This window comes from Trichoplusia ni, chromosome 5 (assembly GCF_003590095.1).
Source record: "Trichoplusia ni isolate ovarian cell line Hi5 chromosome 5, tn1, whole genome shotgun sequence".
Lineage (NCBI taxonomy): Eukaryota > Metazoa > Arthropoda > Insecta > Lepidoptera > Noctuidae > Trichoplusia > Trichoplusia ni.
In genome coordinates this window covers 17,887,531-17,959,619 of record NC_039482.1, presented here as the reverse complement: position 1 = coordinate 17,959,619, position 72,089 = coordinate 17,887,531, and the positions used below count along the sequence as shown (strand labels likewise).

Here is a 72,089-nt window from a genome sequence, read left to right as displayed (position 1 = left end):
CGTTAACTAGTTTGAAACTATGTGAGTAATACACGGTCTTTGGTGAGTGGTCTTTTGTTTTTCTGCTTTGTCTTTTTTGTTTGCATGTCAATGGCCTTTTGACTGTTATCTCGCCTAGATTATTTTTTTATACACCACAATTTCGTCATCTTTTAGTATTTTAATGAATGTTGTCTGATGGTGAAGAAATGCTGGTAAAATTCCAATACTAGACTTGTTGAGGTACCAGTATCTAAAAACTAAAAAATTACTGCAAATTGCTACTAACTTACTATCGTCATCATCATCTCAGCCTATAGCAGTCCACTGTTGGACATAGGCCTCTCCATAATTTCTCCAGCGCGACCGGTTCGTTGCCACCTGCATCCAACGGGACCCAGCGATAAAATAACTTACTATGAAGAATAAAAAAAAAATTTAGAAAAAAATTGAAATCTTTTCAACTTAAAAATGATAACCACCTATTTTCATATCACTGTTCAGAGTCATCAAAAACCATATATGAAAAACATAATCGATCCTCAAGAAACTCTACAAGCCCCATTCCAGTATAAAATGTATCTTCGTCTGACAGTTTTTAATAACGCGACGCTACAAGAGAGGCGACGATGACAAGCCCGCATTTGTTTCACAAAAGGGTACCCTAAGCGAATATGATAATTACTTCTGTTCTAAGTTGCACGTGATAAATTACCGCAAAGATGAGGAAAAATATGACTAAACTAATCTCCTGACTTTTTACCACGTTTTTATACACTCACAATTCTTGTATGTTTGTCGTTCCGGTTGGATTTTTGCAACTAAATATTGAGGCACTTCCCTCTAAGCTAGCAGCCTGAAATTTTCAGGATAGCTTCAAACCCGATGACAATGCAATTTACAACTAGAAAAACGACTGGACAGATTTTGATAAAATTTAAAAAGAGTGGCATTGCAAAGACGGGGATTTTAATTTTTTTAAATCTATTACTATATGTACTTGTGTCTACCAAAGATGAAAAAGGTGAATGAACAGTTTTATATTTAGATGCTTTGCACGTGTAGTCGAGTAGTACAGCTGTGGAAGAGAGATGCCGCTCTACATTGTGTAGTGTTTTCTCTCTCACACTGTCGCCCAACTACAAACTCTTACTTAAAAGGGTTGTTGGTGGACCTTGGTCACCATCATAGCTACCACTGTGTTGATCAATGCTGAAAACTGGATCCATAGAGCCTTTCGGTAAGCAGTAAAACAAAGAAGTGTTTTTTTGCCCTTTTTGATTTTGTGTTGAATATCTACATAACTGTTTTTTTACCTTCATTCCAGCACGGGGATTGATAAAACTTTCTTCTAAATACAGCATTATCTAAACGTATTTCCACAAAACAAATCTCCCATATCAAAGTTTACACAACCCTTTTAAAAGAAAACAAGTTTTTAAATCCTGCATCGTCACTCTTCGGCGGGATCTCGGTTCCCAGTCACAAGCCTGTCATATATCAAGGGCGAGCCAGCTTAGCCGACTTTGCGGATGAAATAAATGAGTTTAGTCATGATAATGCACTTCGTTTAATTTTTATCTTTCGCTTAAACGAGACTTTGGAGTCACGGATGATACAACGTAGATACTAAGTAGATAGTCATTTGTTTTTAATAGTTTTTTTTTTATACTTGGAGGAATATATATGTATTTGAATGTAGTCGTTTTCTTTTTATGGTTGAAAACAAAGGATGTAAGGATTAGATAGTATATATGGGTTAAGGTATACTAAATATGGAGTGTTTCAAAGTTTAACCTATATATTTTGTAAAAGTAAAAGTTCAATTATGACTTAGGTTCTCGTCTAAGTACTTACCATTTAAATGAAAAAGGAATGTATCTGATTTCATATCTATACTCTATACTAATATATAAAGCTGAAGAGTTTGTTTGTTTGTTTGTTTGAACGCGCTAATCTCAGGAACTACTGGTCCAAATTGAAAAATTCTTTTTGTGTTGAATAGACCATTCATCGAGGAAGGCTTTAGGCTATAAACCATCAAGCTGCGACTAATAGGAGCGAAGATATAAAGGAAAATGTGAAAAAATAGGGCAGGTATAAATCATAACTTATATCTTCTACCCACGGGGACGAAGTCGCGGGCAACAGCTAGTTGAATATACAAAAAGAAATATAAACTCTAATGGCTTGTATCTCACACAAGATATGTACATATTCAATCACTTTTCGATCACACATATATTTTAAAACACATCAACGTTAATGATATTCTGATAAAGAAAGACATACGAAACAAAGTAAAAAAGTCTAACATAACAGTAACGATACAACGATGTGAAACCACCTTAATACATACGAGTGACGCTCTAAAGGGTCGTTTAGACGCATCCGGTGCAGACAGTCAACATACCCGTTTAGTATTTCGCAAAGTAGATGAGTTCAAGTTTCACTTATGCAAACATAACATAAAAAGTAAAGGATTTTTTGTAAATTTTGGATACTTTTTGTCACACAGGGGCCTACAACTATTACAATATCAAATGGTGGAAGCGACTTCAAAGACAGTAGCACAGTACGTAGAGCGGAAAGTCTCTTCTTCAAGTATTTCTTTTTGAAGTGGTCCTATACTAGGTGTTTAGAAGAAGATAAGATTAATTAGTTTAACATGTTAACATTAATGTTTATGCAAGTGCTGTGCACACCTATAAGTGACAAATTCACCGCATCGCTGTTTAATTCTAATATTTAATGTAATGAGTTAGTGAATATGTCGTTGGTGTGTCAATCAATAAATAAATAAATAAACACTAAAGACCACGAACAGACTTCTCAGATAGATTTTTGTTTGTTTTCATATCGCGAGTTGTTTCACTATCATTTAAGTCACATGCACAAAGACCCAGTCTCAAAATAAATGATGGTCCTACTCGAGGATTGAACATGAGAAACGTCACTAGCTTAGCATAGTGACCTTGACTTCCTATACAGTTTTTTAATACAGAAAATCAAGTTCCTTTGTTTTGCGAACTGACAAAATTTTCTATAAAAAATAAAAAGTTAATAATTCCCTGTACAAAAACAGAATTATAAAAAATGCTTGATATTAAAGCAAGTTGTGATACTTCACAATACTTCTTCGTACGACAGTCGGTTGTTTATTGACATCCGCAGCAGACAGTCAACGCTCGTGTTACCGTTGACTGAGATGGTATCGAGCCATTACGCGCGATAGCATGCTTCCAAGTTCCGAGATTTATACGACACACTGCTCGTGACGTCATTGGTTATCAGATGAAAAGTGTGGAACGATGTAGGTGGTAAGATTTAAATGAACGTTTAATGGTATTGCGGAAATATGTTGTTTTAAATTTCGCTTTGTGGTAGAGTGGAAAAATCTTTGAGTTTAAGTACTTGCTTTTGAGTAGAAATGAGTGTCTCTATGTTCATTATACACAAGCTAGGATAAAAAAATAACATGTAAATGCAATATAATTTGTCCAATTTGCATTTTTTTAATTTTAATGTATCTAAGTCAATGATTAGATATTTATAAAACTTAAATAAGCCTTTAAAGAACACCCAAGAGGGTTACGAAATCAAAACACCAGAGTGCACAACAACTATTAATTTTATTAACACTTCATTGCAACACATACACGTGCGAGTCGTTAACAAAACTTATCCAGGTTTCCTTACAAAGCTATAACTTAAAACAAAACCGCACTCCGTAATATTGTTAAAATAAAATATAGCTGAAACTTGAAGCATAATATCGGTTGTAGAGGATATAAGGTAGTGGAGTGAGGTCGAAGCCACACCGGTAATTGTGAGCTACGTGAGCGAAATACATGCATCTAACACTACCTCTTAAAGTATGAGTGCAGTTGTGCAAGTGAAAAAGCGCTCTACGCGGCGTAGACCGGCGTAGCGTCGTGTAGAGCTGCGTAGAGCGGCGTAGCACTGCGTAGCGCGTAGTGCTGGTGCAGAGTAAGGAATGAATTTAAATTCAATTGTTTAGTCTGCATATTAGGTAAACAATATCACCTCTGTATTTCTAGTAGACAAAACCGAGACAGCTAGCTTCACTAGCCTACTGCTAGTAGCCTTACTGAAAATCTCGAGAAGAAACGTAGAATCGAACTCAGGGATCAATATCAATATAATTCATTTTCCACGCCTGCCACTAAAAAGAAGAAACGAAAAAGTTCCTGTATGTCCTTGACCTACACTTCTGCACCTTTGATTACCTTAACCAATTTCGAAATGAGTATATAATTCACAACTAAAACTGTATTTTTTTTAATACCGGCAACAATAATCAACTTGGCACAGAACAAAAATAGTAATCCTCTAGTACTCAACAAAATAGGTCGATAGTTTCCTACATAGCACTGAATATCAACATTCTAGTCCCAAGAGGCAGGCTCCCGGAGTTACTGGTACACGAAGAAATGACAAATGCATTTGATTTGTATTCCGCGCTCAGAGGCGGCGCGACAAACTCCAGCTATAGAGAGAATACTGCAAGCTATGCACGTCTATGCACGTCTAGTATGTATGTATGTAGGTAGGTAGGTACAAATATGGTATGTGGAGAACAAGATGTAGTTTTCAATTTTTTAGGAATACGAGCATACACACAACGTTTTTATATAGACCACAGTAATATTTAGATAACGACTTCTATGTGTGCAAGTGAGTAGAATTTATAAATATAATTTATCATTCTGATAAAACATAGATTTACCAAATTCAAAAGTGCGTTACCCACGTAGTAGGACTAGCATTGTTGTGATCTACCAATGGTTGCTTTGAATCTGCGTCTCATTGTGCACGTGATTTGAACGTTTGTGGAACCCCTGCGACCCAAAGATTAAATTCCTTACTGTGAAAAAACAAAACAACTCACACGCATTGCACTGCCAAATCTATTGCAACTTGTAAGGAACCCATATCCATCCAGCCGTCATATTCGCAGTTAATTGTAGACCCAAATCAGTAGAACAAGATAATCATTTTAGCATAATAACATTTGGAGTAGCGACAGTGGCTAGCGACATTACGGTTGTATGACATTAAGGTATATTACATAGATATATTACTATTCATAGCCAATTTAACTGGTTGTTACCGAGGCATTAGAGGACATTAATTCAGTCACAGGCTTTTAGTTCTGTGTTACAATACGTTTTGCCTGCTAGTTCATTTGTTTATGTAGATATGATAAACTTAAGTAGTTCAAGCCGTTGGTAAATTAAAAACCCATTTAAATAATGAAACTTACTTTCATTTTTTTGCCACTTTAAAAATGTAAAACAGTAAAAGTTAATTAATCAAGATCTTTATTTTAGTTTACGTTATTTATTGCAAACGAAATATTAACTGTGAAAATTCAAACTGTCAGATATCACGGTTCCTAACATACAGCCTAGTGATAAACGGGTGGCCAGAAAGCGATACACAAATAATAAGTGTTCGTTTTTACCCCTTGGGCTTGCAACAATAATACTTTTATCTCTGTAAACATATCGCCATAAACTAGCCAATCGCCAAGATAAGAAATTGTAAGAAGCTACTGGTTTTTCATAGCTGAATTCATCTATTGTCCTTTGTGAACAAGAACATAAAACAAAAAGAATACTAAGAAAATTAATTTCATTTGCAAGAATAGACTAGAATATCTAATGCCAAATGTTATGAACTACATACATAACACAAGACGAATAAAATATTTATACGAAGTACAAATATACAGTTATAAAAATAAAGGTCACAGCTTAAGAGCGAGAGGAAGATGTAAAAACATAAAATATCATTCAATGGGAAAAGCAATAAAAAGTTTGTTACATAAAAACTTTACAGGTAGAAGTGCCCTTACTATGAAAACTGCAACCGAGACTGTTGGCAGCGTGTGAGCGGGACGGCGCAGATCACTCGTAGCACCATCTCGCTTGTACAATTGCGACAGTTTAACTTTAAAATTTCGTGGTACGGGTACTGTAAGCTAATTCCATTGGCTGTAATTTCACGGCTCATTTAGTATTTATGAGACCGCCGCGTCTGAATTGTGAATAAGTATTGAATCACGGACATAATTTTTTGAATTTCTTTGAATACGTTTGCAGTTGAAAGGTGGTATTTTATGAAAGTTTTGACGTTTGCGTAGGTACTATCGAAGTACTAGTTAAATGATTTTCTTGTAAAGCGGTTACGTTGAAGATTTTTTATATAGATCTTTTGTACGCCTGGTGTTTTTTCCTAACCATTTTGTCTTCATGACTAAACAGGACTTTAGTCTATCTGTAAAACAATTCGTAACTAGACATGTAATATCATAGAAGTGCATTAGCGACTCAGGACCATTCATTCAAATTCTGTCGTGCTATGCTTTCAGATTTTGTGCCTCAATCTATACTCTATATACTCTATACTAATATATAAAGCTGAAGAGTTTGTTTGTTTGAACGCACTAATCTATGGAACTACCGGTCCAAATTGAAAAATTCTTTTTGTGTTTAATAGACCATTCATCGAGGAAGGCTTTAGGCTATAAACCATCACGCTGCGACTAATAGGAGCTAAGATATAATGGAAAGTGTGAAAAAAAACCGGGCAGGTATACCTAAATCATAACATACCTTCTACCCACGGGGACGAAGTCGTGGGCAACAGCTAGTCTCATATAAAAACAGTGTACTTTCATATAATCCATATCATTTAATAAGCAAACCTCATGACCAATAATTAAATACGACATTCAGTACCAACCACACAAAACTGACTTGAGAACATTTAACTCTGACACCAAACAATACCTTTTCTAACGAACTCACTAATCAAACGTAAACGATACTTACCGCGGACCTCAAATTAAGATGGGGCCATCCTTTGTGGTCCAATTAAATGTAATTTCAAGTTTCGTGTTTCAACAATTTTGTTTACAAATTGGTTCTTGCCTTTGAACTACTTGTAATAACGATGGGGTTTATAAATAGGGTAGATAGCTATAATCTTAGTTCACAACTTTACTGTGAAGTCTTCAATTCGTCTTTCTTCATTGTGGAAGCAAGATAGTGCTCTACACTTTAGGTATTGCCGTCTCGCTTTGACAATGACAACAGTTTTACGTTAAGAGCTCGTAATGCAAGCACTAAGGCAATGGGGTACGATGGTAATTTGAATAAACTTAATAGCTTGAATCTTTTAATGCTATCTAGTGGTTCGGAAAGCGATTTTGCTATTTATAAGCCATACTAATATTATAACTGCGAAAGCATCTCTGCTTATCTGTCTTGTTTCACGCAAAAAAATATGTACACCTTCGGAAAACCCTGCCTTCCCCAGCAGGATTTATCACGTCTAAAAATAACATCCAGATTAGTGCCTCGATTTTATTCGAGGTACTGCGACTATCCTGTGTACGGTAGATCCCGACCGCTCTGAAACTACCCTGTGAGCTTCAAAAAGAATAGGTATATGTAGAGAATTGTTTCTAAACAAAAGAACTTGGTCTATTATACCGCCGCAGAAATTAACAGCCTAGATTAATGGTGATACATTTATCTTGCCTATCGTTAAGAAATTTTGTATTTTAATAGACATTTTTGAGTCATGGATCTAAGACATCGAATTGAACAAAAAAAACTTAATATTTACATTTTAAAAACTATATCAATACAAAATGAAAAATATACATAATTTACAAAGCGTCAAAAAAGACATCTTCATTCCTGCCAAAGTCGGGAAACGTGCCCAGAAGGTTGGCTGCATTGAAACGTTGTATAATATGACCATGCTAATTCTTTGAGCAAAGATACCGAATACAGAATTTAGTTTGAAGGGTCAAAAGAGCCTTTTTAACTATTTTACTTTGATGATATAAAATGAGACAGAAACGTAGTCAGTATGATGCTTATAAGATTAATTCTCAAATTGCTGTTATTTTACTGTCTATTTTCAAAATTAATTTAAAAAGTTATCCCAATAAATATGGAGCTTTTCCATTCAATTCGTGTTATTTTAATGGAAAATTTTGATCTATTTGTAACTTCTCAACACAAGGTAAAAGTTAATAGAAAAAGAATAAACAAAGGAAATTAAATTAAAAACCCAGTGTTTAGTCTTTTGTTTATCTTGTCTTGTATGAACTGCCGCCCTGTTTGTTTACGATAAGATAAATAAAGCCACTTCATGTGTTTGTTTGAAGTAAGGCCCTTTGTATATGTGCCGAAGTTTTTGGTACCCAACGATTCCAGTTGCCAACGATAAGAGCCTATGCGCGAACTATTAAATGATGAACCAGAAGACCTTTCATCACCTCTTGCAATAAGGCTGTTCCAGTTGTGAACGACCGACAGATGAGTTATAAAGATTTTGCCAGTAATGTAACTGTTCAAGATCATTGTTATAATAATGTATTTTCATGACGCGGATTCGCAATCATTATTTAATACTCACGCGTATTTATCGGGATATTCGGACTACTGTCCCGAATCTGCGGCTGCGTTAGCTTATGATTAAAAGACAGTTAAGATGGCTACAGTTGCGACCGACAGCATGGTTCAAAAATACCTTAAATAGGGGAGCTTCATTAAGCCCTTTATTATCTTTTTGACACCTCTTTTCGCCTCTTAGTACGTTGAGTCGCTTTCACAACTGCAAAGTACTTACTATAAAAAAATAATAGTCTTGCATTGCCACGTATACAAAGCGACGGGAACACAAACACATGTCGAACATGCAAAAAGCACATGATATATTGAATTACATTGATATAAACATGCAAAAGCAATGTATAAAAGTCTTTCGATTACTTCCCATGGGGTAGGCAGGAAATATCGAACGTATTTTGTTTTTACCCCATGGGATTCCGTTGATGAATGTTTTCTATGGCAACACTATACGTATCTGTACATATAGCGTATTTAAGGAGGTGTGAAAGATAGGGTGTGATTTAACTTGAAAACAATAAACTATTATGTAATGAACTAGCTGTTGCCCACTAAAAAGCAATCCTATGTGTTAATCCTGGTTATAAACTATCTGTCGAACAATTTCGTCTGCATCTGTTCGGTTGTTTTTGCGTGAAAGCGAAACAAACATCCATACATACAAACTTTCGCGTTTGTAATATTAGTATGAAGTAGGATTTAATAACTATCAGGTGTAACTAAGGACTGGCCATTGTTAAAGCAACGGCACATTGCACTTCATCTTGCTTTAACACAATATTGGTCCTCCCACGCTGACGAGAATTTGGCGCGACGATTAAAATTTTCATTTCTGAATAAAGGCTACCCAATCAAGAACAATTGATTAAGTAAAAATGTTTCCGCGTCAAGGAACTTAATCCTTGTATCGCGGGTGGCTTCACAAGTAGACTCAAAACAAATACATACAAATACTTGTCAACCAGGCATCCGCGGGGATCGAACCTGCGACATTTTACGCTCAGTATGTTCTGCGTGCTGACCTATACTACTCGACTATCCGTGCAGTCAAACATCCATACCTTTAAGCGCCAAATAAAGCTTTATAGGTACACCATAACGCATTAATTTAGTCCGTATTTATCTCCTCGCTATTCTTGTAGCCTCACCTTTACAGCTCAGCTCCTTTGTGATCCTGTCTAAAAACGGGGAAGGATTATACTATCAATCTTGATTACGTCACTTCCCCTTTGACAGCTCAACTCAGGGACCTCCTTAAAATTATTAAGGACACCCAAATATTGTAACTCCATTATTGCTTGTCATTCCAAAGAACTTGGAAGATTGGGTGGTGTGATAATTATTATGATTGGCCAGAAAATTAAGAGTGACGGGACGTAATTAGAATTGAAGGTTTTAGGTCATTTTGTTAATTGAGGAAGACGGTTTAAAATAGATTTGCGAGGACAGGTGTGGTTTTGTAAGGGTGTAAGTTTGAAAGATTTTTTTACTACGAACAAGTGTAAATTCGGGTGAAGGCACCTACAGATGGTTTGCTTGACACCAGCCATAAAATTGTCTATTACAGATTAATTTGGCTACTAGCGAAAGACTGCTGACATTTTGCTGTGTTTTTTATTTGCCTCTATCTTGAAATGGTACTATAGAACCAAATCAAGATCGAGTAACGGTCCAGTGTCAGTGTGCTCACAATTAGTGTCATACATATGATGCAATGAATAAGTTCCCATGATCTCGCTAAAAGTAGTTGATATAGCCAGCAGTTCCAGGTTCGAGTCCAAGTTTGAATTTATTTTCCTTCTTTTGTGTTTTATTCTACAGATTAACTAAATATGTACACGCATTTTGTGTGTTACAAAATTATTGTAACCCAACGTCCCAAATATTGCTACCAAATTCTAATCTAAATTACAAGTTTAAATCAAACGACGCTACCAAAATTAGTGTTAAAATAATCCCTGATTCCAAGAACCCTGCTCACCCCACCAGCTACAACATGCTCAATACATTATTCGCTAACATTCCGTTGCCTCCACAAAGAGCTCTTTGTCAGGTTCTCTCAAGTAAATTCAAAATGACAATAGACGTGTAAAGCGTGGTCCCGATCGAAAGGTTTTGGGTTCCAATCCGACCCATTGACCTGTATTCACAGGTAACGTACCTTTAACGTAAGTTTTTGTAAAAAGAAAATGAATTTTCTTACGATTTCTTGTTTTTTTTTCGTTTCTGTTTTATAGAAAAAATATGTCACGACAATTATGAAAGCGACATAGTAAATATAGTGGCATCCCTCTTCCACAACTCCAGGTTTCCAATTGATGTTTTATTTCACCGTTTGTAATTTTTAAGGCACATTTAATTTTGATAAAGTAATATTGTTACTTACTTGATGTTGACGAACTATAATGCCACCGCTACAAACTATAACTTACCCAAAATAAAACAAGAAATCTGCAACAAAACACGTTCAGAGAAAACTTGAAACAGAGAAGTAAAAACATTAGCCATCAAACTAAGTCCCGATAATTAACTTCTTGAAAAGAGAATTCACAAAAAAGTTTTCGTTTCTCCCTTGGCAACGAGAAAAAAATCCAATTACACCATTCTTAGTTCAAAAATACGCGTTTCTCTGAGTGCTCGAAGCCATACAATATACACTCCTTTGAAGTATTAATTAAGTCGAAAATAAATAATGTTCATTTTGTTTTGTAAACTGTATAGGTTTACAGTTTTATAATTAGATTTTTTATGTAACAATTAATTGAAAATTCTGTTAAGCAAGGCAAATATCTGATCAATATTTTGATGGCTTGCTTTGCATTGTATGCAAGGCGTACAACAGAGGGCTTTATAATTCTGAAACATCCATAGTTATACTACTGTCAGACGTGGAGTGACCCTCATGTCAATACTTAATAGTTCAGACTTGAAATGTACTTATTGCATTTTCTTTGATCAAAAAAACTGTATTAATAAAATATTAATGGAATGGATTTTATATATTTAAGACTCTTCTATTTTCGATCCCGACATTGGACTAGCATTAGTGCGATCCACGAATGCTTGTCCTGAGTCTGGTTGTCTTTGTGCACGTGACTTGAATGTTTGTGAAACTCCCGCGCGAAAACGATCAAATTTCTTAGTGCGGAAATCGTCAATTGTTTTTTTCTTTCTCCTTATACACTTTTCGTCTTCCACGATTTGAATTTTCTGAGAGATTAACACTCGTTACTCTATATAAATCTCAGTAGGCTCTCTGTTTTCACAATATTTCCCTGAAGGTTGTACAGTAATCACTAGAGTGGATGCAACCGCATTTTAATTCTTCATACTGTCACGGATTTTCTGCTTGATGGAATAAAAGATAAAATAATTTAATTAACCTTGGGTGGTGTGATTTAGAGGAGACAGCGAATTCTTTTAATTTTGTAAGTCGAATAAGTATAGGTAAAGGCATAGGGTATTTTGCCTTTGGTGAAAGTGTAAACTAACGCTTATCGAAGAATTTTAAAATATTATTTTTCTCAATCGTCACAGATTGTTGTGCTACTGTTTAAAATTGTGATTCTAATTTTCCTAAAATTCTAAATAACATCTTTAAAAAATATATATTTTCAACGTTAATTTACTAGTTTAAGGGCCGATTTTTCAATCATCAGTTAACTTCTATCTGAGAAATAAATATAGCCGTTTGACATATTTTCTATACAAAAGCTGTCAAAATGTCAAACATATTCGAGAGATAAAAGTTATCAGGCGATTGAAAAATCGGCCCTAAATTAAATAGTTTATTCATCCTCGGGCTAAAATTATAATAAAACTGTAAGACCGACTCAGGAAAATCTAAGTGTAAAGACCAATAAATACCATTCTCTCTCTCTTTCTTTCATAACTTATACCAAACCTCCAAATAACAACTCTCATCATAAAACAACGCGTTTAAATTAAATAAAGCCCGTCTTCATGATTTAAGGTTGCTTAAAGTATTCCAACGAAATAAACTCGGCGAATATTCGAGAGACCACCATGATTTACTGTTGCCACCACGATTTAAATAGTAATTCTGCGACAGTGACTGTAATAATGTTAATTTATGTTTTTAGAGATATTGAGAGACGTTATGACTAGCCTTAATTATGTGAGGACTTTCAAGTTCAACTACCATGAGACGCTATGCTGGGTGCCTAGCAACATCTTTTTAAGTTTCACGCAAAAAGGAGGGTGTTATTACTTTGACGTGTCTGTCTGTCTGATCTCATGGCTCCCGAAAGCATTGAGCGATTTCAGTTAGTTTTATTTTTGTGAAAGTTCAAAGTGGGGAAGAGTAACCGAATGTCTGCAAATATTCTCGAGTTAAAAATCGATATACTTAAATGAAAGCGCAGTAAAAAATATTGATTACTTAATCAAAAGAGTTATTAGTTTAATTTGGTGATGAAAATGGTGGTGGATGAAAGTTGGAGGTTCACCTGTTACTTGAGTAATAAGCCAGCTCTCATAAGTCAGATAATTCCAGCCAAGTTTATGTAACACTTTACTTCAACAGTCTTCTTTGACAGGATATAATCTTGTACAACTATATTAATCTTATGGAGCACAATGAATTCTGAAACGTACAACATCTACGGCAACAAAAAATATTTAAAAAAAACCTAAAAATTTAAATGTAATTTTCAAAAAAAGTTACGAATTCGCTTGAAAGTCAGACATTTATTTCGACCTTATTTAATATTCATTCAAATAACATTTCCGTATGCACAGCTCTCAAACATTTGTCATGTATTGTCGAGCTGTCGTGCGAGCAGTTCGTTCATAACACAAAGTGCTTCTGTGTCATGAATAGCTCGTACTTTAGTATATCTGATGTAGATTCAGGTTATAATGTGGTCTAGTAATGTGATAATAATTTTTGTTGTTTAGACTTACAACCCGTACGAATTAACTGTGCACCTCGCGCTGTGACGTCATTTGAACGGTACCGCTTGCAAAAAAAAAAAAATGTTAAAAATATTTGACGTTTAGTAATTAGATTGTTATAATATTTCCGCTTACAATAAAAAGATGACGAAAACATGAGGGCCGAGCTGAGCTCACTGATACTGAGCGCTTGCGGCGAATGCGGGGCACCGCGCGGGGCAGCGGGAGAGGGGTCGCATTCCAGCGGAGTGTACAGTTGATTCGTACGGCTTTTATAAGCAATATTCTTGTATTTGGTAAGAGGCCTTTGGACTGCGTAGGAACATTTCTAGGCTTTCACGTGTTTTACGAATTTTAGTAACGGAAAATTCTTTACTTAGATATTTCATTATTATTTCATAGAGGTTGCGTATTTATCTGGATAGCCCATCTAGTTTTGGACTTAATCGGAGTCTCAACATACAAATTATCGAGTTCCACGTATATTTTATACTAGCAGAAAAGTATATCCTAGATTAAAATGAGTTGAACGTAAAATGTTTTTCATCGTTGACAAAATGCCGTGTAAAAGATCGCGCGTCAAACTCTCTAGCACACTCTCTTTTACTTAACAAAGTTTTCATAATAAATCTTAGGCACCGCGGCAAGAAAAACTAATGAGGATAGTATACACATGGTCATAGTCTGTATTGCTCTTAATAAAGCAAAAAAATCTGCATAAAACTCCATCACATGTAATAACCGAGAAGTATGAGTCGCACTTAAGACACTGAAGGTTCCGTACATATTAATTCTCACTCAGAATAAAATTCCGTTTAAGCAAGGAACCCTCAAAATGTAACCCAAGCAAATTCCTAACACAGCAAAAAAACTGCAAACTATAAAACAAGCACTTTCTTTACTATCTAAAGAAAATGGTAGTAATTTAAAAGTTCCCAGATGCATACTAAACAGCTATCGTCTGTTCTGGTACTCAATGTTAGCACATTCGTTATCGAGACGAACTAACAGGACTAGTCGAGACGAAATTAATGGCAATGATAACGGAGGTACAAAAAATACGCGAATTTCGACCTTATTGTCTATGAGATACAATCCTGTTTCGTACTTAGTTGAGAGAGTTTTCATGCGGTTGAATTTAAAAGAAATAAAATATATTTTAATGTCGTCTGCTTTTAGGATCTGTTTTCGTTTAACGGGATTGTTTTACAACTGTTATGTCTGGTGTTAAGATTACCTCTAATTTGAAACAATGTGATGCTTTAATCGCGCCCTTTAATAGTACTCATTTGCGAAATTGATCCTTAATGCATAGTGAAAAAAACATTTAAAGATATTTAAGGTAAAATAGGGAAGTAGCATCGTTTGGCTCTGATGTTATTTATTTCGTTATTTTATCACTTGTTCTGCTGCAGCCAACAAAGACTCGAAAAAAGAATCAACTTGGGCTTCAAGTACAAATAGTTACTCTAATATCATAGCAGTTCCTTTATCGAATACTCCAAAATATCTCACCCACACATAACTATTACTACCCCCCCCCCCCCACACACGCATACATAGACACGTCTGTATTCATGAACATAAGAAGTTCAGTTGTAGAGTAACTTTCACACGAGGGTATCACCTTCACCATCATCACAAATGTTCACTTTGGCTTGTGGAACTTTGACCCTCCCGCCAGCACTACCTATGCACTACCTCGTGGAGCACGTAAGTTGCAATTGTAAGAGCGAGAGGACACAACGCCTTGTAATGTGCTGTCTCGTTTCAACAACTGTACAATGTCTAATAGTCTTAATTTTAGAGGTAATGGTAAAATTAAAGAAGCCGGTCGTATAGGATCAGACTTAAGACACTGACGATTCTAAATAAAAAGGCCGGGTCGCAAAGAAGATTGCGAAGTGTTTATCTATGTTCATGAAATTTAGCCTAGTAACAAATGAACAGGCTGCAGAGAAGTAATCACAAGGTTCAATTTAACCCTTTGGGTACCCTATGAACAACGTTTCTTCCAACAACCTCTAAAAAAATATCTTTACCTGTAGAATAGAATAGAATAAAATAGAATTCTGTATTTCCAACCTCCTAAAAACTCCGATAAAATCACAGTTTCTAACACTAAAGGTACCGAACAATAACATCTGTCTTCAAAGAAGGTTGGACAACATCGCGCTGATTGCACTTCACAAAGCTTAACAAAAGTTCTTGCTATCATTACAACTGAGGGTCTGCTACCACTGGTTTATCTAATATTGTTGTGGGTGTGCGACAGAGACGTCGCTCTATGCCGTGTAATGCGCTGTCCCGCTTGCTCATTTCCTATAATATTAGTTGAATGCTTCTTGGTAGAATTCCTGTTCTACTTGTCTCTGTGCTTGATTTAGACATGAAACTTAGGTAATAACAGCAGTCTTAGATTTGTTAGCAGTTCGTTTTAGTTTGGCAGTAGTTTTCGCTCGACAAATTTTAATAAGATCCCAGTTTTGGGTAAAGTTTTTGATTGCAACGATATTAGTCGTTCAGAGGTAGGTATAATATTATTGATTAGTAAGAATATTTCTGTTTTTTTTTTATATTCTAATCGATATTGTTTTTTACTGTATGAACTTAGGTACTACTTAATGGAGTTGCAGATTGTGTATCCTTAGAATATAGTCAAGAAGAATAGCCCAAGAGCCCACGATAGCACGAGTCTCACTGTTTTTTTAAAGCTGGAACCTTATCATTGAATTTCTATTCTTTTTTTCTTTTTAAATAATGAACCCTGCATTAAGGAATTTAATCCTTAATATTTTATTAGAATGCACAAAGGCTTCAAGTTTCCGAACAAACATTTGTGGAGCACAGAAATGCAGTACAGTTTGCTATAAGTGAAGCCATAGACCACAGCGTATTACTAGTACTCAAAATACAACTTTTGCTTAGTTTGGGTCTAAATGGTGTTTTGGAATATTATATTATTATTTAAGTAAGTATAATTACAAGTGTCACGGCTTCCACATCACAAAGCTGGGTTAATCTAGTGTTGCAGTCCATTATCAAACAACGAACTCACTCGCTTGATAACAATTTAATTGGTTTACATTCAGTTACAGTTAATTAATCCATTGATGCGTTTATAATGGAATCACGTGTGTTCAGGGCATTTGGCTTAAGCTGATTTGATGTAGGGTAGGCAGAAATAGAAGCATATAACTCTTTAAGGTCAAAATAAAATTTTATGAGTTAGGGGTGCGTGTAATAAAAATATTGATGGAATGTGCTTGACATTGCCAACAAACCAAAAAAACAAAATGGTTTCCAATAAAAAATGAAACTGCAGAAGGAAAATCTAAGAAAAAATTCTACCTTTCAATATTGATATCCCAAGCCCATTTAGAAAAAAAAAATACAATAGAACCCATTTGAATTCAAATTCCATTCGAAATGCAAAAGGAATTCAAAGAGTCATTAAATTCAAATTGAGATATCCATCAAAACTCTGTCGAACATCTAAATACGTTCGGTCGTTCGTTCATTCATTCAATAGACCGGGAGTCCGGGACAAGGCGGGTGTTTCCCCGGAATAATTACATCCCGCACAAATGCAGGGAATGAAAGCTTGGACAAACATTTGAACAAATGTTTGCCTATCCAGGTAGATTGATTGCTGTCCGATAGAATTGTTATAAATGTCGTTCTTGAAGATTGATTTTCAATTGTCGTTATTTCTTTGTTAGGATATCGTATTAAGTACCTGTTTGTTGAATAAAAGCAATGTAGGTACTAAACTGTACTAGGCATTGGATTTGTAAAGAAAAAAACTATGTCTTTAATAAATTAATAATATTAAAAAGGCGACAATTGTGTGTGTAAACGCTTAAGTATGGGTTTAACTATGATTGTTTTTATGTCTTTTTATAGCAAAGTAAGCTGACACAAAAAGTGACGAATATATGACGTGTCAATAGTTCAAATTATATTAACTTCTTGAAAAGAACAGAGGAATTGAGAACATTTTCCTTTTTGAAGTCCGTTTATAATAATTCCACCATTTAACATAAATCCATTTCAAAATTAGAATGTCAAATTAAAATTCCACCTCCCCAAATAACATCTACAAATATTTCGAGCAAATTAATTAAAAATGTCAAAATTGTATTTGAAATAAAATGAAGAAGGCTCGGGAATATTAATAAGTATTTCAATTTGAAAATAATAATTTTAATTGTTCTTACATTAACGGACTATCTCGCGTATTTACTGAGAATGCCTATTTACGTAGTTGGATTTAAAACGATTTCAAAGATTTAAATATCGAATTTTGTTAATGTCATGGATTCTTTTTGTTTAATCCACGTTTTTTTTTTGTTGAATGTTATTATCTAAACTAGGTATACTATTTGAAATTATATTTGAATTAATATCTTATCTTAATATATATAAATCTCGTGTCACAATGTTTGTCCTCAATGGACTCCTAAACCACTAAACCGATTATAATAAAATTCGCACACCATGTGCAGTTCGATCCAATTTGAGAGATAGGATAGTTTATATCTCAAGTTATAGTCGCAATTTTTTCTAACCATTTTATATTGACTTAATTAAGTAAATTTTAGACTACAATTATAATATGTTTCCCACGTCAACGTCACATGAAAACAAAAAACGCCATGTGTAAAATATATAAGTACTTTCTTTCATATTTCCACCTCGGGTCAGATAAAAACGTTTGAATTTCTCACTGTTCACACAACGTAAGTACCTGCATTTTAGTCTCCTAGCGCCCAGGAAGTCGACAGTAGCAGTTCCTGGCGGAACCATGCACACCCGCATGCATGCATGGAAAGTAGATTAAGTAAAAGTATTAGATAGGTTCCGTAGATATTTAAGATAGTTTTAGATGCAGGGCAAAACAAATGCTATTTTTTTTGCTGGCTGGAGTCAACCTTTAACATTTTTCGAAAAAAACTCAAGGGTTCTCGAATCTAGACAAATCCAATGTTTTCAGACCCTGAAACAGTCTTTAATCATCAACTAAAAGCTAACTAAAGCTCTAAAATTCTAGTTAACTACGAACGTAGCCAATTGTAGTTTACTTAGGTCTATAGCACATAGGTGTAATGGGTTATGAGATTTTTTATTCACTATATCGATTTATAAAATCTAATTCAGCCGCCAGATTGGCATGGAAGAGTTAGAATTGAAGTGGAATCTTAAAATGTCACTTATCGGAAATATTTGTACTAATAAGTGACGTCAAACGATATTTTACTCATTTATCATCAAGTTTTCGGTTATAGATTAGATGGTGAAATAAATATCTAGCCTATAGCTAGATATTTCTTTAAATTACTGACGTCCTAATTTGATTTTTTAGTCAGCTACTCACAACACCCACAACACCTACAGACCCCTAAAATATTACAGCACCGGTAAAAATGCAAATTCAGGTCCCTCGGAGCCAAAGTCTGTGTTTACAATAAACAAATATTTATTTGTAGAGGTCTCTCTGCTGTATATTGCTGTGTTGCAGCAGAAATGCAGCGAATGGGGTCAGCTAATGGATTCTGTTATAAATATTAGCGTTGTATAGCTTAATGGGATAATAATGACCGAGTTTGTAGCTGTGCTTTAGTTACTAGGGGTCTACTAACACGACAACACTAACAAACATTATTGCACTAGGGTATTGGACTATATTTTAATAAATAAAAAGAAAACATTCGTATCCAGTACTTTTTGGAAATCTGACTTTCGGACAAAACACTTTTTTTGTCAAAAATGTTACAAATTCAACAGATAGATTTCTAAAAAATATCAGAGACATATTTTTTTATTTGTTTGTCTCAGTATTTATAATTTCAAGTCGATCATATTATGTTTTGTAAAAATATTATTACAGATTAATAATTTACGTAATACCGAATCCTAGGATCTTCAAACAAACTTCAGCTGAGCGAAGTTCAACTTTGAACTTTTAATATTTCATTTACATTTAACTTTAAACCGTTACTGGTTTGCTGCCAGAACCGCTCGGTTAACTTCAAACGACTTTACTGAAAATATTCTGAAACTTGTTTGTGGTTAATTAGTTATTTATTTTTATTTAACTATCTTAACATATATTTACTTGAAGGTCAAGGTAAAAATAATGAAAATGAATTGTTCATTCAAAAAATTAAAAATAAGAACCATAATTCTTCAACTATATAGATATAATCACTCAACACGCATGAATTCGAAAGGCCAAGGTCCGGCCAAGGTCCGAACCTAAACCTTTGATTCGACATTCCAACGGTATACCACTAGGCTACCACTCAAAACATGACAAAAAAAATTTTACAACATTGTCTATATTTGACGGAGTTATGGCCGAATGTACATAAAACATCAAATTGAGAACCATCTCCTTTTTGGGTCGTCACGAGCCTCGAGTTAAAAGTTAAATTACATCTTCTAATATATAAAATTCCTGTGTTAGTTACCGTTCTCCTTCGAAACGGCTTAACCGATTATTACCAAATTTTATATGCGTATTCAGTAGGTTTGAGAATCCACTAACATCTATCTTTCATACCCCTAAGTGTTACGGGTTGCTCACACTAAAAAAAAATATTTTATTTTTAGGACGAAATTTTTATTTTTATTTTTTTATAACATGTCATAAAAAAATACATACCACAAGAAATAATTCATTAGGCAAAACAACGTTTGCTGGGTCAGCTGGTTGTGCTATAAAATCTATTAGTAGACAAAATAACATAACATTATTATCTTGACTTCAATTAAGACAGTACTAAAATTAAAACTAAAACCAGCAATAGATAGGTTATTAAAGTGTTTAATAAAGCTGTATGTTGACACACATTCGAGATGGCTGGTTTGAATGTGGGACACGACGTGACGCGGCACAGCCACAATCAATGTTTCAGTGTTTGCTTTGACAAAGCACGGGTGGTAAGGGCTAGGTGGTAAAGACAGCGGGGAGACCGCTTGTGGAATAGAAGAAAAAATGTACTTGTATGATTAACAATGGAATATTACAGCTCGTTAACGTAAAAGCAAAATGGCGCTGTTCTTAGTGTCAACAAACCTAGTATAGTTAGTAAGGGGCACCCCAAAATCAAAATCAAAAGTTTTTATTTCAAGTAGGCCGTTTTCCAGGCACTTTCAAAACGTTAGGGTGATGGCTCTAGTTGCGCGGTTCCAAAGTGTCACTCTTAAGGAGAAGAACCGGCAAGAAACTCCATAACCCCCGTGGTCTGGATATTGAGTGTGCTGTGTGGAATCAGGATATTCAAATATAAAGTTTTTTTTTTGACCAAGCCTAACGTTGCTCAACCTGGGTGTATTTTTTTTTTAAATCATTTATTCATATAATATAATTTTACATTGCATCTACAAGTTATGATTGGGAGCAACAGTAATTATGTCAACTTCCACAATTAATGAAATACAGCCTAGCGACAGACGGATAGACAGACAGCGGAGTCTTAATAATAAGGTTCCATTTGTACTTTCTGAGAACGAAACCCAAGAATAATAAAACAATTTAAATTTAAATAAATAACTTCGATTTGCAGCAGAAGAAAATGTAATGAAAACTATTTTGCTCGTTTCTTTTTCGGATGTACCTGTTTACTGGAAAATAAGTCTCCATCTTGGATAAACCGCTTTCGCTTATGAGTGGAGCATAGACTTATGCACTAGTATGAATCTTTATATTGGTTACGTATGAACGCTGAATGATGAACGTTATACATTTATTATTTAACGACTATTTACTTTAAACATTATATCTATTATATTATTTATAACATACCTACTCTCTTATAAAGAGATTGGCTATCAATATGAAGAGTAGCCCCCGTGAAGTAAAAGAGACAGCGCACTAAACGGTGTAGAGTGGCATCTCTCTTTTACACCTACTTGTCATACTTCCAGAGATTCGCCTTAACCTGTCTGGAAAATTTACAAAGGATCAATCGCTTATTTTATAATTTTACCATATTTTTTCTTAAAATCCATACATATATAAATTTGTGAGTGCCTGTTATATTGAAATAACAGTTTTTGACTCCATGCATATTCAATGAATATAGTTTAGGTACGATACATATTTTTTTTTTCAATTTTTGTTGTTTGTTCCGGCATATCTTTGAAATGTCTGAACAGATTTAGTCGGGATTTTTACTGGCAGGTAGCTGATGTTGTTAAAAGGAGTACCTTTACCTGCTAAGCTACTGCTTAGGCCACTTTAATTAAAAAAAATAGAGTTATATGTAAAATTCAAACTCGTGAAGTCGCGAATACAATAGTTAAGTATATAAACACACACAACTATAGGTTTAACCCAAAGATCCCATTGAATGCAATTATGTCAGTGTTCCAACAAAGCGACGCGCAGTGGTTCTTGCTCCGAAGCACTCCGAACTCACTCGCGCTCGCCACGCAAACACGGCGACTCATTATCACGTCGACACGCTCGCGACGATATTAAAAACTGACAGCCTTAGTGACGGACACACGATCTGTAGCGAGTACACAAGATCTATTTATATGAAAATGAATCCCTACTACCCTACACGCATCACGCGTGGGCCGATTTCGTTCGATTTGTTTTTTTTAAGAGAAGGTTCTTATTAAGGAAAAAAAATAAAATTACCGGAAAATTAGAAAATTTAAGAATACTTAACCACCATATACCATAATTCTGAATTTTGATACGATAGTGAATTGTTGGATAAATCTCCGCTCCCAATAATATAAAGGCATCGGGACGGGAACGGTACCTACGTATTCACGCAAGTAAAACCAGGGAGCACAGCTAGTGCTTAAAAAAATAATACATGAGTGCCACCGTAGCGAAGTAAAATATAACTAAGATTTTGAAAAAGTCATAACGTGTCGTATTATAAAACGCAAACTTTTTTTGGAGACGTACCGAGTCTAATATCAATCAGAGAGTGTGAAAGACAACAGAAACTTGTATATGGGTGAATTTCCCGGACCCAAAAATTGCGTGGCATCGATGAAATCGGTACTAAAAAGCATTGTTATAATGTTCTAACATTTTTTTTTAGGTAGATGACATAAAAATCTATCTGTAGCACTAAATATTTTATTAATATAATTAATAGGTTTTCCAAAAAAAAAAGTTAAACCACATAATCTTTCATCGCCGTGTTTGTCCACGACTCACCTTGATGTATTAAAGTCATCATTGATCAAAAATGTATCGTTATTTATATTAAAACTTAGTTTTATTTGGTTCGTGAATAGTTAGAGTATTGACTCGGAATACATTTATTCAAATATTTACACAATACAACGTATGGTTAATAAAAAACCATTTGTCCCAGAACTACCTTTCATCGCCATGTCCTAAACATATTTGAGAATATTGCATATTCTAACGTTTTGCGTCGCTCCCGTTTTGCGTTAAACGTTGCATATAAGTAACGTCGAAAGGCTAGACAAGGAACGACGTGTGTACGTGCCTGCGTTTTCGAGCTATAATTAAAAGTATTCAATTTTTTTGGTACTGGACATTTTTTCTTTCATCGCCGTGGATAGGTCTAACTTCTATTTCAATAAGTTTTTAATCTCGATTGAGCATTCAATACAATGCCATTTATATTTAGCTTATTTGTAAAGTGTTCATTACTGTGAATTATTACCAGTTTTTTAGTAAATTGAATTATACCCCTTGATTTTCATCGCCGTGCTCTCATTTCCGTGGTTTCCGTGGACAAAATTTGCTATGGCAATGAAAAAAAATACACGGGAATGAAAAAAATATCATCGCCGTGCCTTGTAAAACAGTTTCCTTTCATTGCCGTGGCCACGTGTTTCATTTCCGTGACTTATGTTTGTTTCGCCACTAGACAGGAATGTATCTATTTATAGTTATACTAGCTGTTGCCCGCGACTTTGTCTGCGTGATTTTCAAGATGTGAAAAACTAAGAAGTTTAATAATAACGATCATCGCAAAAATGTAATGCAATATTGAAAATGAAACATTTTTTTTACATTTTAAACTTCTTTTTTTATTTCTAAATTATAAGTAATCTTGAGCGGCCCAAAGACTATCAAATGTTTAAATCAAACACATTTCATCGTTTACGATACTATCCTGGTGTCAAATATTTCACAGCTGTTTTAATGACTTTTTCTTATTTAATCCCAAAAAGAGGTCTATAACTTTGACATATCTGCCTGCCTGTCTGTCTGTGACATCATAGCTTTCGAACAAATTGAACTATTTTAATTTAAACGTGAATTATGTGCAAGTGTTCGTTTAGACATGTTTGACAAATCGAGCCGTTTAAAAATGGGGGGGTTGCAAGTAAAAAATAATAATACTTCTGCCAAAAAATGTTTTACTTTCGAGGGTTTTCCATTTTTTAATTGGAAAACCCTTGGTGGGTTATGATTTTCGAGCACGTCTGTTCTTGGAACGGCCTACACCTGAAATTGCTAGACGGATTATGACAGTGATTATGAGGTACCTATCATAAAATTGGAACAGTGATAGCCAGACAGTTATTATTTTCACACACGATGTTTTCTGACGATATAAAGAAGATGTCAAATTATTTTTGTGGACGGAGCTGGTGAAGTGAGAGTCAGGCTCGGTAACTGTGGATTTTACATAGTGTCATAAGATATAAGATTTTGCAAAACTGCGAACAGATAAACGGTTTCCTGAAACACGTTTGATTGCCCTCTTAATATTAAAACTGATCTTCCTCACAAACATTTGGACTATTTCTAAAATAAAAAAGGTGGGAAACGTGTTATCTTGACCCCCTGGTGTTTTGATCATGATTTGCCTTTAAATTGCTGATAAATAAATAGCGTGATAATAAAAAAACTATCAGACAACCCTTTTTTTAAAATTGACAATGACAAAAATCTAAAGTATAGGATATGTGTAATTTGTGATGTTACGACAAAGCAAAATCTATATCTATACTAATATATAAAGCTGAAGAGTTTGTTTGTTTGAACGCGCTAATCTCAGGAACTACTGGTCCAAATTGAAAAAATATTTTTGTTGAATAAACCATTTATCGAGGAAGGCTTTAGGCTATAAACCATCACGCTGCGACTTAAAGGAGCGAAGATACAATGGAAAATGTAAAAAAAACAGGGCAGGTATAAATCATAACTTATATCTTCTACCCACGGGGATGAAGTCGCGGGCAACAGCTAGTATGAACATAAAAGTGACTTCATGTGCATGAGTTCTATTTACTGTACCAATTTACAAAGAAAAATTACGTATTTTATTCGTTAACCTACCTGACGATCATTGAAGTAAAATACCTACCGTCATCCCTACTGCATAAATGAAACTTAAATAAAGACTACATGAGGTTAGTTATGAGGTTACGCTGTCTATACCGACAGCCAAAATGAATTTTCCAGACATTGTATGACGGATGTAAGTGCTGATAGCTACACGCTATTATCAGCCTTATTTGGGGAAATTTCCAAAAATATGTTCCTAATCCTCGTCGGCTTAGCTTTGGGATCTCAGAAACTCATTCAGTCTCGTTCCTTCCCCTGTTTTTACCAGGCTACGAAAGAAGAAAATTTTAAATAAGTAGAGATTACAACAAATTGTTAAAGGATTTCTTGGAAGGACCACGTGTGGTGTTACGAGAGCGGATAGAGTAATAAATGAGAATATAAGGGGAAGTTTGAAAGTGGCACCGGTTACAGAGAAACTACGTGGTAACCGGCCGGTATGGGCATGTTATGCGGAGGAATGAAAATCATGTGGTAAGGAAGGCGTTAAGCATGGATGTGGATGGATATAGGGGAAGAGGACGACCAAAGAAACGATGGATGGAATGTGTGAAAGACGATATGGCTGTAAAGAGTGTTTCTTGTGAGATGACGGCCGATAGGAAGGTGTGGAAGAAGATGACATGTTGCGCCGACCCCAAAAAAAATAATTGGGATAAGGGCAGAGGAATGATGATGACCACGTGTGCGGTCTCTGTAATGGCGGATGTAGACTGATCAAATCGTTAAAATGTTGAAAAATCCCAGGTATCAGTAAACATTGTTCTGTCAATAGATTCATAATGTCAAAAACCGTCTAGCGTACGCTCTTATTCATTGATAGGTTTGGTCGTACAGATCTTTCACATTGCATACCTATTATGCAGTTTTATGCAAGTTTTCTGGGCTTTTTTATCCGAAATACTTTTGGCCTATGTAATGTTGCAAATTTAAGAAAACATTATTTCATTGTTTGAAAGGCTTTTTTTGTTTGAATGTTTATATTTTTGTTGCTAGTTGTTACAGATAAACCAAGGTAATAATTAACTTCAGTAATTTATTGTTGCATATTTATAGATGAGATCAATGTGAACTACATGCAACTTTGGGTTGAGTGTCACTACGAATGTTTTGATCTTGAAGACATAGGTATATACTCCTATCGTAAATAAATACAAAATCTATCACGGCATTCCACATTTGAACTTGAGTCATTTTAGTACATCAATGAAAATAAAAATAATTTAAGTTCCTTTCTTTCAAGAAGGTACCGATTACGGTAACAATTGCATAAAAAAACGTAATAGTTTATGTTTCTTTTATTTTACTTGTGAAATAGTCGCAGTAGGCCTATATCAGACTTGAAAGAGAATGAAATCACTAATTTTGTGAAAATTATTTATTTTCGAAAAATCCTATTATTGCTCTGCCAAAAGTCTTAAGATAAATAGCGTGATGTTTTTTGTGTAAATTGATGACCGTGCTGCCTACTACTGAATGGGGTGAAAATACACCTCATAATTGTATTAAACGATGTTACGGGTGAGTCCAAATATTTAAAACTTTACTGCTCATGCCCCCTGCATAGTAGCGTTATGGTTTTTGTATATTTGTTGTATCATGTCTACGATAAGGTTCATGCAAAATTTGAACAAAATATATTCAGTAGTTTATGAGATAATTTGATATTTGTTTATAGATATAAAAGGCTCTTGCTCACTCCCGATAACGAAAAGCGAGATAATAAGTAAAAAGTATGTTGACCGGACCTCTTGTTGATATTCTCTGAAAATATGAATCAAATCTATCCAGTACTTTCCGAGATCTTTCCGGACATACATACAGACAAACAGACAAACAGACAAACAGACAAAAATTCTAAAAATTATATTTTCGGCATCGGAATCGTTCGTAGACCACCCTGCAATTATTCTTTTTTAAAAATATTCAATGTACAGTTTTTACTTTTCTACAATTTTATTATATGTATAGATTATAAAAATAATATCATGTGTGACTGGATTTTTACACATTATATTCTATTATTATTGCGTATAAATTAATAGTATTTATTTTTGTTTCAAAGATTAACTTTATCATTTAAATATTCTTGTACACTATAATAACATTTCATTGCCTTGGACGCCTGTTTCATTGCCGTGCATGCATGTTTCATCGCCGTGGCACGGAATTTTCAATCTTGTATATCTCGTTAGTTTTTTAAGCTATCTGCTAGATATTAAGCAAAACTGCATATCTGATCGAAAACTTGAGAAAACACTATTTTTTATTGTTCTAAAGTTGAAGAATAAAAAATCCACGGAAATGAAGATTTTTTTGGACCTGTTGAAATTCACCCATATATTATAATCCTATAGATAATGATCAATATCCCTTCATAATTGCTACCGTTTGTTGTCCTTAATAAAATAAAATAATTATTACAATGTTTTACATCTTACTGAGAGAATTAAAATTCTCAACAAAAAAATAATAACTGTTATAAGATTTTAAAGTAATATTTTTAAGTAATATTTCGTTCAAAGTTCTGTTGACACGCGTGAGCCGTGTACCCGGTCTCTTACATCATACCGCGGTTGTTTGTTTCACTGTTTATTTGAACTTTGTTCGTTCCAAAGTTATTTTACATTTGCCTGTTTTTGTGAGTTTACCTGTGTTTATCATAAAACTTGTATTAAACGTAGCTAAATGAACAATTATTGTATTAATTTATGTTTTTGTGTTGTTATTATATAATGTTGTTTTTGTATATAAATATTTTGTGTTTATAGGCAGTTTGTAAGAGAAACACGTAAAACAACTGGCTGATGCCCGCAACTTCGTGCTGCTCAATACCAGTGTTTTTCAAGGAGCGACTGCCTACCTGACCTCTACCCAGTTACTTGACCATGATACCCCTTAGTTAGACTGGTTTTCAGACTTTCTAGCTTCCGACTACCCGCAAAAACTGTCAAAGACTCGTATTTTTATCGGGACCCGCATTTTATCGTGCCGAAACACGGAGGAACACAGTCACTATAGTCCTTCTGTTGATTACTTTAAAGCTAGATATGAGAACGAAATACAGTACACTAAAACATACTCGTAGCATCAAGTACGACCCAATAATTTCAAATCAGCCTGTTTTCATGAACTCGATGAACAAGCAAACTGACGAGCACAAACACAAGCCATCCATTTCCTTAATATAATTAATTCACTTCAAATAAATAGCTTCAGGAATCGATGTTTAAGAAAATTCGCAGCGAATTACATTAAGACGTTTACTGGAATATTGGCGGGAAAAGGGAATAAGAAATGCGATGGTATCCCTAACTTTTAGATTTATTTACTGTGGGATTTATCTTAGTATCGTTTTAAATACTTTCGAGGATTTTTATTTCTTGATATGTGCTTTATGTTCTTTAACTAGTAGTAGACGAAATTGGCATGTTAGTGTGCTCTTTGTCGGGGTAAGTTTTGCAAAATATAAAAAGGGCGTCAAGTACTAACGTAGAGCTTTATGTGTGTGTGTCAGTATCGCACAAGCTAGAGCTGTATGTCACTGTTATTTCAATCGCACTCATTTGCTTACTAAGTAGCATTTTTACAAACGGTACCTTTGCCTCAATTTGACAACATCCTGTAAATAAATACCTGTCTTTTTACTTCTCGATCATATATTATCATCAGCCTTGAATAACCTACCGCTGAGTATAGATCAACCTTAGTTTATGTCATTCCGGTTCGCTCTTAGCATCCGTATTCCTGATATCTTTATCATCTTCTTATCATTCTTGTCCTACCGTGATTTCGTCATCTAAGTCTTGGCGGCCATATATAATAACTTGGATTAATTGATCTTCATTCTGTTAAGTCTTATTAAACACGAGTAAATTACATGCAAGTCAGTATTTATCTTTGGCTTGAGCGATAAGCCAGCTGGAATAGTTGTTTGCTGACACAAATGGGCTAGCTCGGTGTGTTAGCCAATATTGTGTTTGGTTAGTCAATGGTATTTAATAGGAAGTTAGGTTAACTCTGGCTAAAGATGTGTACAGTATCATTTATCATTCATTGATGCAGATTTTTCAATTTCTCGATCGAGGTGTAATTTGCTTTTTTCTTAATGTTACCTTACCCTTAATGACAGCATCGTATTAGCGTGGGTCCGCTGTCCGTCCGTCGGTCACCAGGTTGTATCTCAAGAACCGTTAAAGCTGTGCTGAAAAAATCATCCTTGTTGCCGCAACAGAAATATAAAAATCTTGGTTAAGCAACGGTTAGTTGAATCATTAATTTTATTTTGCGGTCACCATCCCACAACTGGACTAATATTCCATTCAAAACGTCTCAATCGCATTAGACGTCCAACATACGAAAACGTATTAGTAACAGTGAATACTATTGATATTAGCTGTTACTTTGAACCCCGCAGGAACCGGACCGACACTCCAGATGCTATAACTGATTCTAATATAATTACACTGCGTCACGTGTGTTGAGGTCGTAATAACTTGGAACTGTCTAAGATCGTTACAACTTGAGCTATGAACCGATAGTTGTGTATGTTTATTACTTGTATAGAACTCATAATACAGGCTTGCTTAATTTGACACTAGATGGCGTTGTCAAAGTTGTGGAATATGATATTATTATAGTAATTGTGACTGGTTGAAGACGTAAGGGGCTAATGGCTGAGTTCTTTACCTGCATAACGTGTTTCCTGAGATTTTTTTTCATCATCGTTAGCCCGGATCAGTCTTCTCCTTCTACTCGCCTTTCATCATTCAAAAAAATATGAAGATTAAACTCATAAAAACTGGTGAAACGCATGAAAGAGTTAGCGGGTAGCCTCTTTCATACGTTTCAATTTTTTTAAATGATGCGTTTTAAATGATGTCACAGGCCCGAGATTGACTTTATTGTAATATTTTTTTAATGTGATGAATAAAAACTTACATAGATATTTAGGTTATTTGGAAATAACAGATAGACTATTCAGATCTTTTTAGTCAAATACAACTTCGTCAAGATCCTCACTGCAAAACCTTTACATTAATAATAATTAATATTAACTAATATTACTACAATTCTATGACAACCTCCTTTCTAAAGAGCCATGTATATTGGTGGCACAGAAATTGGCGGAAGTTCGGTTTTCTTGCCACTCGCCGAGTTCGCACGTAGCGTCGTGTTGTGAACTACATCGCGGTTTAGTTTCTAAACGCCTGGAATATTGCTCTTACCATCAAAACTTACTACTGAAACTGTAAATGCGACTTGTTTTAACAGATGTCGGGCTTATTTGAAATACTAATTACGCTCATGGTATACCTGCGGTAGACAACTGTCTGCAGATGTGTATTTATTTAAAAAAATCTACGACAAGAGTAAGATACAAAAATGACATTAATTGGTCAAAATTTGTATAGTACTACTGGTTTCATTTTCGAAACAGACTGTTATTTTTTTTCAGCTTCTATCGATACTTCTCAAATTAGCGATCATCTTGTTATAGATCTCCTTATCACAGGTTCATTGTTCTCTTGGGGAAAGTTAATAAAAGGACTACACCACTCATTGAGCAAAAAGAGGAAAGATTTAATGTTTATTATCAGCTTCATCTTTAGTGCAATTTACTCGTATGTGTGGAATCATCTCATAATAAAACTCTTTCTCTTTTTCCTCTTCTAATTCCAAATTAATGTTCCATTTACGCTATAACTCCATTCGTTCGTTCTATCAAAATCCATTCGTTAAAAATAGTCTACAACTTAGCATTTTTGAATGTCAAACCATTCTCACATACAAGCAGCACCCCATATCACCCACCCACCACCGCATCCTAAGTGCTCTTGCTATGAAAAAGAAACGGCGCAAAAAACTCCACAGCAACTCTCTCGAAAATAAGCATCGTTTGTAAATTACGTACAACATTTACGGTCCACGTCGGCTCGCTTGCGGTCACGTGCCTCAAACAAACACACACTGTGAAATGGATCTGTCCCCGACTAAAAACACATCCATTAAGCTCTAATACGGAACCCAGCTTCCATTTTGAGCAGTGACTTTGATGTACTATTGTTTATTCTAGTTGCAACTATTTTTGTTGGAGGATGTGACTAACATTTTTAAATAGGAAGAATGAGAGTGAATATTTCTATTGGTGTTGTCATTGTTTTGCCGTAGGAAAACTTTTCGCACCGACGCGCGGCATGTAAATTGTATGGTAGATGAAAACAGTATTCTGCAGTATCATTGATGATGTTTAGACTGTCAAAAGGGCTGGTGTGCTGACACAGGGTAGGTACTCCAGCAAAAGCGACATCGCAGAAAATTATACCTAATTGTAATTAAAGGAGAGTTTTCCTCTGAAACGCATTTTCTTATGAAGACATCATGAGAAAATTCGTATTCCGACTCGACAGTCACGTATAGTACAAACAAAACAATTGAAAGGTTTTTAAAATAGTCCTTCTTGCCTACTTTTTTCTGTAAACTATTTACAATACAAACCAAATAAAAACCTCCAAATAAATTCATGTTTTCACTCATTAAAATGTCATATTCCACAATTAAAATAACACCACACTTCCGTATTCACTCACTAATTTCCACAACTCATAATATTTCGCTCAGATTACGCACTAATCGTTAATCCCTACAAAATAATTAACATTGTATTATGAGAAGCTGTGACAGTGGTAAGGCTGCAGGCAGAGCCGGACGTCCGGACATCCGCGCGGATTTCGGATTTCATGAATGAACTGCAACTGAATGCGGAATTAACTTTAGAACTGGTTAAGTACGTGAGGTAACGCATGGCCGCAGTAAATACACATTAAATCTGAAACGGAACGAAGTTAATACCGTTGACGAATTATAATTTTAATTTGACTGGGTATACTTATAAAGATTCTGTACTATATAACATTTCAGTATTTCTACTGGTTTAAAACCTAAACCTAAAACTACTATCTAGAAAAGGTGACTAAAAATTTCATACTCAACATGGAGGATCAAAGGCTAATAAAACCTTATCAGTGGCAAAAAATGAATGCGAAAGAATTACGAAAATAACGTATACAACGCTTTGATCGAAGTTCATTCTGTTTTAGAAGTACCACTAAATCATACTTTAAATCTTTATTGGTTTGATGACCATGAACAATCTTCGAATTCAAGAAAATGATGCAAGTTCAGAAGATCTCAATAAGAACTTAAACAGACATAGCCTATATACACATCGTGTCATCCGATCCAATGTGCCCCTTGTGGCAAAGGAGAGTTCTCAATCAATGCAATCCGCCGACGGAAATTGACGGCCATATTTCTGAGTGCAAATCTCTTACAAACAACAGATGTAGGTTTAGTTCCAATACTAGTAAAACGAGTATTGGTACCGTGTCAGTGTGTTTAAGTGTATGACTTATGTTAATGAAGTCTGTGTGAGAAAGTATGAATATTCTGTGATGATGTGTACAAGGTTTAAATTCTGAATGAATGTAAGCGATTCTGCCAATCTTAAGATACGCAGGTGATCTGCAGATCATGTTAGGTACACATATCAAGAGTCCGTTATTTAATCGCCGATTGAACAAAGCTAAGGGAGGAGCGGGCAGAAGAGCGGCGATACATGATCACGTATTAGGAGTTAGTTCAAATGTAAATACTATTATTTAGATCGTCCAACTAAGTTTTGACCTAACTGCAGTCCTTATTTATGAACTGACGTGGCATTGGGGGATATGCTAGTCGGGCGACCCCGAATAAATAATAGGTTTTAAATAAATACTTACTATTGAACTTACTACCCAAACCGTTATAATATTTAAGATCCAGTTAATTTCCAGAGAATAAAAATGATAAATCCTTCTAGGATATAATAAATTCCATCTGGTACTAGTCTGAAGACCGTCTCTACAAAATGTAATCGTCAACATGTTATTAAACATGTCTTTTCACAGAAGTGCCCGCAATCTCGTTCGCGAACTAGTTTCCGTGTGAAACTCGCGACATGTTAAGAATTCCTACTACATGAGAACATTCAGTAGAAGTTACTTGTAGAGTTACAAATTGCTAGATACGGCTTTATCCTGATTCACCAACATCTCAGATATACTCACTAAATAAAAATAAAGGTGTGACGAGTAAAAACTAATATACACGCGTTTTCTGATGGAAAGAACCATTTAAAATGCCATTTGCCAACATGACATTTGTCTAGAATCAAATATTTATGTGAGATTTTCTGAAACACTTTACATACTTACACTTAACTACATCACTACATGTATACTTTTAAATTACTACAACAAATACAGTTATAACAACAGTGTAAAACTATTGATATCATGTCAATCGTCCGAACGTAAAAATATTTATCAAGAAGTTTATATAAATTTGTAAATAAATACCTACTCCTTTGCCAACTTAAATCTATTCGTAGCTCTATGGCCTCGCAAAGCCCCACCCTGTGGCAAAGATAGCTAAAATTTACAGCCGTAGTGAGCTCTCGTACTCTTAGCAGCTGTCTCCGATACGGGCACCGATTTGTACGCTTAACCCCAACTAATGAAGATATATCGACAACTGTTCCGTACTGAGGAATTGTAGCGAATCGGATGTTCTTGGTGATGTGACGTCACAGATTGTTCTAGAAATGTTTCGGTAGTTGTTAGTAACAACTGTGGCTCTATCCGTGTAGGGATTTGGTATGTTAGGTGTATAGGTATTGCTTGTGCGAACGTGTCTGTGTATAGAAAGGGATTGGAATTGTGAAGGTATGGGTGATATAAAACGTTGCTTGGGTTTGTTAATACACAGATGCACTGAATACTATACTGATCACTTAGCAATTTTAACATTCGTGCTCTTAAATAATTTATGTTTAATATTTACTTTATTTCAAATATTTACTATCGTTACTTCACACTGCATTCACACACACAGTTTAGTTTAAAATCGTTCCGCATACAACTATATAGACAGGAAAACAGCTTTAGTTTTACCTTGCGGGACGTTCAAACCTGTACAGAATAAAAATATCATGCAATATTAACATCTCAACGGGACAAATTCTCAAGATCGCGTGTGAGAAGGCAGAGTGCAGTTTACTTTTAGTATTTGTGTGTTTGAGTATCCCCAGATGTAGGCAATGTAGATAGGGGGTGTTTATTGAGTTATACTGTCTTTGTACAATGTTCTGAATGCAAAAAGGTTGTAGGTGTGACTTGTGTAGTTAGAGGTAGTCGTATTTTGCGTATTTCTGTAGCTACTGCATGTGCATGGGTTGAAATGACTTACTCGTGATCATTTCTTTAACAATTAACTGTAAAACTACCCACAACTTGCCCACAAATAAAATATTGAAAATATGTTGCCAACTACCTACCTTTAATTGCAGGTCTTTCAACGACCTAGTTTTTTTACTAAAGAGCGCCATTGAAATACAGGCATGCAAACACCTATTATATGAGTAAATATTCAGCTCCGCGACAGCTAGGCTGTGAGGCTAATGACCACAGAAAAAGAATGAAATATATTTAAAAAGTACACTGATTTATTGTCTTATGCTAGATTAAAACTCTTGCATCTCTACATATCCTAAAACTCCTCTTAATACATCCAGTAGCAGTATTTAAAGGTCAATGCCTACACTGGCGTCAGGCCCAGCGCCCTTGACCCTGCAAACGATTAATTATTACAGCTATTAATCTTGTAGGAGGATAAAATATGCTTGTTAGCGACTTTTGTATTAGCGAGAGATTTTGTAAAGCGGCATTACATGTCACATTGCTTTCGGACTTTTCGTTGTAGGAGATGATATTGTAAAATGCATAGCTTTTTGTTTAGTCACGAATTTAGCAAAGAGTTTCCACTAAATCTTAGATTAAAAAAATTATGTCCTCTTTAGGTAAATATAAGGGGCATATTATATCCTGCAATGGATGTTAATGCGCTGAGATGAAGTAGAAGGTATTGTAGAAATGAAACAGCTCAATATAGGTATTGTGTGTAACGGAGAATTGCTACTACATACGCGAAGGTGTCCAAAGTGGATTACCAATGTTTTTTTTAAAATTTGCTTTACTGACATTTTTCCTCCTAATAAATAACCTCAACCTGATGCGGCTGCCTAATTACTGTATATGAATTTGATTTTAATAAAGTAGGAGACACAACAAACACAATTAAAGTCACATGCACAAAAACACCCAGGTTCAGAACATTAATAATTAAATTATGCGAGTATGAATAGACGCCTAAAACGGACACCACGAAATAAACGTTACCACTCAATGCCATAATGGCTATTCAAATCAAAAGATAAAAGTTTTTCTATAAAGTGGCTTGTTTTTTAAAACGGTACTACAATGATGCGGTTGTGCGGATCCCAAAATGTCCTGCCTATGGAGAAGAACTGACAAGACATATCATTTAATTTATTAACATACATACAGTTCACCCTTTTCTGAAACTACAGGTGGCTTAATTTCCGACCAACAAAAGTGTTTAAAGTCCACATAAACAAATCTAATTTATTTGGGAAAACATTTGTTGGACCCGACTACAAAAGTTTAAGTTTCAAATTATTGCGGCTTGAAGAGGACAACACGAGTCTAAACACATCCCACACATCTCTTAACGGTTTAAATTTGTTAGCACTTTAAGACAAAGCAGTAAGGCTCATTTTCGCATGATTCCAGCTCTTATTTACGGCCTACGATAAAACTTTGTATTGGAATAGACTTGAGCTAAATTTGTCAGTGATTTTCAATCTTTTTTTTTGTAACTTTCAAAATATGTAATACACTTCAACTAGCGTTCTAAAAACTAGTTTAAGGCATTCAATTCAAATGTAACTGTCTTAAGAATGGGGTATACTAATGTAAAGATATATTATTAATTCGAATGCTTTTCTATTTTTAATTTAATTAGCTTATCAAGATTTTAAATATCTTAATATATATAAATCTCGTGTCACAATGTTTGTCCTCAATGGACTCCTAAACCACTTAACCGATTATAATGAAATTCGCAAACCATGTGCAGTTCGATCCAATTTGAGAGATAGGATAGTTTAAATCTCAAGTTATAGTCGCAATTTCTTCTAACCACGCGGACGAAGTCGCGGGCAACAGCTAGTTATGTTATAAAAGGGTAAAATCTTGCACCAAATGTGACATCTTTTTCAACACCAAAGTTATGCATGCAGATTGTAAATATCATTAATATGTATATAAACTTCTCATTAAAATAAAAAAAAAAACACCAAACTTTGAAAATAAAACTTATGTAATACATGTAAAATCTCGATGGCAGCATTACGCAAGCAAACGTTGTCATGCCGTGTCTGTGACAACCGTAAAATCCATCCAAATTGCCCGCAATATTGGCTTGGCATCGTAAAATACGTTTGTGCTTATAAATCTATTAAATTTAACCATAGGAAAACCATAGGAACTGTAGTACCTATATTTAAGAAATTAAGTTGCGGTAGTAATATTTAATAATAATAGGTAATTAGTATAGTACGCCAAACGAAAATAAGTTTAAACTCTTCAAATTAAAACTTATATCATTTATCATTATAACATTAAAGTTTACTTAAACAAAATGCAAGAAAAATATTACATTTGAATAAGACAATCAAAATTGCGTGAAAATGTTGAGCACCACTGGAATCTTTGAAACAAAAGAAACCTGAAACTAGGCATTAACTTGAGGAACCCATTTAGGGGCTAGAAGTAAGTTTGGCGGTAGATTTAGGCAATTATACTGAACTTAGTAACTGATTACGAACATTTTCCTAAACGCGTGGAAGTAATGCGTAATACAATGTATTACACTACATTATACTTTCCTTATTGTTTTTACTTCTTCGCTGTTATTTTATGTTCTAATTGTTTTGTAGGTTTTGGTTACTTCTTAATATAATAGGGATGGCGTCAATTTTTTTTTTTCAGTGTCCGTCTTGTAGTTTTCTGTATAATAATGAATACATATTTTTTTATTTGTCCCGCAAACAAAACTTGACCAAATTACAGTGAATGAAACTTACGCGTGATGTCACGATTGAGTATAAATTTTACCATATCGTTACGTCACAAGCCCCCTCTCCTAACCTTCAAAGCAGTTAATCTTTGTCAATTCTAGTTTTACTGAAAAAGGAAAAATACGTGTCTCATACTTTTCAATTATCTAACTGAGGGACTAATTAGATTTTTTCCTTTTATACCCAGTCGACATCCCTATTAATACTAAATACTACTAACTATAAATATGTAATATTGTGAATAAACAAAGGAAAAAGCCGCGTACTTTCACGATCTAAGCGATCACGAGCATTTAAGGGAAACTACGATTGTTATCAAATGTCCCTGAAAAGTGTTAACGAATAAACATTATGTAAAGATTCCCGGAAGACTATAGATTTATGATCGCCTAAAAATTTTGAACGTTGACTAGTATGTAAACGTTTGCAAGTAAAGCAGTTTTGTGAACAAACTAAAAAAAATAATTTTAAAACAGTAACCAATGAAATTTTGAGCCAGTTTTCTTCTATAAAAAGCGTCCTTAGACTCACTATTTCTGTAACACAACGTTCCTTAAGCGCCTGTTTTATGCCTTCTAGAAATAAGAACAATTTGATTCAAGTGAAATAATACAAGCAAACAACCTTTTAAGAACCTCTTAAAGGTTTCCAATCAATAAAATAAACTTGTGAGAGTACTACATAAAACTACTTCGCAGCTTCGTTACGAAGTATATTTACAATACCCTCAGACGGCCCGTTTGTTTTCAAAACGTCCTGGGCCACAGGTGTGCGGCTAATTTATAGTGCCAAGTAACTTTTGTTTGTCTGGTAAGTCCAGCACTTTAGATGTTAAAGAGAAGATGGTGGTGTTTAGTATGTATTTGTAGAAAAATATGGGTATTTCTGTGTTAAAAATTATGGCATACCTGTTCTTTTGTTTGTTTGTGTTTTTGCACTAGGACGTTTGATTTGATAAGGGCTAGGTCATGCGGATCTCGAGTCAGACATGAAAAATTTATAGTCATTGGTAAGTGGTTGTTCCTTTTTAAATCTTTCTCGTCATTCTATCCATAATCCGTATCATTCTCTTATCATTTAGAAACTAAAATTGAAATCTTTACTTCGACAGAAATTATTTTTCAATCATATATCACAATAAATTCTAACGCCTAGAATACTCCGATAAAAGACTATAATGATCCTTAAGATTATCTCTGCAACCTCTATTAAAATAATCGTACAAAAATGCCAATACTAAAAGAGCAGCAATATAATACGCATGTATATCGGAACTCAAACATTCATCTTTGATTTAAAAGTTAGTCCGACAGGAAACCGAGTCTGCATCATTTGGGTAAGTTAGGGACCGAACACACATGCCTCTGATTTTGTGACGGCCCGTCGAAGGAGCTAATAGTAGAGACAGTATCATGACGACCTCCATGGTCGAGTGATGTACGCACCGGTTTCAAGGTGTTGCTAGCTCTGAGGTCCCGGGTGCGATCCCCGATCCCAATGTAAAAGTTCACATTTCTACATTGTCTCGGATCTGGGTGTTTGTTGTACCTTCGTTGTATCTGAATTTCATAACACAAGTGCTTTAGCAACTTACTTTGGGTTTGAACAATGTATGTGATGTTGTCCGCATTTATTATTATCATGATCTTCTAACTGATCTATCCGTGGTAATTCTATCTCTAATGGCCAACTCAATTTATAGAGAAGTTGACAACAGCCGTAAACGGACTTTAATTTGTTAAAAGTTGAAAGACACTCGGCCTGCGTGAGATAGTCTCTTTCGCTATCAAATGAAGTGTAGAGAAACTTGTCCTTTTGAAATCGGCTTTAATTAAGTCTCATTTGTGAAAATGACTATGAATGTACATGTACCCCTACCTAATGTGACAGACAAGTCATACAATACAGCAAAGGTTAGGTACTATATTAGCTAGTAGAACATTTGGGCCATAATGTAGCCTCATGTATTCATTCCTTAAATCAAGACGCAGTAAACTCTGGACGCGGTCCAAGTGGGACGTCTCGACTCTCGTCGCCAAATATCTTGCGAATTTGATAGTGAAATACTAAGTGTTGTAAATCGACGACAGAGCTATAAGATACCAGGTCCAAGATAAAAAGTAAAGATCTTTTTGGAATTTGGATATCTTATGCAAATTGGTACTGACTTCTATTTTATTACAGTAAACTATTTTAAGGTTTTTTAGAGGCTGATCAATATTATATTTCTTCATCTAATAATAAATTGACGATTTCCATTAAAAAAAGAATTATCTTTTATTATAGTAGGGAATGTTGCCAATTAATTATTGAATGTTTTCGAACCATGTTGTTACCTACTTCATAAGTTAATTATAAATTGACACACTCCGATATAGTAGGAACCACATGCTACGTTCGACGTAACTCTTCTTTTTTTCGAATTTGGCCAAAACTCTAATATCACAAATAAACACAATTTCCCAAAAATAACTTAAGCATCTTCGTCTCAAAATTTATGTAGGCCATCAAGGTGCTAAATCATATTTAAAAACAGAAAAACAAAGGCAAAGTCTTGGACGAAATTAAAACGCGGATAGGTCGCAATGAAAAAGATTTTCGCGAAATTAATAGGACGGAGATAGCGCAAAGCAGCTTACAAGGGCTCCAGATTTGTTTAATATTGTCTTTAGCAATTATTTTAGATGAGAGGACCTTTTTGGGCGTATTTTAAACCTTTCTGAAGCGCCATATTTTATAAGGTATGAAGCTAGATGTAGTTAGTAGGTTTGGAACTTTTTGATATTGGTCGCGTTACGAAATCCTTTCAATCGTTTTTGGTTAGTGTTTGAAATAGATTAGACGTAAATAGTTTCCTGATATTCTTCCGAAATACCAGTTAAGAACTTAATTTTGAAACTAAATTTGATATAATCTAAGCTAGATTATATCAATTCATTTCAAAATTAAATAAAGAAATCACTATGATTATTTATTTAAACTATTTATTTACATTAAAATTCATTTCTCATTGTGCAAAACTACATTATTATAGTGCCTTCAAAATAAAATCGTTTCCTTGACGTAATTATGTGAATCCTAGTACATAACTGCAAAGAAAGAGTATGAGGATCGGAGCAGCTAAAAAGAAACAAAATAGGAGAATTAATATTACAAGAAAGTAAATGCTATCAAAATCGATACATCCGTTTTGCCCCAAATTGTCCATATTGTTGGAGGTTAATAAAAATACTCACCGAAACAAGATTTCTGTGCGATAACACGAGGACTCCATAGGCGGTCATGTAGACGGGCACCTGGCTGACCTGCAGAGCCACCACAGCGAGGGTCCGGAGACCAGCGCCGCCGCACACCTCCCAGCCGCTGTGGAACATTGCGGTGCCGACCAGGGTTGCCTGGAAACATTCAATTTAATAATTACAGGGAAAATGAACTAATGTACGAAGTTATAGTGTCAAACAAATGTGCGTGATTTAGGACAAGCGTTTGTGTAATCGAAGAATGCGCCTTTCTACGTGTCTTTGTGCATGTGACATTCAACCACTTAAGGTGGTTTTGAAAACAAAAAAAAAATTGCGTATTTTTTTAAGGAAACTACACAAATATTTAAATGACCACGTACCTCATAGGTGATATCTCCTGCAGGTATCATATAGGCTCCCGTCAGTATGATTATACTGAACATATACGCCAAGGTCGCAAGCAGGAACACATAGTTGCGCTCCGTCAACTGCAATTTTTAATACGCTTTTTCGACATCCCTTCATTAAACTAGTCCTATGTTATCATGCGTGTCATATTCTCTGAAGTTTAGTCTCAAAACGAGTAATAAATCAATCTTTTATTTTTTTTAATTGTGTATTTTGACATACACTGGGGCTGAATTAAAGTCACATCAACTGTTTTAGCTTAACTCGAAAGAAAGACTTACGACTGTCATCTGTCAATTTGACACCGCCAACACTCTAAAGCGCCTGCCGAAAACTTTATTGCGACGCGAATCAAACCTTGAATTGCCTGAAAATCTAGTGAGGCACTTTGCAGCAAATTCACCACTCAGTATCAGAATTTATATGGCATATTGCGTATTAGCATATAAAATGTATTCAAGCACTAGTGACAAATAGAATTATGTCTTCGATTAAACAATGTCTAATATAAGTGTCTTGGAAACCTAACAGCTTCAATTTACTTACGACTAACTTAATAAGGCACATGACGAGTAACGTAACTCCCTCATACACTTGGATGCTGTAAAGAGGACCCATTATCTTCTGGACGTTACGAGCACACCTGCAACATCATTGTACCTGTTGACCCCCACACTAAGGAATTTAATAAACATTTAAGTCATATGCACCAAAGACACCCAGAATCAGAATAATCTTGTTGTGAATCAGGCGTGTGAGCCTTACCACGTGAGTAACCATGTAGTCATATATTAAGAAGAAAGCCTCAGAGAGTCTACCACCACGATTTAAATGGGATAGCCGAGCGGTAAAGGTCACCACGCTGAACCTTATTTGTGCGAAGTTGGACTCCAGCGTAGGACAAAAATGTGGGTGATCCGAAAATGTTTGAGCCCAGAGTCTCTGTTCATGTAACTTGAATGTTTATGAAACCGCTCGTCAAAAAGATTTAGGGTCTTAGAGCAAGTCTTTTTTTAAAGATACACAATTATCAATTTACGTGCCACAAAGCATCTGCATGTAACTTGATTCCAATCACGAAATCCTTCCTAAACTCCTCTTCAAAGTTTGGTTTCCTTCTATTCTCCAAAGCCTTGATCCTCAGGTTCTTGAAGTACAGACGCAGAAGGCTGAACTTGTGGGCGACTGTGAGGAGCGAGCAGAGGGCGAGGCAATCAATTGTAGCCATAATCCCCACTATGTAGTACCAATGGAACTCCACCAGAAATCGCATAATGTTTATAGCAAGGCCAGTTTGTGAAGGATTGGGATAATAAACGACCTCTGTGCGAATTGGTATATCTGAAAAAAAAAACGTGATTTTTTGTGTTTTTTTCTACTCATACCAGTTACCACCAGATAAATAAAATGTCCCGTCGGTGTCATTTCCTACTAATCGTACTATAAACGTGATAGTTTGTATGTATGGATCTTTTTACCTCTTTCACGCAAAAACCACTGAACAAATTTAAACGACAATTCTTGGTACACAGAAAAATCGTTTTACAATGAATATCACTTAAATATGTATTTCACAGAATGATGACTGAAGCTCTCAAATACGACGTTAATTAATAAAATCAGCTTACCTTCATTAATATAAATCCGGATACCCTCAATAGTGGCTGCAGATAAAGTGAAATAGGAACAGCCTGTCATCATCATGCAATACTTAGCAAACCTCTTCACAGACATCTTCTCCAACTCCAGAGAATGGAATATAGGCCTGGTCTCTTCCAACAGATGCTTCATAATTGATGTGACGCGTTCCTTCGAAGCGTATAACGTCACAATCTTGAGGGCTATGGTCGGATGAGCCAGACTAAACTGTACCAAATCGTTCTTCTCCCTATCACTCAAGTCTGAACGAAGGTAAGACAAGAACTCGTCAACCAAAACCACAACGACGAAGGAATTGGATATAATTCTCCAGAACGTATAGAACTTCTTGGCGTAGTAAGAGACCGGGATCTCTTCATACCATATATCCCCCATTCCCAAGTAATACATTATCCTACATATTAATTTGAAATAATATTTCTGGGGATGTGTCTCCTTCAGTGATGGGACGTCCATGCCGATGAAATTTGGAATCAAAATTACAGCAATTTGAATAAAAACTGTTCACAAGTTATTTAATTGAGATCAGTATTTTTGACTTGTACGAGTAGTTCCAATCACCCAAATTGGTTAATTCGTTAAATGGTGTAGTTTGTCAAACTAATGTTCTGGTAGTATTGAAACGATTTATTAGTTTGTCAGTTTTATCGAATGGTAAATTATGGGGCAAAGTTTAGGGGCGATTTGACCCACATAATTATGATCGTTATAATGCCTACACAGCGGTACATAATAGATTTGTATCAAACTATAACTTTAACGACTTGAAAACTAAAATTGTTAAGGTAAATTGTGATTACTGTTATTTTTTAGCCCTCTCGTTCGATCTGTCGTTTATGCCATCATAGCTCCCAAAACGATTGAGTTTTTTTTTGCGTGTAGTGTTTTTGTATAAAAGATGTATTATGCGCGAGTGTACTTACACATGATTTATGAAAATCGGTAAAGACGTGTAAAAGTTGTTCTGATTTTAATATATATACAATTTCGCTTTCCACGAAGAATACGCCAAAAACAGCCCTCAGATAGATATCATTCACGTCTATCAAATAATTAGAATTTGTAATAAATGAAAGAATATAAAAGAATGAAAGACCATTGTCTGCCGACAAAGCTTTGACATACAGATAAGATATATCTGTGGCTTAATGAATTACCCCATTAAAGATAATTAACCAACTTATGTTTATTTGAACGAGGACTTCGTTTCATTAAAGTGATAATCTGTGAGAGGAATCTTGTTTTGTCCCCTACACTGTTACAGCTTAAAATAATGAAAATTTAAATTCAATCAGAGTTTAGTCCTTTGGGTTTTAAGTGTCGTTTTAAAGCGAAAAGTACTTTGATGTCTTTATTATTACTTCTCTAAAATATTCAAAGTTTATTTGTAAAAAACGGAGTCAGTCTGCCGACGTGATTTAGTTACGTTGTATACAAATTATAATCGATTTACAGTAGCAAATAGCCCACATATAGAGTTATTTTTAGGGTTCTGTAAAGGGTGAAAACGGATATTACTAAGGCACCGCTGTCTGTCGGTCTGTCACTAGGCACTGTATTTCATGAATCCTGACAGTTGGCATGTTCACTTATGAACAGTATTTCTTGACGCTGTAGCAACTTATACCTTTTTTAACTCAACCGTTTTTGAAATGAAACTACTTTTACAGATTTTATCGCGGTTTAATTTTAGATTTTAGTTCCAACCGTTTTTTTTTTTTAGGTGTCCTGGAATCCTCGAATCCTCAGTGCTACGAGAGTCAAAATTGACCGATGAAGTATGAAAAACTTGCTAAATGTTTCTCAAAACCTACATAAAGTGATATACAAATCAAAACAAAGCTCTACAACAAAGCTTGTCAAATTCATAAATTTTTATTCAAATTTTCGTTCCGTTGGATTCCATTTTATTATTATCTTTTATATCGAGTTATCCACTGTTCCATATTTCCCGTGGCTCCTGCTCGCCGGATCTGATGCAAATTGAAGTGTCTAAGAATTTTAAATCTCCATGAATTTTTAATTTACACTGTTCAAGCGAAGAAGTGAAATTATTAGTAAGCAAATATGACAATGTTTGTGCATAAACTATTAAACGTTGCGAAATTCATTATGATGACTTGAGAATTGAACAGAGTTTATGATACTCTGCATAATATTATAACATTTTCGATGTAGTCAACAATTATTATTATTTGTCGTATTTAATAACCTCGTTAATTACAATTATACTAACGTTGATTACTATATATACACTTAAAATATTTCAAAATAAAAAAAGCTTCAAAAATTGATCGGCGTCACTGGGAGTGTGCCCAAAAGTTTATTTTTTTTCTAAATCCTGTTGTTCTGCATTGTGTACGCATAGTTCGTTCTATTGTTATACCTATAATAAGTATGTTAATAATGAAATTCTCAGCTGCAACTACGACATTCTCAACTAACTATTCCAGTATTCATACTCTACGGTCAGATACTTTGCTTGACAACTGAACTGGCGCTTACCCGTTCAAAGTTCCCTCATCTCAACTTAGCTGAAATCCCCCGCGGAATGCTGGCTTACTTCAACGCCTGCCAGTCATCACAATTGTGCTACTTGCTACTAATATACCCGCAGTGCGTCGGCAAATACGATTGTCGTGTGACACGTAAGCGATGAGAATATTTATTCGAGTCTAAGGCTGCGTTTCTACGAAATGTGTCGTGCGAGGATGTACGCTGAGCAATTTCCGCCAGAGCTGTGCTGACCGAGGCGAGGTAAATGAAGCGATTCTATTGGTTCTTTACGAATGATGTAATGTTGCAAAATTATTTTGTAGATAAGTTTTGGTTACTGTAGATCACATTTAAGGGTTAAGAAAGTGTTATAAACATTGCTGAGCTGAAGTAATGTAAGTTGGTGGAGATAAAAAATAAATCAGAACGTAAAATAAAGGCTAAAAACAAGTCCCATTTTTAAAGGTCACGCCTACAGTTGTTCGTCTACAGACCCACTAATCCACCTAACCAATGCTAATTAGTAAGATAACTGGCTAAAAAACGCCAAACTTCTATCCATAATTCAAGAGAATCTTCCAGTGAACCTTATTCCGTGAGGCGGCTGTAATCCAGAGATTTATTACAACAAGACGCTGTGAGCCGTGTTAGATAGATTAATTGTAGCCGCAGCCTACGTTGCAGATGTTTCTCTAAATAATTATAAGCTGCGGCAATTCTTTTTGACAAGGTGACTCTATTAACTTCGACATTTTTATGGCAAGCTCTTTCCTTTGATAAACGAGCGTTTAGAAAAACGCAGTAAAGTAGGACTGTATGGATAAAAAGAAAACCATTAAAGCATAAGACACATTTTATTTCTTATTTAACCAGGTAACTATGTACACTTATGAGTAAAGCGTTACCTTACAAAGTCTAAACAACTCTTTATTTACAAACAAAACTATTAAGTACTTAGCTATTTTTTAGTGCTCCCTTTAAAAATATTGAACATAACGGTACTTTCGTGGGATTTTTAGGACGTCTTAACATTAGATATGACATCAAACTTTAAACTAATCAGTCTTCTTGACTAACATAGTTGCGTCAGCACTTATAAAAATAATATGTCCTTGTAGTAATATTGCAGGCTTGCGAGGGATCGTCCTACAAGTAAATCAATATCATGACGGTATTGTCCAACTTTATCCGTAAATAAAGTTTGTAAAAACAAATTAGGAAACTACTATAGTACTACTGTACTATCAGAGTCATATCCTAGATCAGATTCTGGATTACGATTACAGTGTTTCTTATACATTCTAGGCCCCGGACCCCTGTACTTTTTAATATTAGCATTATCTTTGCCTGGCCTTTTTGAAAGTTCGGATGCACTTTTAACGTAAACTCTTTGCTTGTATTCCTCTAAAGAAATCTTCTTTCCATCGCACTTCCTTCTACTGCAACTTGGTTCCTTAAATTCGTGGCTGATGCGTTTCCTACAACGTTTTAATGTGTTCTGGACTGGTTTCATTTCACTCGTATTTTTTTGTTTTGAAGTTTTATCTGTAACTGTATTAGTTTTATCAATTTGTCCACGAGGGTCCGAAACAATGTGGTTTAGAACATGGTCATATCTCGGTATAGGGAGAATAGGTGGTGAATATTTGGTTGCAAACTCTATTCTGTTAGATACAGGTGTCTTTAATGCTTCGTCAACTTTCGTTGTTTTTTTTGCCGTATCCGAAGTTACAACACTACTGGTTCGTTCGGTTTCACAAGTGACATGAGGATTTTTCCTTTTCAAATCTTTCTTTGCGTCATCATCGAATGATAATTTGTCTAACTCTTTCAACATTTCAGTCTTAGTTGCAACTACTTCTGCATTCGCACTCGGTGTCTCAGTGGTCTTTATTCTGATATCTTCTACTTTTTGTTTACCTTTACTATTATCGTCTTTATTTGGCATTAATTTAACATTCGTTTTCTTTAAATTATTTTTTTCATTGACGGGATAATTGTTTGTTTTTAAATAATAAGGATAGGGTTGGTTGATAGGTCCAGGCAAGGTCTGGGGTATTGGAACTGATGAATTGAAGGGAGAACCACCATATTGTGGCCCGAAATTCCCATCAAGAGCGTGCCTTTGTGAAGTTAGTTGAGGATTCAAAGGTGACATTAAAAGAGGGAGTTTTTGCGACAGCCTGTCGGCATTAACTGACTGACTTTGTATAGGCACACGACCAAGATAAGTCGAGTTTTTCAAGTACGGGACATAGGATTTAGCATTTCCTGGACTTGGAATATATTGACTGTACCTAAAAGGCAATTCAGAATGATATTGAACACGGGTCTTTCGATAATACGGACACTGTGGCTGCGTATGAACTGGAATGTGCATCGCTTTACGCATAATATTCGTTTTCCGATAGCTTTCAGCTTGGACGTGACCTGGCAGGTGGCTATTATTCGGAGCGGTCTGAATGTTTGGTTTTTGAGATGTATTTGCCATCATTTGAATACTATTGCGCTCAAAACTGTTACCAGAATTAGGTAAATCATTATTTTTATTGGGTAAAGAATTTGGATTGGGAAGATTGACTTTTGAAGCTTGAGTAGGTTTGTATGAATGACATGGAATATCCAGTGTTGCAACATACGTCGTCGTGCTACTCGCATTTTGTTTATCAGTTTCCTTACATAAACCGATATTTTCTAAGGTGGCAATCATTGAAATGTCTTTGTTATCTTTGCGTACATGACTAGGATTTATGTTATCAGCACCAACTAGCTTCTGTTCCACTACAATTGCTTTCTTACGACTATCTGCACTTGTGGTTTTCTTCATTACAACAGCGGAATCCTTTTTATTAACAGTACTTTCTTGGGAAATCGATGGAATTTTCTGGAAGTTCATTCCAGTCCTATTATTACTATTCGTCACATCTTTTTCCGGTGCTTTTGTATACTGGTTATCTTTCACTGGACTTATAATTACATCTTTGGATGTAAATGACACTTTAGATGGGGGTTCTGCATTATAATCAGATTTATTCATTGGATTGGCACTTTTAGGACCAGCTTCTTTTAGTTTTTCGGTATTACCAAAGAGATCAGCAAAAGACTTATTTTTATTTAAATTAATGCAGGCTTGAGATGGATTGTTTAATGAATTATTACCTTCTCTGCACTTCAGAGATTCACCGCGTTTGTTTTTAGATTTCATTGAAGAATGACTGGATGGTAGTATAGGTGAATTTATTTCGCATTTCGATTTATCATCCCTGTTTTTATGTTCGGTACTCACACTAACTTCGGTTTGAATATTATCACTTTTGTTTGATACTTCAATTTGGTCCACATTAGGTTTCGAAGTTATTAACTCTAGTAAAGTTTTATTTCGTTTCTTAAACTGGTCGTTTTTGAACTTGTTTGTTTTTGTCACATCTTTTACAGAGTTTCGAGACTTTTCTGTGGTTACAGGAATGGGTACATTTTTCAATTCTTCTACTTCATTCTTCTTGTCACTAGTTGAAATAACATTGCTTTTATTAACTTTTTGAGAATTTGTGTTGACTTCAGGATTAATATTTGACTTTCTATTGAGTAATTGTTCACATATTCTATTTATATTTTTCTCTGCAGTTCCATAAGCTTTAATTGTACAAGTAGACTCTTCTATGGCTTTAGTTCCCGTACTATCCTCTATATTATCAGGAACAGAAGGGAGGTGACTTTGCGACTTTTCACCCTCGTTTTCTATAATAGGTATAATTTCAGTTCCAACATTCTGCAATACTTTAGCAGCATGTACAACAGCATCGTTATCTGTTTTTTCACTCTTCTTCAAGTCTTGTTTCCGGCCTCTCTTATTCTTAAAGTTTAACATCACAGGTAAATTCTTTATTTTCATACCTACAAGACCTTGGTTTCGCTTGAAATCAACTTTAATTGTATTTCTTAAACTCAAAGCTTTTTGAATCTCATACTCTTCTTTAATCCTAGTAGCATTTTGTCTTTTCTGGTTGTTACTCAAACGCATTGCTGTTAGTACAGATTCCATTGAGTTTATTACATTTATTCCACTTTTAGACACATTTTTTAAACCTTCAACTATAATACAATCATTTTCATCGCTATTATCTAGCCTTTCTACGTCAACATCACTATCACTGTCTAAGTCTATTCCAGTCAAGTCTAGTATCTGTTGAGTATATTTTCTATAATACCACGGGTATTGTCCGCAATCAACTACTTTAACACTCAACGGTCGAACTGTCTCACTGACTTCAATATTTCTACATTCAGGACGTGTTGGGGCATCTTCTGATCTCGATGCGAAGTCGATCGTCGTTGTACCTATACAACACAATTCAATTTACACACTGGACGTGATAGGTTGGACTATTTGTGAGTCGGTTCCTCACATAGATTGAGGAGTGCACAGAAAAACTTATTCTCACAAGTTTATGTAATGTAAATAGAATGTCTCTACCCACTGAGTAAGACAAAAATATTTCCTAATGAATAATTTTACTTTGAACTTACTTCTCTCGTATGCTTTGCTGCCGAAATAAACCGGTTCTTCGCAACTATCGAAAAGTTTGATGGGATCATCGCCGTAGTCGTCATCATCGTCACTTGCTTGATTTGCCATATTTTAGCTACCTATAACAAATAAATTATCTTTCAACACGAATGTTTTTCAGACTTTTCTGAAATGGATCGTAATATTTGAAGACGGGCTTACGCCAATAAAGCTTGTCAATAAATAAAAGTCTTTAAAAAAAGGGTTGAAGTAGCAGGGATTAGATAGCTTTCCGGCATCATGTAAAACTTACTACCGCTTCACGAATTCTTTATCTTGGCCCTAAAAGTATTGAGGCCGTAAGGGAAATATTTAGCTAAGTGAAGAACTATATTGAGTCTAATTATCAGAATATATATTTATTTTTGTACACAACAGTGTTAGGCTACTTATTATTTAATTATCAATATACATTAAGCCAGACCTTTCATTTGACTTGGCTGTGACCTTGTGGTGCTATGCATGGATTTGTACGCACGAGATGTTCGATCCCAACGTGGGCAAAGTACTAATGTGACTTTTTCAAAGTCATATGTATGTACTTTCCGAATTATTCTAAGACACCACTGACAAACGGTGAAGGAAAACATCGAGAAGAAACTTGGATTCCAAATATTGGAATTCGAAATCGCCAACCCGCAGTGAGCGTGGCGTGATGGCCAATGCTAACCTACGGGATGAGGCCCGTGACCAGCAGTAGGACGTATATAGGCGGGTAATATAATTATTATTAGTTAAATCATTAAATATTAAATAATATAACCACCATGTCACCAGATCTACCAAAAATAGATGTTTGCAATATTTCTTGATATTTATATCTATCTATACATATATACTTAGCTATATCTTAACATAAGATTAGAATAGACTCTTTTAATAGGCGAAAAAAGCTGCAAAGCGATTATTTCTGAAATTTTGAACCTCAGACGGCAAAGCTACGACTTCTGACTAAACGCACCAATCGCTTTACCAACTTAGCTACCGAGTTCCCTGACCGAGATTTTGAATTGGCCCATTGTATTGTGTCACGTATTATGGCAAACATAAAATCCTAAAACTAATACAAGAAAACATTACAACAGCCATTCACTACTCCAGTGATTAGTAAAACAAAGGGCCTACTAGTCTTCAGCGGCTGTCGGCGTCTCAAAAAAGCCGTTGCGCGATAAGCGTTATCTCCAACATATGCTGTCGATGCGGGTGAGGCCGCGAGGGTATCAAACCAGGCGTATCTGATCTCCTGACGGGCATTTCACTTGATGTGGGGAGGAATTAGGTCACGAAAGACTTATAATAGACACCCTATGTCTATGGACCATTTTAGTGTATAAACGTTAGGCAGTGAACTGTGTGAGCGTGTGCTAAAGGCTGTTAATAATTTGTGCCTATCTATAAGTAGGGTTATGCGTAACAAAAGTTCTTTTAAACGGGTGATCGGCCGATGAGAACTTCATTTATCATAAATTTTACAGACTTTTGAGGAAGACGTACGGTTGACGTAGAAACAGTTTGAAATATTTGTGAATACTGGTGGTCCGGAGTTTAAATTACATAAAACAGCATTTTGTACAAGGGAATAGCATTCACTAAAAAAAATACTTGAAAAAAACTGGGCTAGTAGTCAATGGAATTAATTGGTTGTAGAGCCAGTTGAAACGTTTATCATATTTTACTAACTTTTGCCCGCGGCTTCGCTCGCGAAGATGTTATATTAAAACTGTAAGATTTTGTGAGACGTTAAAATATTAAAATATTAAGATGAAACCGGCAGCTTGTATTTATGCTAATAAGGAGTAATATTAACAAAAACCCCAAATTTTTTTAGCAGAACAGATAGGCATGTAAGTACTGTGCGGATTCTACAATATTGCAGTGCAATAATTATCTATCTCATAGGGATCAGCCAGCGTTTGCAAGAAAAGCGTAAATATTATTTAGGTACATTAAAAACCTTTCCTAGTATATTGTGTATGCACACAGGAAGACCTTACTCTTGAAATACTATTTATTTCATAACATCAGCGTCAGCAGAATCTTTTGCGTAATTTTTAAGATTTGAGCACATATAGAGACAGTAAGACTGCGGGAGCGACTTCGCTTTATAATGTGTAGTAATTTTCCTTTACAGGTAGGTATAAAGAATCTGTAATAAATCCTCATTACCAATCGCATGGTAGTACGCCTCATATGGCAGTATATCACGTTGTCAGGCAAGGCAAACTATTGGAGAAATACGTTCGCGTTTCGAAGATTAATATCGGTCTTTGATATGATGGTATGGGGTAAAAACGTAATTGGATATATACCCAAAAAAGGGTAAGAGAAAAAGGGTGAGATAATTTAGACGTGACATTCTGTTTCTCTCACTTGTCAGTCACGTCATTGTCATCGTGTGCAAAACGTCGTTCATGAACTCAGAACGTTCCGTACTCGATCATGATCAAAACTTCAGGTTTAAATTCGGAAAGAAGAGTTTAGAGATTCATTCGAAATCACATAACTTAATTTCGAAATCAAACCTGTTATTTGAAAAAAAAAACTACTTACATTTCGCCACGATTTTATACACTACTTTTTCTTGTTAAAAAGGTTTATTAACTGATTGTAATGAAATTTCAAATATAAATTGAAATTAAACTAAGTATTTAAAAAAAAAATTAGAAATCACTACAAATTAATTTTTATTCCTCACATCCTTATTTAAAATCGAAATACCTAATCCATTTATCTATTCTAAAGTTTATATTCCGTAAACTGAGATTCTAAATGGAATTCTGTGTATAGTGGCCGCCATGACAGTGTCAACGCAGTTTTGATTAAAAATGGACTTTTATACTGCTTCCGTACCTACCTTAGTAAACACTAAATTCTTATTTCAATAATATGACTAATCATTTTAATTCAATAATAATAAAAAATAAATATATCTTACCTAACAAGTCTTCGAAATATTTATAATTGCAGAATTCACATCAAGAAAAAAGTAAACAGTTAAATCGTTCTTTACTCAAAAAACTCTTTAGTTTTTTTTATTGCACACAAGTCACAACATTTACTACACGCGTATTTTCTTTTAAAATAACAAATTTAAAGTCACTATCCGTAACAAAAACCCACAGTTTTCATCCATTTATAACCTAAAATATTTGTTTAAAATATAAAAAATATTTTTGTATTCCAAATTTATTTATTTTAATTCAAAACTTGTGCCGCATAAAAAGGTTTCAAAACGCTAAACTTTGATAACCTATTTAAAACTTCATGTCGAAATTCTTAAAGTACAATTTTGAATAAACAAGTGTGTGACGATTTATTTTTCTTTCAACAGAATGACGCTATCATTGTTGTGCCAGCATTCGCACTAAATAGTTTTAAGTTCATATAGTTTTAAAAATGTAAATTTTAAAATTAATAATGATGTAAAAAATTGCTAATTCAAAATATATTATTTTTAATATTTCAAAACTATAGTAGAATTTAACTTATTTATTTGCATATTTTACTACTTACCCGTTTAGAAAGCGATTGATATATTTTAAATACCAATAGGTTATCGACTTGTCACTAAAAACTATGTCAAGTTATTCTTAAACGTAAGTGCCTACCCAAACAATAACGCTATACCTTAGCCAAGTACATTTTCGTTGCATTGCTATATTTACCTATACATATTAAGTATGTATAGGACCCTACCTAAGCTTTGAAAGTACCTAACTTATAATTCGACTATGTAGTTTACATGTCATCATTCATTCATTGATGTGTGGAAAGAGGTTTTAATAACTATTATTAAATTTAATATTATTATAAAAGTAGGGTTATGATATCAGGCTCATTGTCAGATTGCAGAAATTGTGCGTTTGTTTAGCTTATATTCTAAAACTGCCTCAAACCGTACTTCTGGCGTTAATTGTAAATTTGAAAACTAATCACTATGAACAATTTTTCGGTAAACTATTACGCTATAAAGCTACGTTCTTGCTCCAAAAACTCGCAAAAATAATAAGATCATTTTCGTGAGACTAGCATAATAATGTGCGTATTATACGTTAATATAAATATCACTCACCTAATAATCCTCACACGTCAACCGATCAACGCACAGCAATCCAACTCAAATCCGTTCGCGCCGAAACGCGCTTCAACCATAATATTTGTAAATATCTACGTTTAGATACTATATGAACATATATTATCTATAAGATAGAGGACTAAGACTCGTATATAACAAAATACTAATTTTGTACCTAATAATTACAAAATGAATAATATAACTTGTCAATTACATAAAGAACATGAAAGTGCAAGCTGCGCAAAACAGTTTGCGCGCGTAAATGAGTGCCCGAGTTAACATTTAAAATTGGAATGACCATAGACGGTATTTCAATTTAAAAAGTAAGTGTTTAAATACTTTTTTGAGTTCTTGATTTGTCCGTCGAGAATGTCGTGATCTCGTTTGTAAACGTGTGTATGTTTTTAAAAGAATTAACTGAAATGCAGGTGCCTGCATTATAATTCTAAAAATGTAATGTTTGAACAATGGAATTAAGTAGTGAATATTCCAAAAAAAACATATACCTACCTGTCTATAATTTTTACCCCTATTTTATGCACTTTTATACGGATAACGGTAAATATTCATCTTCGTAGTCCATACCTACAGTTATAGGATAATCCACCATGTTGTGTCAAAAGATGAGCCAGCGAAACACAAAGTTCTTTTATCTGTCTACACGCCATTCATGGTGTCAGATCGCAATTACGATAGGAAATGTACGGCAACTGACGTGAAAGGGGACGTTCAAAGAACGCGCAATGTAAAAAACCTACTACTTTTTTTTAATGTCCTCCTTACGGAAAGATGAGGGAAACGACCTAAACAGCATTCTGTTTTTAATTGCAGTGAAGAAACGATTATTAATTAATACCAAAAAGTTATACGTATCCGAACACAGCATTTCATTTTTAAGCCATTATGTCTGCTCGTATCAAAACAATTATTTGTGGCAATATTTTATTAAATACTAGCTGACCTGTGCCCACTTCGTTGGGCATAATGTTAATAACCTGTTTAGTACGGGTGTTATGTTTTAATTTCTAACCGCCAAAAGGAGGGTTATACGTAGGTATAGTTTGTATTTGCATACTAATACAAAATTAAAAAAAAAGCATTTTATGCGAGATTTGCGATAAACAATTTCCATAAGGACCAAGTCGCGGGAAAAGTTAGTTTGGTTATGGTAATTTTAATTTTTCAAAACTTCTCTGTGGATGTATTGGATGTTATGTTATCATTTGGTAGCAAAATATATTGTGTATCAGGAGTTCCAACCTAAGTTAAGCCAACATATAACTGCCCATGGGAAGAACACGGCTTTCTTAGGTCAATGCCTGCCAGAGAGAATGTTTGACCTTGGGACTTGTTAATAGTCAGGGCAAAAGAGATCTTCACTAGAAACGGTAGCCTTTTAAACGGTATGGTTAAATCAGTGGGAATCATGGGCATCCGCGGAATATAAGCCAGTTGTCCCACTGCTGGCCCTCGGAGAATGGTCGCCACGATTATACACCGTGATTTTTTAGTCGTCTTACAAAAGCAGCCCAGTTCATGTATCCAATAACTAGAACACGTTCATGATAAAAAAAATAGGTATATGAGATTTGAATAAATTTAAAATGCATTTTTTTTTCAATACAATGATGCAATTCGTAGTTATTTTTTAGAAACACGGCTCTGTTGCGTCCAAGCCTTGTAACAATAGTGAGGGGCGCGGGCGGTGGCGTTTTTATCATTTTAAGAGTATATTTCAGATTTCTCTTCTTAATTTTTTCTTCGTACTTATTATCTTAGTTGATTTAAAAAAAAAATCGCGCCCAGGGGTATTTTACGTCGGATACATGAACTGGGCTGCTTTTGTAAGACGACTAAAAAATCACCGTAACTCTTTTTTATCAAAAAACTACTTTTTGTAACTTGAATATAAAAGATAGACATATACTGACGTTGACTTTTTTGTAGGCATTTTCAAGCTCTTCTTCCTCTCTTCTCTTCAACTCAAAAATATATCTATCATAATTAAGGCAGCCACACTTCGAGTTACACAGTAGTTTATTTATCAAATTTTACAAACTACACTTTTAAATAAAAATTATCTTTAAAGGTTTACAGTAAGTACTTCAACTGGACTACACTCACAACTGCGCGGTTACCAAAGTGAAGGGCTATATCTACCCGGTTAGGTGCAGGGATTTTAGCTGAAAACCAACAGGTTGGGGCGGATTCGAAGATCACAATTATATCAGCACCCTGAGCCTAAGTTCAAAACTGACTTCTATTTTGGAAAAGTATGAGAATTTATAGTCAATTATTGCTGATATTTGACATAAATAAATGGAGTTTCATAGGACAAGCGGTACAAAGATTATAAATGACATATCATAAATTAAGTAATGCAAGTAAGCGACATAGTAGCACCTTAGAGTTGTAACAGTTCGTAGGAAACGCTTTCATTCGACCGTTTTTTCTCCGATTCACTTTGGAAAACGGATTATCACGTAAAAGCCATTTTATTTTTCAGTTTTTTTTTTATACAACCTATGACACTATAATATGACACTAATGTGGCTTTTTATCGGTGGTCGGTTCAGTAGCTCCCGAGATGACCCTTTACAATTTAACATATATTATTATACAAACACACAAACTTTACGTCTTTATAATATTGGTATTGATTAGGTACATTATTTATGTCTATATTTTGATATGATATTTCTTTTTGTTATTTTTAATTTAGATTGAGTAGAGAATAAAAACTTACCTCCATGAATTTCACATTTTTAAATATGTACCTTATTTAAATTTAAATTAACACCGTTTGGCATATTTAACCACAACAAAAGCTTAAAACATAATGATAATTAATAACAAACGTCGTTTCTTATAAACTCTAGTGTGGGATACAAGGACCACTTGAAGTTTCAAACAGACTTATGGGATTTTGACCTTTATTTTTGGACAGTTAAAATCTGCAATTGCTTGAATGTAACATAGATATGTAACATTTTTTTCACGCTTGTCTTTGTTTACGTTAACGAAAGCTTACACCATGAGTGTTATGTTCCACAAGTTCTTGTTAGTTATTTGAACCATTGAAATCAAATTATATGTATATGTCAAGCAGTAGGTACAAACTGTCATTATTTGTGTTTTTTTTAATTACAATTTAGATTGATAATTAATAGCCTACCTAGTTCTACTAGGTAGGCTAAGTAGTAAGTAGGGTAAGGTACTTATATACATTACTAGCTTTTCGCCCGCGGCTTCGCCCGCGTCGGGGTCGGTCATATCGCGTTTCCAAGAGAACTCTTCAAAAGTCCTGGATAAAAACTATCCTATGTTCTTTCTCAAGGTCAACTCTATCTCTGTATCAAATTTCATTAAAATCAGTTCAGTGGTTTAGGCGTGAAAGCGTAACAGACAGACAGACAGAGTTACCTTCGCATTTATAATATTATAGTAGGGATTAGATCGCTCACTGTTGACAGCAAACATCAACCACTTCTCCATTGGGTTCTGCTGGTAGAGATTTCTTTAGAAATAAGCAACACCCTTGAGCTTGTACATAATATTTTGTAATGTGTTTTTTTATACCATGTTAAAATTTCCTGAAAAATGTTCTGACCTACTAACGTTCTCGTAGTCAGAAAGATGTAATAATAACTTTAAATATTATTGTTTTTGATTCTTATGCTAAGCTACATTACATATTTTCACTTTCGACGATAGAAAAAGAATAGATTTCAAAGATATACTTTTGATGTTTTGACAAGGATTTTTGGTGGGTGACATAAAAAGTGGAAAAAAAACAATTTTAGGTAGGTACAAAGGTGGTTTATTTACAGAAAATCCAAATACCTACATTATTAAAAAAAATAGACTTATTTTTAATTTTTTTCATTATATTTACTGACTTAGGCGTACTTTCGCTTGAATGTCATTAAAATGAGGTTAAGGTTGAGGGTTCTTACAGTTATTACAATTTACGAAATAACTTATTTTACAAAATAACCGACTAACTACGAAATTAACCAAGATTTTTCTATGGTTAAAGGTTTAAAGATTTTTTTACTTTATGCTTCATTTTAAACGTAAAAAGGAAAACGTCAATTTATTTTATATTATTGAAAACCTTTTTACTGAAACATTCAGTCATAGAAGGTTTTGTTAACTGGCTAGCTACAAGATACCCAGCTAGTTAATAAACTTCGAGTAAAAAAATACATATTTTTGTTAATTATCGTAAGAACACAGACTGGAAACAATGTCAAGTGAAAATAACTGATAGAAGATATTATTAATGCACTAAAAGAATCTCATGTCATAATTTCAAACACAACTCATTTAAAAAAAAACATAAGCTTTGTCTCTGATATTACCGACTATAAACCGTAGGTGCTTACTTACATAGCGTTAGGAGCGCTGTCATAAAGTAAAAAGCTGTCAAATTTCTTCGCTGTAATCGCTATGTTCAAATCGTAGATTCAAAAATTCCATCAACGGCAAAAATAAATTTGTAGTGCGTAAAATATCCATAATTTTATTATTGTTGCACTTTATCCTTATTTATACATTATTTACAGATATTCGGAATTCTAAAACCTAGTATAATTTTTTCTCACTAAAATTTCTAAGCTTAAATTTCGTCATAATAATGTGAGCGTTACTAGGGAGTCAGCGGGGTGAAGCGTGAGGGGGGACCGGGGGTCCGCAAAGAATGGTTCGGAGCGAGGCGCGGCGAGCGGCGCCGGAGATATGCGAACATGTTGCAGTAGTCTCAGGAGGCAACACTTCATTTGAATCATCGCGAATCTTTTACCTGATAAATAAATACAATTATTAATTAAAAACGAATACACAAAAATATATATCCTAAAATCTTTCACCAATACAGAATAGAATATTCTTGATTGCAAAACACAAAAACGTAAAAAAGTTGCAAGCGGAGCCACATTGACATTGTAAACTGAAGAACATGGCTTGCTTTTGAAATAAGAACGCAGCTCAGCTAAGTTTGCATCCACACCGCGTCGGTGTATTAATGTTCCATATTTAAATAACTTGCTTTCAAAATATCTTCAACAACTAAATTATTACCTAATATTAAAAAAAAACAGAACACTCTATCGTTCAGAAATTAATATTCTTTTTTAAATTGTCTTTGTAGAGCTCGAAATAAATGCCTGGCAGTTCACAAACAGTTAAATCACAAGTAGTTTCTTAAAATGTTGACGTTGTCAACGAAACGTAACTCTACACCCACATACCACAGCGTAACACAATCCTCCATTTTGATAATAAGACCTTCGTTATTCGTTTGCGGGAAAGAAACAGCGATATCTGTCTGTATACTTCTATCTCTATTTAACACAGTAGTCAAGGTTATAGCCGCGTCGTCGTTTGTATACTTTTGAAGTCATATGTACAGAAAGGAGTTTGAAATATCATCTTGAAAATTAAAAGAAATTAAAAATAAGGTTATATAACTAGCTTTTCGTCCGCGGCTTAGTCCGCGTCGAGGTCGGTTATATCGCGTTTCCAAGAGAACTCTTCAAAAGTCCGGGATAAGAACTATCTTGTTCTTTTTCAAGGTCAACTCTATCACTGTACCAAAATCTGTTCAGTAGTTTTGTACATGAAAGCGTAACAGACAGACAGACAGAGTTACTTTCGCATTTATAATATTAGTAGGGATACACCATACCTATGCAATACCGTGGGCCATCTCCGAAGGGCATGTAGACACCTGGGGGCGGCTGCGGCCGGCCCTCGGACCAGCGCTCCGGGATAAAGGCAGACGCGTTCTCGAAGTACTGGAACATAACATAATATTATTAAAATAATAAAATAGATAATTTTGATGTTCTTTTGTGCAACCTGGTGGGTCTGGTGACCACTGAAACTACCAATTGGCAGGTCTCGGGTCTTTTTTTTTCACAATCTTGAAAAAAACCTCTGTTGAGTCAGTTTCCTCAACGTGTTTTTCCTTACTGTTTTTAATAAGAATTGAATATTACCACAGTATAAAAATGATTTTTAGACTTTGGTATTACCTACTATGTAAGAAACACATAAATTCAAAAAGACCTTTGTTTTGACCGTCCAATGATAAGAGCATGATCATGTCACTATGGCCTATCATTAAACCTCATTATGATGATACTCTTATAACAACTTTCTGAGGCTGTGTCTAATTATTCAAACCAACGTTCATGATTAAAGACTCCATTTACAAAACTATTTGCGCGATCCCGTATTGATAATTGTATTTTTATATGTATGAAAAGAATAATATAAAAAAACACACAATTAATAACTCTCATTACAAATCTAATAAATCCCGGACTCCCGGGATCGCTAATTTATTGTAACGCTAATTAGGTTCTCTCGGTTTATTACTAACATTAGCAATGATCACAGCAATAAAACTATTCCCCGGTAGCTTTTATTTAGAATAAACTAGGTTTTTAAGCCCACAGAGGGCAAATGCAAACACAGCTTATTTTTTTTTAATTGTTATGAATTAACTTAGCACAAATATACCATTGTCTTTCCGAAAAAGTTCTAAGTTATTTTTTTTTCGTACTGTGACATCATCAAGAGTAATGTACTAACAACCTTTGAAAAGAAAGAAAAAAAGAAAAACAATCGCATCTCATAAATATTCACACAAATTGCAAATACTTTCAGCACTTTTAATATTAAGATTGGCAACCCGCTGGTGAAATTTAAATAATGTCCTAGATAATACAAATAAGATAAAAAATTATTGGCATTTATCATATTTTAATCTGATTTTATAAAAATGCTAAAATAGGGGTCAAAGTTCCAATAAAACGTTTTGCTCAAATATTTTTGACCTTTTTAGGCCAATGGAATAAGAAAATCGCACTTTAAGTTACAAATGTTTAGCATTAACTTAATTTAGTAATGAACATTAAAGACGGCGTGTATTAAAAAAATATGTGCTTACTTAGTATTACTTTTTAACAAATTTAAAAAAGGGAGAGATTCTTACTTCGGTATGTTGAATCGTAAGCTGTGTTATTTACGGGAGGACACGTCGATGGTTTGGTGGAACATCCCTATTGAAATACAATTGGATTGCATTTGAAATGCTTTCCGTCCGTCTAGAGCTTAAATGGTCTGCAGGTATTTTACCTGGTCATCTCTCTGTATCCCTAAAGTGGGGAAGAGCACGATAGTCCCTCTCTCCACGACGGTGGTAGTCCCTGGTATCGTGTAGTCTTTGGTACACAGCCGCTGGATGCTAGGGAATGGAGGGTACAACCGAAGGGTTTCTGAAACAAGGTGAATAACATTTTTTGGTCCGTGAGTCTTGGTCTGAGCTTTTGTCACTTACTGTTCTGAGGAATTTGTTTTCTTTTTCTTTGAAGCAATAAAGAATTAATCCTTGTATTGCTGGGGATTTGAAAGATACTCAAGTCGTATACACGTAAACACAAAGTCTCAGAACTCAGCATTGGTGGATCATACAAATGCTAATCCTACGCGAGGAACGATTAGACCTACATATTTATCATTTGGCTTTTGGTGCAGTAATCACTCCAGTAACTAAAGGCCCTGACCTAAACCTCAGAAAGAACTCCAAATCACAGCCATCCCTAAAGAAATTAAACAAAACTTCAACTTATTTAAAATGTCCCAGTTCTCCAACTTACAACAAGTATTCTACGCTATAATTAGTGGATAAAGCGGAAACAAATAGTTGGATGTCGGTAACAGTCGGCCAATCCCACTGGACCAAGCAAAAACTCATTAAAAGAAACTTTCTTAGTTACCAGAAAGAATCCAATAGATGTTTCTCAGTTGAATTAAGTGCTGAAACTAATTACACACTTGTTAACGTAACAACAGCTGCGGCCAATGGTTCACAAAAGGTCTAAAGGCACGAGACTAAATGGAGGTTAAAAAAAGCTGTTGGGAATATGATCTGTTGCTATGGCATTTGTACTTAGCGAATAGCACCTAAGTCCTCCAATATTTGGAGTTGAACAAATTCAAGTTCAATAAGAGTGATAGCTCTTTTTCAAACATATTTCAGTGACAAAAAAGAATAAGTTTTGGTTACTGTTTAACAATTCTTGCGTTTGAGCGCATAATATCTGCATGGATTCTATGCATGTAGCCAGTGGTATAGGTCATACACAGTGCGAGACGTGCCGCAAATATAATCCCCGTGTAGGACGAGCATGTGTGTGATCCAAATGTTTTGAGTCTGGGCGCATTTGTGCATGTTAAAAAATTGTTCATGGACAAAGCCAAAACAATTTTCGGAAGTTTTCTTTAATTCTGGATCACATGTAAAAACCACTGTAAGTAATACGCACCTTGAATCACCATCTCCATATACACGAGCTCTTGCAGCAGTTCATACGTGATCTTCCCCTCGTGTTTCTCCAGCACTTCTCTGATCTCCTGCCGCATCGCCTCCTGCACCCGCTGGTCAGCAGCCAGTTCCAGGAACAGGAAGGCAAGGGTCGAGGAGGTGGTCTCGAAGCCGCCCAGGAAAATAATGAAAGCATTTGCTGATATCACCATGTCGGCTGTGGAGGAGGACAATAGATAAATAATAGGTTAATTAAGTACTGTTTCTACCATACTATCGGCCACATAATTTTTAAAGCTGAATAGTGCCACAATGGGCAATCTATCTAAAAGTTAATCCGCAATTCATTTGTTTCTTTCTTGCTTATTACTTGCGATAGTTCCTAATTACGCTGTTTTTATGCAGGAGTAATTAATACATTCATAGACTGGTATTATTATTTATTTGATAGTGATTCTGACAATTTTGGAATCAAGACATCAGATTATACTGTTTGAAGTCAAATTGAGGATACTCCTACGTTGCCCTAGGAGCACTGAACTCGGTAACATTAAAAATGATTAAGAAATATCCAGTTACTTTACACCTACGCTATGTCTTTCAATTAATAAAATTGCATTACCATAATTACAAATATTTACTCCAAAAAATAGCTCGATCCAAAGTTTTGAAGTAATTGCGTGAACTTTATAAGTTATATCGAAACAAGTCGCTTAAATGTCAAAAGTTAATGCGACATCGTTAATTATGCTATCTTAAACTTAACCGTTTTAAAGATAAAACTTATAATGAGATCGTGCTTGGCTATGGCCGCCATTTTTCTTTTAATTACAATAAATTAGGTGGGTGTGCTCTTGCTTTGAACTCAATAAAACAGGAAAGAAAGAAAAATAGCAATATTCCGTCTTATTGGGCGGTGTCGTAAAACTTATACAAGATGGCTGCTACAAGCTATTCATCATCGGCCTAGCCTTTTTCCAACTATGTTGGGGTCGGCTTCCAGTCTAACCAGTTTCAGCTGAGCACCAGTGTTTTACAAGAAGCGACTGCCTATCTGACCTCCTCAACCCAGTAACCTGGGCAACACGATACCCCTTAAGGCTACTACAAGCTATTAAACTATGTTTCATAACGTGGTTCATTTACTTACTGATTTCGACATCCTCATTGTCTTTTTACAGCTATTATTGTTGGTGTCATCATTTCTCAACGCCATCATCATGTCTATAAAGTCGCCGCGTTTCTCCTGAACGCCTGAAAGTTTACAACAAGCAATTATTCTTTAGTACAACTCCGAAAGTTTTATTCGCAGGAGCAAATTCTTAACTGATTTCCGGTAATTTATTTAATATTATGCATATTATAGTTATATAAATTTTGAACCGTGAATTACAGAGTACATTAGACATAGAGTGAATAACCAATTGGAAGGTATTATCTATGCGATATCACCTCATATCACGGTTGATTTTAATTTAGCATGGTTTTGTTCGCCATTCCTGTAAACTAAGCAATTAAAATCTAAATTTAAATAATACTTACCTTTCTCTCGAGCCCTTAACACACTAGTAACTATGTTATAGAAGAAGTCATGCGTCTTCTTAGGTATTATTCTCATTCTGAAGAACAGTACAAAAGCCGGCCAGAACTGACGCATCGTCCTGAAAAAAAAACAATGTCATGTCTTCATTATTATTGACTGTTAGTAGTTAATGACCTGACTGCTGAACCGAAGTATTCGGGTTCGATTCTCTCTCAAGACTAACATAAATAGATTTTAAAAATCTAAACCCCTCGTTAATAAATATCACTTCTGTGAAATTTTATCAAAATCGGTCAAGCCGTTTTATAGTTGTAAATTGCATTGTCATCGGGATTGAAGCTACTGGCGATTGCTACTCTAAAAATTTCAGCCTGCTAGCTTATCGGGAAATGCCTCAAAATTGAGTAACAAAAATCCAACCGTAACGACAAACAAACAAACAAGAATAGTGAGTATATGGATACGTGCGAAAATCTTGTCATAAACATACATGTGTGAATAAGTACATAATTAAAATGTCTGATTACCATGCACGTACCATACGTACATCCTGAATGAACGAATGAATGAGAACAACAATATTTTAATATTTATGTAATGGCAAGACTGATTAGCATCACATACACTAAAACGTAGGTGCAAAATGTAAATCGAAACACATCTATCACCGGTCTGATATTTGTTCAAAAGCAATTATGTTTTCAATTAACATGACTAATTAATCGCTTTTAGCGTTAATTTAACCAGCTCCGAATAACAAATGTCCTTTCGCCATCCATTTAGCTGATTAAAAGCGAAACAGATAATATTTTGTGTAATAAGTTTTGACACTAAATTACTGCAAATTACGAAGCTAGTTGCTAAGAAAAACTTTCTAAAGTTACAATTTCTGATGAAGTTTTATAAAAGTTTCGGTTGAGATAATTAGTTGACGTATGGATGGGCTAACCTATTTCTTTTTGTAATGTGTTTCAAAAGTTTATTGCTTCTAAGTTCCGAATTGATTAATATACTTTTTTTTAAGTTTAGTTATTTTATTCGTGTGATTTTGACTGCACGGATAGCTGAATGGTATAGATCATCACGCCATATCCACTGAGTACGAAAGTCGCCGAATCGATTCCCGCTTAGTACAAGCATTTGTGTGATACACGAAAGCTTGTTCCGAGTTTATTTGAGTCCACTCTGAGTTGATGAAAGCCCCCGAAAAACAACAATTGAAGTCCTATATGCAAAATAGTTTTAATGACAAAAATTATAACTTACTTCTCAAATATATTAAACACGGACATCTCATAGAACGCATGCAAGGCCACGGCGAAGGGATCTTCGTCGTTATACATGACATTACTCTTCAATCCAAAGGCACAGGGCACAATAGCATCAGCAGTATAACCACCAACCAGTTTCTCAGAGTCGACCACAGACGAGACTTGTCCGACACCGTTGGATGGTCCTACTGGATTTTCTTCAACTATTTTACTCGTTACATCTTTAGGCTGTGACAGCAAGTCTTTGACTCTAGTCACGAACTCTCCCGCCGTATTTTCTATTAGCGGAAACATTCCACGAAGTTTGTTTGGCCTGGAAACAAACAATATTTATTATTCTCTTGAATAAATCAACTGAGATATACAAACTACTCACGAGAGTGTTTCTATGTATGTTTATATTCTTCACGTGTATGTGTGTAAGTAAATGTATGAACTCTTGCCATAGAATGAGATGAAAATTAAAATGCAAACCAATGCAAATGGGTTGCTTAGAAACATCTGTTTGTAATTTAAAGAACGTCATTATTTTCGTGAATCCAGCTGTTGACAGACATTTAGCTAGATGCCTGCTTAGTAAATGTTTACTTTGATTATGCTCATTTTATTTTGGTTTGTTATTCATGAAGATTAGTAGAAGCTAACCTTCAATACCTAAGGCAGATCATTGTTTTTCTTATTATGTTGTCTTTTCTATAGCCAGCTAATAATATTATCATTACATCATCATACGTCGCATCACAGTCACTTCTTAAAGATCCTCATGGGCTCATAGACACCCACCTCCTCGAGGGAGCTTTTAGTGTCAGACAGTGTTACTGACTCAATCTGAACCGCCGAACAACATCTCCCACATTTATCCGATGCATGGCAATCCATAGCAATATATCACGCACATACCGCGGGATTGCCGTAAAACAGGGTCCCAATTCTGCAATTTACAACGGCCGACGAAAGAATGAACTTTGGCTTTTAAAATGTCAATTTTCGTATTTTCTTAAGCATTTTTCTGCACAATAATTGTAAATTCAGTATGGGACGGTATACTCAAGATAAATACAATTACTTCCAATTATTGTATTGGCAAAATGCTTAAGAGAATAGGAATAATTTCAAATTTAATCCAATTGCCATTCATTCATCCGCCATTGTAAATAGCAGAACCGGGGCCCAGTACTTTTTTTATATTCTGTGGTACAGGCTAGCTACTAAACAATACCGGTCATGTTTATATTGATGTGCAACCAGTGCAACTGTATACATTATTACCGGTAAAAACGCGTGGACAAGCAATGATTGTAATTGGAGTAATTCACTAACACGTTCATGTCTTACGTAATGTGCACTCAATATGAAATAATTGAAGCAGGTTTTTGACCTTATAAAGAGATTTACAACTTGATGGTTTTAGGAATGTTTGACTTAATGCTTATGGTTTGACTCTAACATGCTCGTTGGTTTATGCAACTGATGTGAACATTTTGCCAGACATTCTTGTGTTTAACCTTGTTTTCTCAAACCTATTTTATTTTTCACGTGACTCATGTCGCTTTCGATTCAACTCTTTAATCTGTAAGCTCTTCCCACGGTTCTTAACCGTAGAGTGGTTCAGGTTTAGTCAGTAAGTTGACAGTACCCGTTCTCTCCACCGTGGGCGCGGGTGTCCACGAGGATTCTCCCGCCGTATAAAAAAGGGGATAGAAACATTTCATCATCTCCGAAACACTTATACCGAAACGCTATCAAAAGTCAATTAACAGCTCCGTTCACACAGTTTCTATCTCACGATGAGTCTACAAAAAATCCGCTTCATACTATATATTTAATTTCAACACCTCCTCATCAATCCAAGAGTGAATACTAACGAGAAAATCGGCGAGATCTTAGTCCTGAGCCTCTTCCACTCGTTGCCCCTCAAGAACAGCACAGAGCCGGCCATGGGATCCACATCCTTATTGAAGAAGAACCCTCGGTCTGTGAAGTGTTGGAAGTCGTTGACGCACACCCTCCTGATCAGCTCGGGATCTCTGACCACTAGAGTGCGCTGGTAGAACTGGTGGGTGCCTGGAATATGGATGAAGGAATTTGGAATTAATTCAGATTTAGATATGGTCTAATTTTGTTTGAGTGCGAGAGTTTGCCTCTGTGCTTGGTTGTAAGCGGTCATCTCAGGCACTACTGGATCGATTTGTTAATATAATTGTGTTTTAAATATAGGTTATTTAACGAAGATGTTGATTGTAAAATGAAAAGAAAGTTGAAGTTGTAGCTTCGGGTAGAACACAAGCGATGAGTATTGGATAAAGATATAAGGTTTAACATCAGTAACCAACTAAGATTAAGGGTCAAAATAATGGACCAGAAAAAACGTCGAGTGAAATTCGAACCTGCACAGCTAATGCTACGCTAATGACCACTGAGCGCGATTAGTTTCAATCAAATTAATCTCCACAAAGTGTGAATGTTATACCAGAATGACTTGCATGAATAGTTTTTTTTTTATAGTAACTATCGTGAGACTGATTCATTTTTAATGCCGAGTTAGCTCATGATGAAGGACTCCGGTTGGGTCCGAAATCAGTCGGGCACTCCCGATAAATACGCGTAAGTAAACCATAACCAACCATAACCGTAACCAAAAGCAGTTCGAAATCTTCGGAACACAAAAGCTAATTTTCTTACTTATTAATAATATTATTTTTTTAGAAAATGATTTTATAAATACAGCAAAAATCTTGCAGTGGTATAAGAAATAATACTGCATTAATCAAAATCGTTCCGGGCATTTAGAAGATATACATACAAACTCACAGACTCTGACAACTGCGTGTAATACGAATTTTGGAAACAGATAGATATCATTCACGTCTATCAAATAATTAGAATTTGTAATAAATGAAAGAATATAAAAGAATGAAAGACCATTGTCTGCCGACAAAGCTTTGACATACAGATAAGATATATCTGTGGCTTAATGAATTACCCCATTAAAGATAATTAACCAACTTATGTTTATTTGAACGAGGACTTCGTTTCATTAAAGTGATAATCTGTGAGAGGAATCTTGTTTTGTCCCCTACACTGTTACAGCTTAAAATAATGAAAATTTAAATTCAATCAGAGTTTAGTCCTTTGGGTTTTAAGTGTCGTTTTAAAGCGAAAAGTACTTTGATGTCTTTATTATTACTTCTCTAAAATATTCAAAGTTTATTTGTAAAAAACGGAGTCAGTCTGCCGACGTGATTTAGTTACGTTGTATACAAATTATAATCGATTTACAGTAGCAAATAGCCCACATATAGAGTTATTTTTAGGGTTCTGTAAAGGGTGAAAACGGATATTACTAAGGCACCGCTGTCTGTCGGTCTGTCACTAGGCACTGTATTTCATGAATCCTGACAGTTGGCATGTTCACTTATGAACAGTATTTCTTGACGCTGTAGCAACTTATACCTTTTTTAACTCAACCGTTTTTGAAATGAAACTACTTTTACAGATTTTATCGCGGTTTAATTTTAGATTTTAGTTCCAACCGTTTTTTTTTTTTTAGGTGTCCTGGAATCCTCGAATCCTCAGTGCTACGAGAGTCAAAATTGACCGATGAAGTATGAAAAACTTGCTAAATGTTTCTCAAAACCTACATAAAGTGATATACAAATCAAAACAAAGCTCTACAACAAAGCTTGTCAAATTCATAAATTTTTATTCAAATTTTCGTTCCGTTGGATTCCATTTTATTATTATCTTTTATATCGAGTTATCCACTGTTCCATATTTCCCGTGGCTCCTGCTCGCCGGATCTGATGCAAATTGAAGTGTCTAAGAATTTTAAATCTCCATGAATTTTTAATTTACACTGTTCAAGCGAAGAAGTGAAATTATTAGTAAGCAAATATGACAATGTTTGTGCATAAACTATTAAACGTTGCGAAATTCATTATGATGACTTGAGAATTGAACAGAGTTTATGATACTCTGCATAATATTATAACATTTTCGATGTAGTCAACAATTATTATTATTTGTCGTATTTAATAACCTCGTTAATTACAATTATACTAACGTTGATTACTATATATACACTTAAAATATTTCAAAATAAAAAAAGCTTCAAAAATTGATCGGCGTCACTGGGAGTGTGCCCAAAAGTTTATTTTTTTTCTAAATCCTGTTGTTCTGCATTGTGTACGCATAGTTCGTTCTATTGTTATACCTATAATAAGTATGTTAATAATGAAATTCTCAGCTGCAACTACGACATTCTCAACTAACTATTCCAGTATTCATACTCTACGGTCAGATACTTTGCTTGACAACTGAACTGGCGCTTACCCGTTCAAAGTTCCTCATCTCAACTTAGCTGAAATCCCCCGCGGAATGCTGGCTTACTTCAACGCCTGCCAGTCATCACAATTGTGCTACTTGCTACTAATATACCCGCAGTGCGTCGGCAAATACGATTGTCGTGTGACACGTAAGCGATGAGAATATTTATTCGAGTCTAAGGCTGCGTTTCTACGAAATGTGTCGTGCGAGGATGTACGCTGAGCAATTTCCGCCAGAGCTGTGCTGACCGAGGCGAGGTAAATGAAGCGATTCTATTGGTTCTTTACGAATGATGTAATGTTGCAAAATTATTTTGTAGATAAGTTTTGGTTACTGTAGATCACATTTAAGGGTTAAGAAAGTGTTATAAACATTGCTGAGCTGAAGTAATGTAAGTTGGTGGAGATAAAAAATAAATCAGAACGTAAAATAAAGGCTAAAAACAAGTCCCATTTTTAAAGGTCACGCCTACAGTTGTTCGTCTACAGACCCACTAATCCACCTAACCAATGCTAATTAGTAAGATAACTGGCTAAAAAACGCCAAACTTCTATCCATAATTCAAGAGAATCTTCCAGTGAACCTTATTCCGTGAGGCGGCTGTAATCCAGAGATTTATTACAACAAGACGCTGTGAGCCGTGTTAGATAGATTAATTGTAGCCGCAGCCTACGTTGCAGATGTTTCTCTAAATAATTATAAGCTGCGGCAATTCTTTTTGACAAGGTGACTCTATTAACTTCGACATTTTTATGGCAAGCTCTTTCCTTTGATAAACGAGCGTTTAGAAAAACGCAGTAAAGTAGGACTGTATGGATAAAAAGAAAACCATTAAAGCATAAGACACATTTTATTTCTTATTTAACCAGGTAACTATGTACACTTATGAGTAAAGCGTTACCTTACAAAGTCTAAACAACTCTTTATTTACAAACAAAACTATTAAGTACTTAGCTATTTTTTAGTGCTCCCTTTAAAAATATTGAACATAACGGTACTTTCGTGGGATTTTTAGGACGTCTTAACATTAGATATGACATCAAACTTTAAACTAATCAGTCTTCTTGACTAACATAGTTGCGTCAGCACTTATAAAAATAATATGTCCTTGTAGTAATATTGCAGGCTTGCGAGGGATCGTCCTACAAGTAAATCAATATCATGACGGTATTGTCCAACTTTATCCGTAAATAAAGTTTGTAAAAACAAATTAGGAAACTACTATAGTACTACTGTACTATCAGAGTCATATCCTAGATCAGATTCTGGATTACGATTACAGTGTTTCTTATACATTCTAGGCCCCGGACCCCTGTACTTTTTAATATTAGCATTATCTTTGCCTGGCCTTTTTGAAAGTTCGGATGCACTTTTAACGTAAACTCTTTGCTGTATTCCTCTAAAGAAATCTTCTTTCCATCGCACTTCCTTCTACTGCAACTTGGTTCCTTAAATTCGTGGCTGATGCGTTTCCTACAACGTTTTAATGTGTTCTGGACTGGGTTTCATTTCACTCGTATTTTTTTGTTTTGAAGTTTTATCTGTAACTGTATTAGTTTTATCAATTTGTCCACGAGGGTCCGAAACAATGTGGTTTAGAACATGTCATATCTCGGTATAGGGAGAATAGGTGGTGAATATTTGGTTGCAAACTCTATTCTGTTAGATACAGGTGTCTTTAATGCTTCGTCAACTTTCGTTGTTTTTTTTGCCGTATCCGAAGTTACAACACTACTGGTTCGTTCGGTTTCACAAGTGACATGAGGATTTTTCCTTTTCAAATCTTTCTTTGCGTCATCATCGAATGATAATTTGTCTAACTCTTTCAACATTTCAGTCTTAGTTGCAACTATTCTGCATTCGCACTCGGTGTCTCAGTGGTCTTTATTCTGATATCTTCTACTTTTTGTTTACCTTTACTATTATCGTCTTTATTTGGCATTAATTTAACATTCGTTTTCTTTAAATTATTTTTTTTCATTGACGGGATAATTGTTTGTTTTTAAATAATAAGGATAGGGTTGGTTGATAGTCCAGGCAAGGTCTGGGGTATTGGAACTGATGAATTGAGGGAGAACCACCATATTGTGGCCCGAAATTCCCATCAAGAGCGTGCCTTTGTGAAGTTAGTTGAGGATTCAAAGGTGACATTAAAAGAGGGAGTTTTTGCGACAGCCTGTCGCATTAACTGACTGACTTTGTATAGGCACACGACCAAGATAAGTCGAGTTTTCAAGTACGGGACATAGGATTTAGCATTTCCTGGACTTGGAATATATTGACTGTACCTAAAAGGCAATTCAGAATGATATTGAACACGGGTCTTTCGATAATACGGACACTGTGGCTGCGTATGAACTGGAATGTGCATCGCTTTACGCATAATATTCGTTTTCCGATAGCTTTCAGCTTGGACGTGACCTGGCAGGTGGCTATTATTCGGAGCGGTCTGAATGTTTGGTTTTTGAGATGTATTTGCCATCATTTGAATACTATTGCGCTCAAAACTGTTACCAGAATTAGGTAAATCATTATTTTTATTGGGTAAAGAATTTGGATTGGGAAGATTGACTTTTGAAGCTTGAGTAGGTTGTATGAATGACATGGAATATCCAGTGTTGCAACATACGTCGTCGTGCTACTCGCATTTTGTTTATCAGTTTCCTTACATAAACCGATATTTTCGAAGGTGGCAATCATTGAAATGTCTTTGTTATCTTTGCGTACATGACTAGGATTTATGTTATCAGCACCAACTAGCTTCTGTTCCACTACAATTGCTTTCTTACGACTATCTGCACTTGTGGTTTTCTTCATTACAACAGCGGAATCCTTTTTATTAACAGTACTTTCTTGGGAAATCGATGGAATTTCTGGAAGTTCATTCCAGTCCTATTATTACTATTCGTCACATCTTTTTCCGGTGCTTTTGTATACTGGTTATCTTTCACTGGACTTATAATTACATCTTTGGATGTAAATGACACTTTAGATGGGGGTTCTGCATTATATCAGATTATTCATTGGATTGGCACTTTTAGGACCAGCTTCTTTTAGTTTTTCGGTATTACCAAAGAGATCAGCAAAAGACTTATTTTTATTTAAATTAATGCAGGCTTGAGATGGATTGTTTAATGAATTATTACCTTCTCGCACTTCAGAGATTCACCGCGTTTGTTTTTAGATTTTCATTGAAGAATGACTGGATGGTAGTAATAGGTGAATTTATTTCGCATTTCGATTTATCATCCCTGTTTTTATGTTCGGTACTCACACTAACTTCGGTTTGAATATTATCACTTTTGTTTGATACTTCAATTGGTCCACATTAGGTTTCGAAGTTATTAACTCTAGTAAAGTTTTATTTCGTTTCTTAAACTGGTCGTTTTTGAACTTGTTTGTTTTTGTCACATCTTTTTACAGAGTTTCGAGACTTTTCTGTGGTTACAGGAATGGGTACATTTTTTCAATTC

The 72,089-nt window shown here is 34.9% G+C and overlaps 2 protein-coding genes, 1 long non-coding RNA gene and 1 pseudogene across 3 annotated transcripts; all 4 read right to left on the bottom strand.

Annotated features, from left to right (window-relative positions):
* Positions 1-39,673: 39,673 nt before the first annotated feature.
* On the bottom strand, positions 39,674-42,798 carry LOC113493820. The gene is made up of 6 exons (XM_026871846.1): positions 41,973-42,798; positions 41,388-41,685; positions 40,891-40,987; positions 40,317-40,424; positions 39,931-40,089; positions 39,674-39,814 (listed from the first exon to the last, which is right to left on the bottom strand). Exons 1-6 carry the CDS (start codon positions 42,457-42,459, stop codon positions 39,773-39,775), a joined length of 1,191 nt encoding a protein of 396 aa, XP_026727647.1. The 5' UTR covers positions 42,460-42,798; the 3' UTR covers positions 39,674-39,772.
* A 2,926-nt stretch (positions 42,799-45,724) lies between these two features.
* Positions 45,725-48,763, bottom strand: LOC113494089 (the record flags this gene model as incomplete). Its single annotated transcript, XM_026872235.1, has 1 exon — positions 45,725-48,763. A coding segment is annotated over one exon (3,039 nt), but the record flags the coding sequence as incomplete, so codon positions are not given.
* A 2-nt stretch (positions 48,764-48,765) lies between these two features.
* LOC113493819 lies at positions 48,766-53,410 on the bottom strand. Its single transcript, XR_003400611.1, has 3 exons — positions 53,139-53,410; positions 49,027-49,146; positions 48,766-48,837 (listed from the first exon to the last, which is right to left on the bottom strand). It is a non-coding gene; the product is annotated as an uncharacterized LOC113493819 (long non-coding RNA).
* A 3,554-nt stretch (positions 53,411-56,964) lies between these two features.
* On the bottom strand, positions 56,965-68,640 carry LOC113494088 (annotated as a pseudogene).
* Positions 68,641-72,089: the final 3,449 nt, after the last annotated feature.

Bases quoted from the DNA above. Each gene is read 5' to 3' on its own strand.
- LOC113493820 (XM_026871846.1), bottom strand. From the start codon at position 42,459: ATGGACGTCCCATCACTGAAGGAGACACATCCCCAGAAATATTATTTC. The intron at 41,686-41,972 runs GTAAGCTGATTT...TTTTTTTTTCAG, and splicing joins CCGGATTTATATTAATGAAG to ATATACCAATTCGCACAGAG. The intron at 40,425-40,890 runs GTAAGTAAATTG...TAAAAATTGCAG, and splicing joins TGTGCCTTATTAAGTTAGTC to TTGACGGAGCGCAACTATGT.